This window comes from Salarias fasciatus, chromosome 23, assembly GCF_902148845.1.
Source record: "Salarias fasciatus chromosome 23, fSalaFa1.1, whole genome shotgun sequence".
Classification (NCBI taxonomy): domain Eukaryota; kingdom Metazoa; phylum Chordata; class Actinopteri; order Blenniiformes; family Blenniidae; genus Salarias; species Salarias fasciatus.
This window is the reverse complement of record NC_043766.1, coordinates 14,934,170-15,006,258: the sequence shown is the minus strand read 5'-3', so window position 1 is coordinate 15,006,258 and position 72,089 is coordinate 14,934,170. Positions and strand designations below refer to the sequence as shown.

At 39.7% G+C, this 72,089-nt stretch overlaps 2 protein-coding genes across 4 annotated transcripts; both read left to right on the top strand.

Annotated features, from left to right (window-relative positions):
- Window positions 1–55,162: 55,162 nt before the first annotated feature.
- Window positions 55,163–63,850, top strand: zranb2 (zinc finger, RAN-binding domain containing 2). 3 transcript variants are annotated; one of them, XM_030083316.1, is made up of 10 exons: window positions 55,163–55,375; window positions 56,007–56,059; window positions 56,162–56,270; window positions 59,305–59,387; window positions 59,470–59,546; window positions 59,642–59,782; window positions 59,877–59,976; window positions 61,335–61,394; window positions 61,863–62,012; window positions 62,270–63,850. In XM_030083316.1, exons 1-10 carry the CDS (start codon window positions 55,320–55,322, stop codon window positions 62,548–62,550), a joined length of 1,110 nt encoding a protein of 369 aa, XP_029939176.1. In that variant the 5' UTR covers window positions 55,163–55,319; the 3' UTR covers window positions 62,551–63,850. The 3 variants fall into 3 exon arrangements, with proteins under 3 accessions (XP_029939176.1, XP_029939178.1, XP_029939177.1); XM_030083318.1 differs by having other exon boundaries at window positions 59,877–60,037; window positions 62,270–62,453; XM_030083317.1 differs by having other exon boundaries at window positions 59,877–60,037; window positions 61,863–62,412.
- Window positions 63,851–65,431: 1,581 nt separating this feature from the next.
- On the top strand, window positions 65,432–68,312 carry ptger3 (prostaglandin E receptor 3 (subtype EP3)). Its single transcript, XM_030083474.1, has 2 exons — window positions 65,432–66,386; window positions 67,090–68,312. The coding sequence occupies exons 1-2, from the start codon at window positions 65,535–65,537 to the stop codon at window positions 67,414–67,416; spliced, it is 1,179 nt and encodes a 392-aa protein (XP_029939334.1). The 5' UTR covers window positions 65,432–65,534; the 3' UTR covers window positions 67,417–68,312.
- Window positions 68,313–72,089: the final 3,777 nt, after the last annotated feature.

Below are 72,089 nucleotides of genomic sequence, written 5' to 3'. Positions count from 1 at the left end.
TGAACCTCCTTCAACTTCTGACAAATCAATCGAGACCACAAGGTCATAAGAAATATTTATTTAATCAATATCACCAAAGCAAAAAAAAAATACTCAGCAGTGAGGATTAGTGGTGTTGTATGCATTTTAGTAAACAAAAGATTAATGAGACAATCAATTTCAGTACAAAATAACGAAGCCAAGAGGATAGATAACGCTAAACTAAATAATGCCTTCAGCACTCATATGTCCACGGGCATCAATGATCTGGTTAAGGAGAATCTGCTGCACTCATCCTAATGTTACAGGAGGAGAAACACATGATCCCTAAGACAGACCTCCGAGGGATCATCTCTATGTTTGATAAGGGTAAAGGTTCTGAACGGATGTGTGGACTCACCTAAACGGATCCTTTAAATCCGCTCTAAACTCAGCCTAAGCTAAAGAAAAGATTTTGAAGTATCATAGTCTCAAAAACAAATATTTGTAAAGCTAAAAAAATTATAATTTGCTTTTTTTCTTGTTACCTATTTACTTACAGTAGATAAACCACATTTCAAACCAAATGAACCAGGTGAATAATTAACGGACATACTCCAGTAAAAATGATCCTTACTTTTGTCAAATGAGTACAAACACACTACAGCTGAATGCTAAATGACAGAACCGCACATGCAAATAGAATAACCAGCAGTACTAAACATATATGTTAACTGGTGTACGGTCAGACTCAAAACAGAAGACAACTGAGCAGTTTTGGTTGCCCACCATGAAACAAGCTTTCTCAACCAAACTGGTCAATTGACTTCAGTTTTTATCAAGTGGAAACAGCATGTCTCTCCTCTCTTACATCCAGAGGTGCAGCTGGGCTTTGCCTGGTCACACAGTGCACTATCTAGTTTCCTATCAGGGTGTCTGACTGTATCCAGTAATGCGCTATCTAACTGTTAGTGCTTTTGGCAAGCGAGCTCGAAGGCCATGTGTTCAAGCATGGCCGAATCAAAGTCATGCTGCTCTCGGGTTGCCTTTGGGCGCTGAAATCTCAGCGGTTTGTTTCACTTGTGCATATGGCTTTGTTGTCGTGAATGAAATATGGCCCGATGTTTTTCTGTATTCTCACAAAGAGTGAGTATTAAAACAACTTCACTGGAAAACTGCCAGGAGACCTTTACTGCATTGGGCTTCTCTTCTCTTCTCTCTCAGGCTCCATACTGTCATATTTCACCATCGCATGTCAAAAACATTTGTGTCTCTTTCGTACTCTGCTCTCTCGCCGGTCTCTTTCGGTGCCTTCTTACAGGATCTGACAGTGGAACTGGAAGTTGGCGATGTGAGGCTCCTGCTCTCATCAGGTCCACAGTGAGCTGATTAGCCTTTTTTCCCCCCTGTGACAATCTTTGATGCCCTATGTCGCTCTAAGACCTATCCACTCTCACCTGTGTGCTAAGACATGTTGAACTGCCTTCAGATGACTATGTTGTCATTAGAGCTATAGCTATACAAAATTAATTTAACTGAACTGAACTGAAGTGAATTGAAATGAAATTTAATTAAATTAAATTAATTCAATTAAATTCAGTTAAGATATGTGTATATCGTGTTGAGGACAACACAGTTATTTCTTGGCACTTTTACAGTGAAACACCAAACAGTTCCACATGATCAAGCAACTGTGGAAAGGAAAAACTCCCTTTTAAAAGGAAGAAATGTTTGCAGAACCAGGCTCAGAGGTAGTGGGTTTCTGCTATTCCAGTTGGGGTGAAGGGATAGGAAGAGAGAGAAGAACAGGACAGACAGAATGATTCTCTGAATCCGCTCAGCATTGCTCCAATCGCTGCAGTTGGATCAGATCATGAACTTACAGTTCCACTGTTGGGGATCCTGCAAGAGGTGGAGAGAGAGAGAGAGAGAGAGAGAGAGAGAGAGAGAGAGAGAGAGAGAGAGAGAGAGAGAGAGAGAGAGAGAGAGAGAGAGAGAGAGAGAGAGAGAGAGAGAGAGAAAACAGAATGAGTGAAACATGGTGAGTGGCAAAGGACAGAAGCTCAGTGTAGGTTCCCCAGCAGTCTTAACCTAAAGCAGCTTCACTAAGAAAATGGTCCAGGGACGCCAGACCCAGCTCTAACTGTAAGCTTTACTAAATGGAAAGGTTTTAAGTCTTGAAAGCAGAGACTGTGTCAGCCTCCCTAACAGAAGCTGGGAGCTGGTTCCACATAACAGGAGCCTGATAGCTGAAAGTTCTACCTCCTGTTCTACTTTTAGAGAACCTAGGAGCCTCCAGCAGACCAGCACTCTGAGAAATAAGTATTCTCCGAGCACAGTATGGGACTAACACCTCTTTATGACAGGGCCTGGGTGTTAAGTGCTTCATTGGTTAAAATAAGGATTTTAAATTCTATTCGAGATTTAACAGGGAGCCAGTGAAGAGACGCTAATATTGGTTGTGATCTCTCCTGCTGGTTCTTTGATTCGGTGTTTCGATTTGTCATCAGCTGGAACCCAAAAATCAGGTTTTTCTGATGTAAGAATCCTGAACATCGTGTACCACTCGAAAGCAGCATGAGCTTTGTCGCAAAACTCAAAGCATATTCCCAAGCTGAACCGCTGCTGCAACAACGACCACTGCAACTCACTGTGACTACAACCTTAGTCATATCAAAAGGTTTACATAACTGTAAGTAACTCTTTTAAAATGACTATCTTTTATCCTGTAATAATTACACTGTGCACTCTACAATACAAAAAAAAAAAAAAAAAAATCACTGTCCTCTCAATAAGCTTGTATTGAATTCCTCTGCTGTTCTCATGCTTCAGTCAATCTGACATAAAATATATTGAAATTGTCTCTTAACAAACAAATACAAATCAGAGTGAATCAAACAGAACCATGAAGCCTGAGCTGCAACATGTAAGGGTTTTTAAATTTGTAACAACCTTGGATCCATGTTGTCAGGAAATTATAACATCACATCAAATTAGTGACATGCATTATTAATAAGTTTATATTTTATAGGCTCAAGGAAACCCAGGAGATTCAACCTCTCCAAACTCAGTTTACATTAGTTTACTCACTTCTGCATGAGTCACATGAAGGTTAAAGCACATCTCTCTTTTTTTTTTAAGGAAAGTGGCCTATATATCTTGTTTTTGTGAACATATGGTTATTGTTCTTTAGAATCAGCTATTGCCTAACCTTATTTGTGCTGTGGTTTCTGGTGGGCTATTCCACAGATGGCGTAGGTGTTTGGCTTTATTCAATCATTAAATATATAGGCTACCTCCTGTCACATAAAGAAAAGACACATGGCCATTACCCCCAAACACAAACAAGCGGCAGTGTCACAAAAACCCATTCATTCCTTTGTAATTTTTAACGTAATCATACTTGACTGAATCAGCTGGAAAGAGCAGCAGATCATACAGGTGGGGTGTGACACTGATCCACGACCTTCACTACACAATGCGGTGAAGGAAGTGGAGCAACCAAATTAATTATTCAGTTATTTATTTTTATGTCCTGACTAACGTGTGAAACATAAAATGTTGATCAGAGTAGGGAAAAACTTATTCATATGGCGTATGCTTGAAACTGCTGCAGTGTCATTTAATTTCCAAAACCTATCAGCAGGTAATTGTGGTAAAATGTCAAAAGCCTTTAATTGCTTCCCTTAAAAGCAATGGGATATTTCAGGATATAAAAAGAAGGCATAAACTTTTGCCTGCAACACTACTTTTCACTTAGTGTTGTTGGTCAAAGACAGTCGAGACAACATCATTTCCCAGCTCTGACACACTGTGACTATGTGTTGGAGGGTTATCCAGGAATTGTTTGGGGTTTTTTTTCCCCTGTCTCAGACATAAATCGTTCGTATGAATAATTAATAAATCCCGAGAGCACAGAAAGCAGAGATGTAAACTATAAGACAATTCCTATCCCATACTTGTTTCTCTATGAGCCAGCAGCACATCAGGTTGTGTCATATCTGCAAATATTTTGTCATTTCTTTCTGAAGTTCCTTTTCCTCTGTGTCTCTTCGTGCGTACAACAACTTGGAGACAGCATACAACAACGAAAAACAGCTGCAAGTTCCCTGTATGAGCAAAACTAACAGCAGGCCTAATATAATAGGATCATATTCTGTTTCTTAGAAGAGCTTCGGCATTTGTAAGAACCAACTGTCAGCTGCAAAGTCTCAATATATTTCGTATTGTGGAGATATAATGCCATATAATAGCTTTTTATGTGTCTGATTGTGTCTTTTGCTCAAGCAAGTGAGTGTGAGCAAGAAAAATAAACAGTAAAGAGAGAAAATGATGGTGATGATAAAACACACAATAAGAAATCATCTTGAGCTGAAAACACTACACAGGCACTCATGCGTGCGCGCGCGCACACACACACACACACACACACACACACACACACACACACACACACACACACACACACACACACTGTCTGGCTGTCTGTCTGTCTCTCTCTCTCACACACACACACACTCACTCAAGGAAATCAAATGCACTTGTATCTTTAATAATTTGGTTATAGGGCTTATTATGCAACGTCTGAGCTACTTCCAGGAGTAAAACATGATGTCAAGATAAAGGCAGGAAAGGATCAAAGTCTAACCTTTAATGTTGCAGGTGAAATGTCCTCTTGAGTATCAAATCCTGACAAAAAAGAAGGGTGTACATCACAAATGAAAGAAATGGTTAAAGGAAAAAAATAAAGTACTGTGTGGTGCGACAGGATAAAAAATCATCCTCTCCCACTGGCCTGGTAATCCTCAGGCGGATAATTAAAAAGTGTGTGCCACAGTCGAGAAGGAAAAAAAAAAACATTAAAATAAATAAATAAGAGAGGAGAAGGGAAGAGGCTCTGCACAGATCCCGGGGGGATCCATTAAAGAATGTTTTCTTGAATTGAGGTTAGGTGCATTGATCTCTGTCGAAGCTGGCACAGCTGAGAGTTAACACTTCCCTCCTGCAACTCTGACTCATTTCATACATTATTCCAATTAAATCATTTCTTCCTTCCTGGCTGACTGCCTCTCAGTTTTTGAGGAAAGCAGGAATTGGCACCTGCCACACTGAATCCAATGTCATCTAACTCAGGCGCAGAGATGCAAGCCTCTACCTGCAAGACCAGAATGCTGGGAAAAAAGATAGTTGATGGTGATGTTTTGCCTACAGCGGCAGCAGGAACGATTGAATGTCCACTATGATGTATTATACACATTAGGCACATGCTAATAGGTGCACTGTCCTGAGCAATAGGCCTTTGTGTCATTGTATGATATATTGAGAGGTGCGAGCACAGCCATTGTTTTTGTTTCCATTTGTACAGAAAGTGAGGGGGAAGCCCATTACTTCAAGTTACTTTGGAGACATCTGTTGGTATTTACCTGTGGTTCATGTTCTCACCTACCTCCACAGAACAAGATTAGACAAACATAAAATTATGCTACCTGAAACCTCATTTTGGATTATTTCCAAAAAGCGACTCCAGCACTGTAGCTAAGTGGAACTTCACTCTTAACATCAATAAATAAAAGAAGTTGGAAAAACCTCGCAAAAGCTGCTGCAGATGTTTCAACAGCATGATACATCACGTGTCACAGTCAGAGACGTATTGGTGAAAAAAGTTTCTTTACGTATCCTGATTTCAGATGTAAAGATGTCGCAAATGTTTGAGTTGCTCGGTTTGTCCTAGCCTGCTAAGCTGTTTGTACCTGGTCATCTTTTTCAATTTGATTTAAGATAATTTCCAGTTTTGTAGTGGTTTGCACTCTTACCACATAGAAGTAAGACCATGGCTCCCAAGCAGGGCAGAATTCTTCCCTGTGGAGTTTGCATGTTCTTCCAGTGCATTTAAGGGGTTTTCTCTCGGTCTCACAGACCAATAACATGACAATAACCCAGACTGACACAGAGCTTGCAGGGATTGACTCCAGTGCCCTTTGACCCTGAATGACTAAAGGCAGAACAGACAATAGATTGAATGATGCTACCAGGATCATCAGTAATTTTTCAATCAAGAAATCATAATCATGTGAGTTTCTATTGCCCATTACCAGTGTTTATGTACATCTGGTATTCATCTTGATCCATATTAATTGTTTAATGTAGGCTACCTGTTTGCACCATACAATTCAATATTAGTAAAATGATTTCTCAACACACTTTGCACATGCAACTTGAATTGGTCAAAATATGCAACAATAAGGCCACAAGGTACTATAGAACTGCTATGCGGAAAGTGAGGGCTAGCCAAGCAAGCTCGGGTTTGATTAACTGGACTGGAGAAAACATTTTGGTAACGCTTCCTTTTACAGTACGGTAATTACCATGTATTAACGTGGTAATTGCAAGGTATGTACCATGTAATAAGGAGAAGTTACTGTAAAATTACCATGTAATTACAGGGTAACTATGTTGCTAATTACCTAGTACTTTTAGAGTAATTACCAAGCCAATGCCAGGCAAATACCAAGTAACTACCTGGTAGTAAGTATTAATTACTGGGTAATTATAATGTATATAGCAACTATGTCGGTAATTGCCAAGTACTTACTAAGTAATTGCTAAGTGATTACCATGTAATCATTGGGAAATGTAGACTTTTTACTAGGTATTACTTGGTACTGCTAGGTGTGTTCGCTATGTATTTCCCTATTAGTCAAGTGTTTTTTACTACTTACCTGGTAACTTCCCAGTAACTACAACATTTACCATGTAATTACGGTTGAACTGTAGACTACTGCAAAAGGAAGTGAGGCCTGTTTCCACACTATTACCTGGTAACTACTTATTCGTTACCCAGGAACTGCAAAAATACCTACCTCGAAATTACATAGTTATTAAAGTGGATTTGTACTGTAAAAGGAAGTGAGGTCTGTTTCCATGTTATTACATGGTAATTGCTTATTTGTTACCTAGTAAATAGAAAAATATTTACCTGGAAATTACATAGTTATTAAAGTGGATTTGTACTGTAAAAGGAAGTGAGGTCTGTTTCCATGTTATTACATGGTAATTGCTTATTTGTTACCTAGTAAATAGAAAAATATTTACCTGGAAATTACATAGTTATTAAAGTGGATTTGTACTGTAAAAGGAAGTGAGATCTGTTTCCATGTTATTACATGGTAATTACTCATTTATTACGCAGTAAATAGAAAAATATTTACCTGGAAATTACATAGTTATTAAAGTGGATTTGTACTGTAAAAGGAAGTGAGGTCTGTTTCCATGTTATTACCTGGTAATTACTCAGTATTTAGCCTGTTACTCGGAAACTTTCACATTACCCTACACACTTGCACCAAAAATGCAGCAAACCCCATCAGTGTCTGTGATACAGTCTCTGAACAGCACACTGTATCTGTCAGGAGATCAGAGTTTCCATCAAAACCACCATCACCAGCCATCACATTACATGAAGATGAACGCATTATTATTACACTTCCTCACTACGAACACCTCACTGTGACGACATGCAAAAACAAGAGAGCTGCCAAAGATAAACATTTTAATCAAATGGAGTTCAACTTCTTATAAAACAATTTACAAAACAGTGCACATTTTTAGCAGTCAGGCACCTTTTTTTTTAAGAAACAGAACAGATTTGTTTGCAAAAAACAAAATACAAAAAACATTGATAAACAATCACTATAAATCAACATTAATAAGCCAACTGCTCCAGTCGTGTGAATTCACATCATCATGTGTTTTCTGCAGACCCGTCTGGTCTACAGGAACCCTTGATCTCCATCATCTCGAACACCAAGGGCCGTCGTCGCCAGGTGTTGTCACGTTGTCCACGTCCAGACTTGTACCTCCCTCAGCGTGATGGAAACGAGGACAGCACAACTGTTCCTTTTTAATGCTCAGGGTTTATTCACTGTAACACCCAAACCCCAAACGTGAGAGCTGAAAACATACAAATATACATATTAATAAGCAGAAACTTACACAATAAACAAATATACACATTGCACAAAACACAAATATCTTTAAACCTTCAAATATACACATGAAACCGACATTACAACCGAAATATCCACCCAAGCCTGGACATGAGACCACAGCCACCCAGCACCAGCTGCAGAGCTCCACACTACCAGCGCTATAATGATCAATAAAACACCAAGAAAAAGGAAATATACACACCTCACTGACTGCATCACATTGTAAGCCGTTTGTTTTTGCTCTTTTTACATACTTTTTGGAGCGTTTTCTCTCTCTCCACGTTTGTGTGCACCACTTAATGTGGTCCTACCCGGAACGTCTGCAGAGGGTTAGTTCCGCCACTCGGTGATATTTATATTTAATTAAATTTCGGTTCTACCTCGACTGAGAGAAAGCTTATTTATGGCAGAACGTCTGCAGACACTTGGTGATATGGTGATATTTATATTTAATTAAATTTCGGTTCCTACTCTAATGAGAGAAAGCGTGTTTACGGCGGAACGTTCCGGGTAGGACCACGTTGAGTGATGCACAGAGAAACGCGGAGAGAGAAAATAAGAACAAAAAACTCCGTGAAAAGAGCAAAAACAAACGGCTTACCTCCTTTACAATGTGATGCAGTCAGTGAGGTGTGTATATTTTCGTTTTTCTTGGTGTTTTATTGATCATTATAGCGGTGGTAGTGTGGAGCTCTGTAGCTGGTGCTGGGTGGCTGTGGTCTCATGTCCAGGCTTGGGTGGATATTTCGGTTGTAATGTCGGTTTCATGTGCATATTTGAAGGTTTAAAGATATTTGTGTTTTGTACAATGTGTATATTTGTTTATTGTGTAAGTTTCTGTTTATTAATATGTATATTTGTATGTTTTCAGCTCTCACGTTTGGGGTTTGGGTGTTAAAGTGAATAAACCCTGAGCATTAAGAAGGAACTGTTGTGCTGTCCTCGTTTCCATCACGCCGAGGGAGGTATAAGTCTGGACGTGGACGACGTGACAACACCTGGCGACGACGGCCCTTGGTGTTCGAGATGATGGAGATCAAGGGTTCCTGTTGACCAGACGGGTCTGCAGAAAACACATGATGATGTGAATTCACAAGACTGGAGCAGTTGGCTTATTAATGTTGATTTATAGTGATTGTTTATCAATGTTTTTTGTATTTTGTTTTTTGCAAAAGAAATCTGTTCTGTTTCTTAAAAAAAAGGTGCCTGACTGCTAAAAATGTGCACTGTTTTGTAAATTATTTTATAAGAAGTTGAACTCCATTTGATTAAAATGTTTATCTTTGGCAGATCTCTTGTTTTTGCATGTCTGTCACAGTGAGGTGTTTGGAGTGAGGAAGTGTAATAATAATGCGTTCATCTTCATGTAATGTGATGGCTGGTGATGGTGGTTTTGATGGAAACTCTGATCTCCTGACAGATACAGTGTGCTGTTCAGAGACTGTATCACAGACACTGATGGGGTTTGCTGCATTTTTGGTGCAAGTGTGTAGGGTAATGTGAAAGTTTCCGAGTAACAGGCTAAATACTGAGTAATTACCAGGTAATAACATGGAAACAGACCTCACTTCCTTTTACAGTACAAATCCACTTTAATAACTATGTAATTTCCAGGTAAATATTTTTCTATTTACTGCGTAATAAATGAGTAATTACCATGTAATAACATGGAAACAGATCTCACTTCCTTTTACAGTACAAATCCACTTTAATAACTATGTAATTTCCAGGTAAATATTTTTCTATTTACTAGGTAACAAATAAGCAATTACCATGTAATAACATGGAAACAGACCTCACTTCCTTTTACAGTACAAATCCACTTTAATAACTATGTAATTTCGAGGTAGGTATTTTTGCAGTTCCTGGGTAACGAATAAGTAGTTACCAGGTAATAGTGTGGAAACAGGCCTCACTTCCTTTTGCGGTAGTCTACAGTTCAACCGTAATTACCAGGTAAATGTTGCAGTTACTGGGAAGTTACCAGGTAAGTAGTAAAAAACACTTGACTAATAGGGAAATACATAGCGAACACACCTAGCAGTACCAAGTAATACCTAGTAAAAAGTCTACATTTCCCAATGATTACATGGTAATTACTTAGCAATTACTTAGTAAGTACTTGGCAATTACCGACATAGTTGCTATATACATTATAATTACCCAGTAATTAATACTTACTACCAGGTAGTTACTTGGTATTTGCCTGGCATTGGCTTGGTAATTAATCTAAAAGTACTAGGTAATTAGCAACATAGTTACCCTGTAATTACATGGTAATTTTACAGTAACTTCTCCTTATTACATGGTACTTACCTTGCAATTACCACGTTAATACATGGTAATTACCGTACTGTAAAAGGAAGCGTTACCAACATTTTGAAGGGGAAAGTGTAAACCACTGCTTGTCTCAAACCTGATTTCCACCGCTGTGGACACTTGAGGTACACTTTCACTCACAAGGAGAATAAAATGCAGATCACAATTCTGACTGTGTTGCAGTGTTAAAATAAAATATTTTCCTTTTGCATCTTCATTCTGTCTGGCATCAGCTTTTTTCAGTGTTATTTGTCTTCAAGTGTTAGTTATCCCAGCTCATCACAGCCTATTGTTTTTGTTTTGTTTTTGTTTTTAATCTAGTTTGCACAGCTAACTACTTCTGCATCCAGTTATGAGGTAAAATTAAGCAATATCTCATGAGATGGGGCTCAGGCTCCTCAGTCGAGTGTCCAACATAATTGCACCTGTGCTAATACTCCATACAAAAGCACAGCCTCTTGTATTATAGTGCTTTTGTTTATTTGTTTGTTTGTTTTACAACACTTACACGAACAACACATATTGGTTCAAATCAATTACAAAATATCAGTGACTTTTTTTTTCTTTAATCATTCGTTTAGTCTCACCCAACACAGTGCCGCCACGGTCTGCTGTGTGATTGTTGCTAAGCAACGTAGTCCCTGTATTTCTGCCTCACCAACGATAATATGTCTACTTATTTGAATCATGTAATAGCTGTCGTACGTTTCCATTCCATGTGCAACCAGAAAAAAAACAAAAAAAAAACATCTGTGTTGTCTGTGCCATGTTGGCGAGCCAGGGTTGGTTGTTATTGTTGTGGTGACCATTTGAAACAGCTGTGAGGTTGGAGTGATACAGCTGTGAGGTGTCCCAGTTCTACATAATATCAGTGCTCATAGGATGTCTCTTGTCCAATTAGTTTGTTTGGTTGGAACTAAGAGAATAATCAACTATAAGGTTCGTGCGAATAAAAGTGGGCTCAAATTTAATATCTCTCAAACAGACAAAAATACTGATCTACTTGTGTTGGCACAATGAATATTGCGTCTGAAAGATGTGCAAAATAGCGCACACAATAGATTTAAAGGGTGTACCTTTCTTGCTTTTATGAAAAAGAAATTTGGGGCATATGTTTAAGAAAGCCTGTGTGGAGTGTACGCCAATAGATTCAATGACAACATGAAATATGATTTATCATGAATGACAAAATCTCGTTGCTCATGTTGCACAACTGTTTCAAACATGTTTACAGAATAGAATGCACATAGAATGTCTATTCACACTCATCTACAATTCCTTTCAAATACCATCAAAAAGAAATAAAAAAAAAAAGATCAAGACAAAACAACAAACAAAATAACAATTGTACTATTTTGAAAACAGATTTACTGATTAAATCTAAATAATAGGTGAAGTTGGAGGAATATAGCTAAATATTGCTGTCTTATGTGAAAAGAATAATGTGAAATTTTATTGTCTTGATCTCATGCGACCTCTCAAAGTAAGGGGTTTTATGGTTCACAGGCTAAGAAAGCCTGACTTTGGGTCAGGCGTGATGCAGGGAAATGCTGATCGTGAAGCCTTTTCGGGTTCAGAATGTTTTTATGGATGAAAACAGTTTAGATCAGCAATGTGCTGATGAGCTGCCACACAACAAATTTCTGTGTCAAACTAGCAGAGAAATGGGAGCATTACAGCTGCCGTTCAATAACACAAAAGCAAACCGTTCCACTTCTTTCCCAGTGGAACAATATACATGGAGCAAACTGACAGAGGGATTAAATAGCTTTTTCAGCTTGTTTCTCTCACCTTACCACACCCACCCGCAATGTGCAAACAACTCCAAAAAACACACACAGCAACGCAATCAGACCCAGCTATGTGATTATGGGCTAAAACAATGAATTTCATGCTGGTTGCCAGGCTTTAGGATGACACAAGGAGCAGCTTGTGCAGAGAATCTGATGCATGCGGGTCACCAAACCAGGCTGCTTCAAGCCTGCCAGACAGACTTTACATAAATGCTATTCATCAAGCAGCTTTTGCAGATATGACTTCAGTGGCCCGTCGAGGATTGGCTGGACAAAACACCCACATCAAACGTCTTCTCTCAGAGAGGAGGATTAAAGGAAAGTCTTTCCTATGAGGGGCAACATATATGAAAGCACCTTGCCATAGTAGGAGATCATTTGATTTCAACAACAAGTATTTAGGAAATGAAGAATCACTCAAACCTCCATGAGGGAGCCCCCTCATGTGCTCCCTCATGAGAGAGCACTGAAATTCAGATATCCTGATGTGTAGCTGAGATATTCTCCCACACAGTTATCAGATACATTAAGGATTTTTCTTTTCTTTCTGTTTTTTTTTTTTTTTTTTTTTGCATTCTCTCACAAGAAGGAATCTTTGATTCAGCATACTGAAATTAATGCAAGGCAGGAGAAAAGGAGAGTGGGAGACTCAAAGACAAGACTGAATCAGCTGGAAAGAGCAGCAGAGTAGAACATTTGACTAACAAGCAGTTTTTGAACACACTGCGCTGTTGTCTCTGTAGAAATGCAGCGCACTCTGGTCACATACATATATTGATCCTCTGTGGCTGATGGAGATGTCAAAGAAAGAAAGGATGGAGCTGGAGGACAAATCAAAGAGATGGCCATACTCAAAATAAGAGGAAGCAGAGGAGTTATGGCTGGAAAGGGACTGTGAACAGAAAGACAGACGCTCGTGCTTTGTGTGTATGCATGAAACAATGAGAAACAATAAGAAATGTATATTAAATCCATAACATCCCCTGAAAGGGGAAGGGTGGCAGCATAAACAACACATCTTGAAGTGGGAGGGGAATAAAACATTCATTAACGTGAGAGTGGAACATGTTTAGTTGCTCCATGTAATCTGAGTGTTTCTATTTATGGTCGAGCAAGCTCAGTCCCAATTAATGTGTGAACCACATTCTTGGGGTTCTTTGTATCATAAATATGTAAATGAGGCTGCCTTTTGATGCTGCCTGTTTTTTACAGTGCATCTCCCTAAATTAGCTTTCATGGCATACACAGAAAACGACAACTCATGGCTTCTGTGACATGCACATGATAACATAATTTTTCTTTCATGGATGCTTATCCTTCATTGACTCAACTGTAATCACATTACAAGCAATCCAGTGAGTCATTTGACCTTCTCTGTATCCACGATAGACACCAAACCATAATCTAATGTTATGTAATCTAATGTATGATATAATTGCATCTATTACTCGTTGTAGACAACACAAAGCCTAAAATGATAGCATCTCTTAATAGGGGCCTAATGCAATATTGAATGAATGTGAAAAATCTTATAGGGCATCTCCATACTGTATGTTACATTCAAGGTAAACAGCTTATAGGCAGGTAGACAGCGTTTGTTTGAATATTCATGAACATGAAAAAGAAAAAAACCTAATCCAAGATTTTCCTTGAGTCCCTACTCTCAGCTTGCGTCTTCAAACTTCCTGCTTGTGAAAACTAATGGAAAATGCATGGATTTCAGCAGTGGCTTCAATCCATTTTAATCCTAAAGGCAATTACGGCGTGGGGTTTTAGGGTCAGTAGTGCTGTTGATTGATGGGAAGAAAAAGTCACTTTAACAAAGTGCTGCGAACTCCATCCACCTGGCTGCAACACAAAGGGTGTTGCTTGATGCGCCGAGACGACGCTTTAATGCTTTATTAATGCATTCAGTGAAAGAATACAAAAAGGGGAATTAATGATTGTGCCTTTGATAGGCTTCATGTGTCAATATCCCTGATGCTTTTTGAATTATAATTTAATTCCTTAATTTCTATGGCCCATTTGCTGCTCTTACCAAAGATGAATCTGGCATTGCCGTCACCACCGGCTGCACTGATGACACACATTCTGGAGTGGGCGGTGTTATTGATGGCTAACATATTTGCTATGCCTGAAAAGCTAGGTTTGTTTGTGGGAAGGAATCATCATCCACTTCAATGTTTTCTTCCAGCTCCCTTTAAAGACCCGCGGTCTGTATCCTAGCAACAGGACTCCTCAACCCCATCTAACTATGGAGTCAGAGGCGCAGAGTGAGGGCAAGCGTGTAGGACCCTCACCGTCGCCTGTCGCCGTCAACAAATGGAGGTCGGATTTGGCTCCACGGGAAGTCATGTGGTAAGTAAACAGAAACAAACAAAAAAAACAACAACAAAATCATCTTTGTGTTACTTTGAAATAATCCAGGAATGAAAACTTCACCACCCTCCCCAACATCAGACACACACACACACACACACACACACACACACGCACAGTCTTGTATTTCTATCCTTGTGGGGACCGTCCATTGACTCCCATTCATGTCTAGCCCCTAACCCTGACCCTTACCCTAACCCTAACCCACACCACAATAAAGCCTAACCCTAAAGAAATGTTTTTGCACTTTTACTTTTTTCAGTAACAACAACATGGTCAAGAAAACACTGTTTCTCCTACTTAGGACCGGAAAAAGGTCCCCACAAGGCACGTCGTTCCACGTTTTGCTATCCTTGTGGGGACATTTGGCCCCGACAAGGATAGAAATACAAGAACACACACACGCACACACACACACACGCACACACGCACGGACGCACGCATGCTTAGCAGTGTTTTCACGGGCAGAGTAGGACAATGTGAGGGGTGAAGCGTGCTGCTATACTCTTCTTACCTCAGATAATTACTGATGAAGTGTGTTGGTGTTGTGAATAATCGTGTAATTTTCACTCAGCTGAAGCTTCCATAAATGCTCGCTCATCAAAAATTGCTATTCTCACATGATCTTTAGGCTAAAGGAATTGCAGTCAGTACTTTTAGCACGTCGATCAGCTTTCTTTCCAGGTGGTTTCTTCTCCTCACTGAAATCTTTATTCGGTCTCCTTATTCTTTGCACACAGTGAAGCGCTTCGTAGTGCCACAGCAAGACCCATTTTTATATTGCAGATTAAGCTGTGATCTGTATATTTCTTCCATCACCAGAGATCTGTGTCATCAACTATAAATATTTGCTTCATCTGAGAGACCATAAACCCATCTTCTGCAGCTTTATTTCCTCTGACAACTAATTTGACTAAATATAACTGTCTGAGAACAACTTCAGTATTACAAGTCAGATTTATTCTCAGAGTTTCTAAAAGCACTGAAAAGATCTCCAAACTAGCTCAAAAGATTCTCTCATGTATGTACGATCATTAAGACTCGGAGCCGAACGTTGAAATGATCCACTGCAGTTCACATTATACCAACATATTGTGTGTTTTTTTGAAAAGAAACAAGTGGACATGTTCTTTTTCATTGCTCTGCTGCATTTGCTGGGGCATGAAGAGATACTCTGGCTTTTAATAAGCATTGTCAATTTGGGTGAACTTGACATAATTCCTAGGTCAATTCATTTGCCATGGATGGATTTTCATCAAAGGTTTTGTGTTTTGTCTTTAAATGTGCCTCTGTGAGCCTTTTGCTACTATTATCTCTACACACGTACGTGGTCAATCCTCATACTCACAATTTCAAGTAGTAACAGTAATTTGAGATAAGTTTTATTAGCATGCTTTATGGTAGTTTTCTTATGTTGGCAAAAATGTTCACTATGATATCTGGAAATCCATTGTGTCTCTAAGGCAACTGTGACTCAATCCCAGGTTACACTGGCTGGACGGGGAGGGGGGCGGCAGAGTACACCCTGTACAGGCTCCAATGTAACTGAAAAGGATAACGTTAGAGCTGCAGACACACACACAAACACTCCACAGGTCTGTTATAAATAAGCCATGTTAAAGTCTGTGTTACTGCTCCTTTCTTTAGTATTTCAAGCTGCTCAGAATTGTGCTGTGGTTCCTGGTTCCTTCAAGAACAGGGACACCAGTGGCAGCTGCTGTCACGTAACCGGAAAGTCTACCTGCTTGATTGAATCACCTGTGTTAATCCAGTTCCATCTGCACACGTCTTGTGTTTAAGCAAGCATCGTGATTATTTAATGTTTAACTGCACTTACCATTCATTATTTTTGGAACATTGTAAACTTTGTGAAGTATATTTGAAGTAGAAAATTCTTTGAAGTTTCTTTTGCAGATAAAAAACATCATTAAAGAATTAATTACGTTTAAAAACAATTATGTCTTTTTTTTTCAGTTGAAATATGACAGAAAAAAACTATAATATTAAAGGCATATTCCAGGATTCTCTGCTGATTTCGTACAACATGGCCGATTTGCCACTTTTGGAGCACTGTGCATGCGCAGCTCCCTCCGCATGAGGACGGTCAGGAGCGCGCACGTCGGCCGCATGTCAGTTTGTTTACATCCGCGCAGCTGGAGCATCGTCTCTCCACATAGGATTAAAACACATTTGTAATCATGTCGGACTCTTCCTTCAATCATACATAAGAATACGGTCCGTAAAGTAGTGTCTTACGTGTTTAGAAACACATTTGAATGGGATAATAAGCATGTCACCTGTCCAGCAGAAACTTCCCCACATCGTGATCAGTCCTAAATCTCTTTTGTGCTTTGAATGTCCACCGCCTCGTAAAGGAATCTCCAAGTAAAACACGCGTTTTGCCCTTGATTTTCTATGGCCTTTCTTGTGTGTTTGTATTTGCCCCTTTCTTACACACACACACACACACACACACACACACACACACACACACACACACACACACACACACACACACACACACACACACACACACACACACACACACACAAACACACGTGCACACAGGGAGAAAGAATCTTAAAACTCCAGGCACCTCTAAGCATTTAAAACTAGCTGGATCTTTGCTGCATCTGAAGCGTTTTACTATGTGAATTTATATTGTTTGTCATATACAATATACTTAATGCCTCCAGTTACGAACTGCAGTATTTTGGCATAATAGCCTGATGTGAGAAATAATAAGCTTTACTTTTGATTACAGGGTAAAAGAACCCCTGGTGGAAAAAAGAGCTGAAACTTTGTTATCTTTCGAAGAAGTCCTAGTCATCATAATAAGCCCCGTTACACTCATTGAACTCACCAGAAAATAGTTCATGAAGTGTGGGTCCTTTTGCTGAAGGTGATATTGAACAGATTTTCTAAGTTCAATCAATGGCTGGAGAGCACTGTAACCCACAGTTTGACCCTTTCCTCATGCTGTTCGTAATAACCTATATGCACATGAAGAAGGTCCTTTCGGGAGGCTGTTTCCGTGGTCTACCTCCAGTGCAAGTACCCATGCATATTATCAGATAAAGACGAGCAATGGGATGTCGATCTGCCGGGCTGCAGCACAAAGCCAGTGTGATTTCCTGGGATGAATTGCAACACACTGCAGGCATGCGCTCTGTTCAAAAAGATAGCGGCTACAAAGCTCTGCCTGTTCCTTTCAAATCTGCAATCTAAAAATTTGCTGCTGAACCAACACAACAAAAGTGCTTCCCAAAAAACAGGGAAGAAAAAAAACACCCAGTTCTGAATGTTTTCCAGCCTGTTAGAGATCACGTTGACGACGTATCAGAGAGTACAAGGTGTTCGTGATGGACCACTTAATGAATAGCTTTTGCAGGGAGAGAGTTTCATCAGGCCATGATGCCACCACCCGTCGAGAGTCATCAGCCGAGGGGCTGATTTGCCCTTGTTTCCCGACTCCTCCAGACTGGGCCTGCAGTGACCAGGTAGCAGTAAACAGACATGAGAAAGAAACTGTTTCCTATGGTATATCAGAAAGAAACGGCTGATAGTAATTGCAGTTCTTGGCAATCAAAGGCACAGTACAGAAAGGTGATTTGATCTTTGTTTATTTCTGTGCTCAGATAATGAGGCTCCTGTAATGCTTGAACCTGGTCTGTACCCACAAAAAAGACAAAAAACAAGACGAGCAGTTCAACTCCCGGTTGAACTGTAATTAATGTCTGATGACTCAGCATCAAATGTAAATACCTGTGCAACTTCTGTTCTCTCTCTGCAAATCTGCACCAATATCAGGATATGGACTGCTCAAACAAGCCCAGAATACACCAACTATTCTTGAAAGTGTTTTTCTCTGGACATAGATTGAAATAATAGTCACTGTAATGACCCTGTAATATCTGAAACAGTAAACAAGAATCTATTTATGTTCAGTGGAAAGCCTTCTAATAACCATATAGGTGCTCTTGTAGGAAAAGGACTCTCAGCCTCTTCGTATTGGAGCAGGCATGCATGCATGCGTGTGTGAGAAATAAAGCTGACTTCTGATAAACAATGCAATTTATGTATTTTTAAAGCAAGAAATGTAAATCTAAATGAAGTTATTAGTCACTAATAGAAGGTCATTACTTCTGCACAATATCTTCAAGGTTTTTGTTTATGTTTTTTGCTGAAGTCTCCTATTTGTTAATGCGTAATTCATTTGAAGAAAAAAATTTAGCATGTAAGCATGTTGAAGACGTGTAGAAAAGTTAAGTTTTCACTTTAGAAATTTCCAGATCGCCTGCGCTTCGTGTCAAAATGGAAGAAAATATTTTTCTCTCAAATAACTAAAAATTACAGTTGCAACTTATTATTTAGTCGAATGTATAAAATACCATAGACTAGGCTTTACTTAACCACATTCCCTCCCATCAGCTTTCAAAATAACAGACTAAAAAGCTAGGAATAATTAACCTCTCACTTTCATGCCATCAATAATGTGCTCCATGTATTTTTGTTTTTTGTTTTTGTTTTTTTACATTTCACAGAAACTCAAATCTCAAATACCACAGATTTTTCTGGCGGATGTGTTCACTCAGAAATAGAGCTGTTCATTATGAAGTCTGTCACTGTAGCATACAGAGGCCATTTTTTTTGTACCATCCAAGGAAAATGAAAAAAAAAAAAAAATACAACCAACAAGAGCACCGGCTTATATGAATGATTCTGACAAAAACAATTTGCACAAGCCTTTCATCGTTTTCAGAAAGCAATGCTTTTTCCCTCATTTTCAAAAATCTTTCAAATGACGCCAGCATTGCGGATGGACTGTTTAGAAGTTATACTGTACAGCATGAGTCATATCAGGACTTTTTATGGAGGTTATAGTAACATTTTTGGCATTTTGCCTGTGGTAGATAGGTCACAGAACAGATGCAGACTAGAAACAGTAGGAGAGAGAGAACTGCAACAAGCAACAAAGGTCCCCAGTGGGAATTGAATTGGGGACATTTATAATTTATGCATCTTAACCACCAGTCCACTAAGTCACATTATAGCTCAGGTTTATTTTATTTATTTTTTTAACCATAAAAATGTGTCACTTTGAGGGAAAATAGCTTATGGTTCATATAACCAGAATGCACAGGGTCATACCAAGTACATCTGTGAAAAACACCAGAAGCCCGTTTCTCTCTGGATTTAGAAAACATGTAACATGTCCTATATGAGATTTTTTTTTTTTAATGTGATGTTGTATTTGAATTGAAAGGGGTGTCATTTTAAGCCTTTGTGTTTAAATGCCACCCATTAGCCTGTTGTGTTTACTCTGTGCTTTCATCTAAGACATTTTTCAAATTATGCTATTTCTATATTACCACTCATGCATGACATAAGCTGCTGATAAACTCTCCCAGGACTCATCTTGACATTCTGTTTATGGTTGCCTCTTGTTTTGCATTCACAAGACAGTTGGCATTTGGTTGTCCTCCCCTTTGCCCCCCTAAACCTCCACATAACTCTCAGGCCTTATTATTTTTTTTTCTAATAGAAGATTGCTGTTATCAGGTCAATGAAAGAGGACACAATCAACATAAACAGTTTTTGCAATTAACAATAAATCTCCCTCTACATTTGCATGCCACAATACTGCCATGTGTATTCTGCTGGGAAACTGCATGCAATGTTACTACAATTACCCACAATCACACACAGCCGTCAACAAAGTTACAGTGTTTCAGTGTTACATGCTTCACAAATATTCTGAAAATGTGACAGAAAAATAAAAACATGCACGCTTTCTGAGAGCCATTACTCATAGCACTGCCGTCGCAACTTTCTTTAAAAAAGATACAAAACCAGACATACAAATGAAAAAACTACTTTTAAAATAAACTAGTGTGCACAACAATATGTCTAACAACTCAAACATTTCTATATCTTTATTAGACTGACGCTAATTTTCCAAATAAAGCTTGTAACTCCCACAAATGAGCGAAGACTTCTACTTAAATGCATTGCATTATGTTAGAAAGTCTTCATTTCAACTAAGGATTATTGCCGAGCATTAAGCGAATGCATGTGTACCTGACGATTCACCCTGACACCAGTGGAATCTCAGCAGTAGCCTGTTGTACTCTCCTACATTAGGCTAACATTTCCTGCTTCTACTGACCAGGCAGGTAGTGTTGCCACAGTCTTGCTTTTCCACCTGTTGGTCAATCTGCACTCTGAAAGTTATCTGACCTGTTTTTCAGTGATTGTCAATGAGCCAGAAAGGGGAAGGAGCTGATCATGAAAGCTAATTTCAGTATTATGCCCTTGTTTTATTACTGCTCAACTTGAAGGACGCTGACCAGGTGTTTCAGTATTGGATAGTTTTTGCACTCCTAACTTTAACTTTTTATGAAACGCTCTGAACTTGGATCCCATACATTATTACACATGATAAAATATGTAATATTAAATACGGAAATGTCAAAAACCCATGAAAAGAATCCCTAGCCATACATATCTTATGAAGACTAACTATTATTATTATTATTATTACTATTATTATTATTATTATTATTACTATTATTATTATTATTATTATTATTATTATTATTATCATCATTATTATTATTATTTCTAATAACCTTTATTGTTGTTGTTGTTGTTGTTGTTGTTGTTTTTAGCTTTGATGCAAAGTATTCTCAATGTTGATATTAAATTCAGTATCCCCTGTAGGAATACCAATGTAACTGTGTGTTTTTTGTGTGTTTGTATTTGCCGCTAAGTGGTCCTCTAATTGATCGATATGCCCTTCTAATCCCTCCCGCCAGCTCTCCTGTTGCTATGATATCACTGTCGGGTTAAAATGTTCCTTAAGTTCTTGCTTTGTGGACACAGTGTCCCGCCCCACTGTCCCCTGGTGTGTCCACAAACACCAGTGTTCTCATTCGATCAATTTAAATCAGGTCGCTTTGGCTCCTCCCAGCGATTTATTTGGGTTGCACGAAAATGCACCATGCTTTCATCTGAGCCGCTAATCACTGCTAATATACATCTGTACCAGACACAGGGAGCTATTGACAACAGCCCCGCTCACTGTCTCTGTCTGGAGATACATTCTTCAATGAGCAGGCAACGTACAGAGAGAAAGAATGAAAGCAAAGTATAAGTCTTGTCTTGTCAAATCTCTACACTTGCTGTTTGGACAAATTTCTAGGGAGTCCTTGAATCACGTGCTATCCAGCAGCCATTGGACTCATCCAAGTTGAATGTAACTGTTTGGACTGTTTTTATTTTTATTTATTTAATCTTCATTAGTTTTATAATGTGAGAAAGCGAGCCCCGAAATTAAGCACAGGATATAGAATAAAATAGGATACTATGGAATAGAAAACACTTCATTACCGTAATTCTAGAGAAACCTTTTTATCTGCATTTTTTTGTTTTGGGATGGGTTGTGATTTTATTTTGATGAGATTAGAGTTTAATGTATTGCTGAAAGAATAACTGCTGTATAGAAAGTGAGTGGAACAAAACATCTTTCTGTATCAAGATTTCATGTTGCATTCATTTCTCTTTCCATTAAAATATCCATTGACATTGTTCATGATGCTCAGACTCAATTATTTAAAACAACTACTAGGCTGTGTTGCCATTAGAATCTGCACATATGCTTTTTGAGAAATTTGGTGGGACAACTGATGCAGTTTTTCTTATGAGGATTGTCCCCAGCGAGTATCTAAAGGGGCTCGGCTGGCTGAGGATTTGAAAAAGCTTTTTGGCGTAACAGAACAACGGTCTTATGCATTTAATAAAGACACTCTTTTTAGAGTTATAAATCCAATGAGTGTCTCACAGGCTGCGGAACTTTGAGGTCATGGAATCAAAAGCTGTGGAACCAAAGAACCGACCTTAAGATTGGCCTCAAAACTGTTTTGGCAAACACAAAGATGACGGAAGGGAAAGCAGCATTTGTCCAAAGTGTATTCAGTGAAGATCCGCTGCCCTTGAAATGATATATAAAAACTGTTCACTGAACCCAGTTCTTTCGGTCAAGCTTTTCCAAATACAGCCTTTTAAGTGCAATAGCATGAAGAGGCTGGTGTAATGACACTGGTCACAGTACTTAGTTCCCACAATTGTACTTTTTCCTAACATCTTTCTGAGATACAACATAGAACTGAGGACAAACGTCCAACTTTTGAAAAGTATCAGACATGTCTGTTACTGCAGCTGTAGCCTCGTCAGAAAAGTGTTTTTTCCTTCTTCTTGTTATTCTCATTCTTATTCTTACAATGTGCAGATTCCTTCTGCAATCATGGACTTGACAAAAAAATGTCAGTGAAGCCAAGCACAATCCAGTCAAATTCTTCTTCCCATGTACAAAAGTAAAATTCTTCAGAAATGTCACAGATTAAATCAATGTGGCATTCCTCAGCTCAAATGTAGTTTCTATTTTGACAACAGCAAAGCTTTGGCCATACTGACAAAGAGGCTACAGTAATGTGACCATATTCTGAAAAACTCCAAAAAGGGTGATACTGCAAAAATACTCAAGATACTCAAAGATGACTTAGTAGCTTTATTAACCACACATTCATGTAAAACGCTCCTTTTCTGTCTGAAGTGAAAATCTTCTGTGGCATAAACATGGATAACACCTCAAAATAATAAAAATAACAAGAGAGGAAGCCTATTGCTCTGAAATATATTTCTCTTCTGCATAATAATGCTTTAAAATCTTAGTTAAAGGTGGTATGGACTATTTTTCTTTCTGTGGCTTTCCAGGTGGGTCATCTCAACTATTGGCTCACATGTCAGTCAGTCTGGTGAAGGTGCTTGCATGAAGACGTTCAGTATGCTCGCACCTGGCTGCCTCAGCTGGCTGCGCGTGCGCACGGGAACTGGATTACCCTGTGAGCTCCACTTTTGAATCTGACATTGTGAAAACATTTAGGAAAGTCTGTGACAGAAAGTTTGAGCAATGCTGAGTGCTGTCAACCATGACGTGCAAGCACATGCAAGCAGTATGAGCTCTCGCACGCTTGCTCCCAGCATTTGATAGGCGATTTCTCTGGAGGAGCAGGAGGATGGTCTGGCACATGCTCATCAGTCCTCCATGTCTTCCTCGTCTGTATGTTTTTCTGTAGAGCTGATCTTTCCCACCGCCATTAGCAACTGAAACAGGCGCCATCTTTACAGACAGTGCACATTGCTTTCCACTGCTCACATATATGATGAAAAAAGGGACATTTTTTTCAGCAGAATGTCATGGAGAAGGGTGGCAGTGCAAAGGATTATGGGATATAGAGTTAGGGTTAGGGGACTGTTACAGTCTATCACACCCCCCTGTGTTGATGATGCTTAATAAATTGGAGCATTGAGTTGTACTGAAGTCTTTTTTTATTCCACATACTCTGTAAAACAAGGTGAGCAAAAACCCAGACATTGCAGGGAATTTTATAAGACCCCCAAACACATAATTTCACCACAAAACAGCAGGACGTGGCCGGGCAAAAGACTGTGATCGCCCTTTTTCAAAGGCTCCAGGTGGCGCAATGAATTCCTAAATTCTATGGTATGTGACATAAAAGTATATTCTATCATCAATATAGGAGATAACACATACACAAAAAAGTGCAGTTAGATCACAAGGGTAAAAAAAACACCAGGAGAAGATCCCATAATACAAAATGTTTTCTCACAGCTTCAAATGATAAGTGTAGAATTTTCAGAACTGCATCATATTTTGCTTCTATGACTGCAGACAACTCTTATAAACAGTGCTATCAGTGCCATTACCCACCGAGTGGACCAACCACATTGCAAATATTTTCACCAACATACAAAATATAATATGCAACAAGGTTGTTCAATATATGCTGCTTTCTGCTTGAGTGGTGAAAGGATATATATATGTCTTTTTTTTTATTTTTTTTTATTTTGCTTCGGAAGTCTTAAGTTTTTACCCCAAGGGGAAGCATCTCCAAGAAATAGTGGAGATGAAACGATCCTCAAAGGATGTTATCTGCCAGCCCACTAACTGCCTCCAGGAGAAGGTTGCCAGGAAGAAGAGTTGGCAGCCGTCCTGTGATTTTGGTTTCTGAATCATTTTTGACTGTAAGGTGAGTGAATGAAAAGACCAACTCAATTCAAAAGGGATTATAAACCTCAGATTAGAGAGTCCCTGAAGCGCTTTTAAGTTTCACAGACTTGTTTTTTTTTTGGTGCTTTTTCAAACAATGTTCATCATTACGTAAGACAGTGAAGGTTTCCATGGCATTGCTGTAGGCAAAGCTATTTCCCTGCAAATCTATGAATAACTAGAGCTAATAACATCACAAGACCAATGCACTGACATGTATCTGGCCTTTGTTAGACCCTAACTGCTCCTGACTTTGATTGTGGGGTTGCCACTGGTGTGTGTAACTGCGTGTTCCAGCTCCCTCTGCACTGTCGGGACACAGTATGTGTCCAGCCACTTCTGCAACTGTCAGCGTGATATTTATTCATCATGCAACTCATCATTACTGTGAGCGCAATTGTGTTTTTCCCTCAATAAATATTTCAGTTTTAAGCTTGCACATATTTTAAATAACTATGGGGTCAAATAATGACTGAAAATTAATGAATGGTATTAATTAGTGTTTGTACATTATATGCTTTTATCTTCAAATGTACAGTGGGGCTATATGGATTTGTTGACTTCTGCTAATTAAATACACTGTTATTGTTACCAGCTTCAGGCCTAGGGGAAATATGGGGACCAATCTCAAAGTGACTGTCAACAGAAAGAAGGGATTACCACAATCAATGTGTTGCACCAATAAATGCTCGTTTATTACTGCTGCATCACGTCACATTCATATCAGGTTGTGGAAAAGAAAGGTTGACTTTGAACGTATTCACGCACCCTCAAAATCAAACTTGAAATATCAATATTAAGTTTTCAATTTAAGTAAACAGGAGTATAAATTCACAACATTGTAAGGTGCTTCTCAGCTTCACACAAGTTGCATTGTATTAAATATAAAAGTGTGCAATTAAGACTTTACCTCAAATTACACTTTTATTCGATTCAGAGACCTGCAGTCACTCATGTCTCAAAAGAGTTTATGATAAGAGGAGTTTATGGTAATTGATGATTTTACCTAGTGCAATGTGATATAGTACTTCTGAAAACATCTCTATTGATTGCTATTGCATCTGTTTTCAAGGTGGTGCAAATGAGCTGAATCTTCAGCAGAGATGTTACTTTTTTTGTGATAAGAAGCATCTCTGAAATACCTCAAATTTTGACTGTGAGATCAATCATTTCCATTGGCCTTTTCTTTTCTTTTCTTTTCTTTTCTTTTCTTTTCTTTTCTTTTCTTTTCTTTTCTTTTCTTCGAATACATTGGCAAATTCTGATTGTGGTGCTTATGGAGGCTCAGTACTCAATTCAATAACTCCATGGTGATGTTAACCAAATGAGCACAGAAGCAATGCTGTATTCAAAAGATTATTTTAATGAAAATAGGATTTACAGCACACGAAACCCTCATCTGAATACTCCTGTTTTCATTTGATATGAGTGTGCAATTTAGCAGGCTTTATACAGGATCTTATTAAATGAGACTCTAAGTGCTAAACCCATTCTTAAAAGATTTAGGTCCAAACTGACATGATACCACCACACACACACTACAGATTTATCAGTTACACATCCATAATCTGAGTCTCCCATTTTACAACAAGCCTAAAATGCTTTATTGTATTGCATGAGCTGACTCAGGACACTGCTTGATGACAGTGATTTTTTGCTAAGTATGAGAAAGTAGTTGAAGATGATTACAGCTTTCATTATCATGCAGAGATTTGTCCATCAGGAGAAGGTACACTGAAATCACAAAGGGATTAATTTAGCATTCTGCAGCTGTAGATCACATGCATCAGTGCCTGATATTTCACAATTTTCCACTTCATTCCAACAGTCTAAACCATGGGGTTAGTTGGTTACTCTAAATTGTGCAGTAAGTGTGAAATTGTGTGATTTCTTGACTCCGTGCTTACCTTGTGATGGACTGCTGATCAGTCCAAAGTGGACCCTGTCTTCATCCATACTCAGGTGGGAGTTTTCCCTGGAGTTGGATAAAGCTGCAAAAAAGATGGTTGTAAAATGTAGAGATAGTTGCCAATAAAAGGCAAACAGTAGTTCTTCAAATGGTCAAATCAGCCAACTGCAGTTTGGCCGTCTTTGGCATCTCTCTGCTTGTTTTAATCAGTGTTTCCCAAAGGGTGAGGCATGACCCTCAAGCTCAGGTCAAAGCCATTGCAGGGGATGTGTAGCTCAACGATATGATAAACAGCGAGATAACTACAGTAAACTTGATTTAAAACCTGACCTGTCAAAACTTGCATAGTTATCTAGATCTGTGATGCATTGAGCTCTGAACACAGCTGCTTCACCTCACAGTGAGTCCTGTTTGATTTTGCAAAGCTGATGTTCAGAATTAGTGTATTTGGCTCTTGGTGGAAAACATTTGAACCCCTGATCTAAATCACCTTTCTTCTTCATTTTGGTATTCAGATTCGACCATGAAAACTCATCTTTCCCATGTCAACAGGCCTAAATGGTTTGACCTGCTGCAACAGGATGAGCTGGTGTAAAGGTTTTCAGTTGTGAACACTGAGTGTATAAGAGAGACTAAATAGCATTTCTACAATGTTCTCTAGTTTAATCTCTAATTAAATATTTGTTGTGAAAGCAGACATTTGCTTTGGTGGGTAAATATGTGAACAGTCAAGATGCACACCTACAGTAGCTTATTTTGTGATGTATGGTGTCACAAGCTAATAAAACTGATGTAAAAGAGATATAAATGTCAATAGAAACCAGACTTTGCAGCTTTTAGCAAGTCACAAAAATATTTGTTGAATGTGTGCATGCATCCAGCCTTAAGGCAGGTGCAACATAAGAAGCGCTTGTAGCCGGCAGCTGCTGCTGGCAAGACCTTCTATAAAGCACAGAGCACTTTTGCCGGTTAGAAATGTTTTTACGTCAGCACAGAGAACATGCCCAGTGCTCAGAGCTGTCAGCAGTGCATCCCATTCCTCTTCTTAGTAAACACTGAGAAAAAGAATCCAGCTCTGTAACAAGAGGTCCCCGCAGGCATGCAGCCTCACAGCTGAGTGAGTTAGCCAGCGGTTGAGCTGACTCAATCTGTTTGACTTTCTCTGTGGGGCACACTGAGCCCTGGGCAGGCAACAAGGTCCTTCGGCTTGGCCCACATTGATCTGAAAATTCAGCGCCGGACTGCTGGCCAACTCTTAAATATTTGGTTTTAATTACTGCCACAACCTTTACTCTGGCAGGTTACTGTTGAAACATAATCCCCGAGGGACTGCACAGCAAGGGCATCACACCATTATTCAACCATAGAGAGGATGGCAGTCGTTCCCTTACCCTGGCATTTTTTTTTTTTATTGAAGAAATGGGACACAGCCACAGCCGCCGCCTATATAGGCTGAATCAGACAAAAGGCAAAAGGAAAAAAAAAAAAAAAAAAAAACTCTTGTGATGAGAGACACTCTATAACCCTTAATTATACTGCAGCTACGTTCGACTGAAAAAGCACAGCTTATCTCTCTGGTGGGGGTGGTAGATTTTTGAACTTCTCATTTGATTACTTGCCCTGTTCACCTGTCTGCTTGAACAACCCACAGCAGCACTAATGAAGGTGCACACTGTTCCTCTCACAAATCTAGGGATAATTTTATAATTTTGTCTGCTACTGTCTATGGTGGGTTGGGCTAGGAGAGAGAAATCCCACTGTAGATCAGTCGCCTAAGGGTAACATCTGCCTGAGTGAGAATCTTCTCCTCAGTAGGGTTCTGACAGCGACTTTATAGGACATTTTTACCGTTCACGCCCGAACTAATTATCCAGAAGCATTGCTGAGGTTAAAAAAAAAAAAAAAAAAAAAAGGGGGAAAGCAGTTTTCATTTGGGATTTATTTAGTATACCTCGCTCAAGAGATGCTTTGTGATTTTTTTCCCTGAGGCTGCCGCCTTTCAGGATACAAAAGAAATGTTTTATAGTGAGGCCAGGAAAATATGCCTTCAGCACACATTTTTAAATACTGCCAGTGGGATGTAACAAACTTTTTGGCACAGGTTGCTACAGTATGTTAGGTAACAGTAATCCTCATCAATCCTTCCACTACTCACTTTGGTGTTTGCATGAACAAGCCTGATCTGGCCTGATCAAGGATAAAATCTAGCATTTTTTCAAATAAATCTAAGAACATTTTTTGTTTGTTGTTAGGTTTTCACAGCATTACCCATTAACAGCCTCTCTCCTTTGCTGTGAAGAAATCATTATCCCCCTTGGTGTGAGACTAAGAAAGCATGAAAGGGTGGGAAAGTGCAAAGTGTGTTTTACATACTGGCTTTTAATCCCCACACTTCAATAATTGGACTCTGTCACATGTATCCTTTGATGTATTTCTGTCTGGATAGCCACAAAGCTGTGTCTACTCCGCGGACCGTGCAGAGACAAAAAGCTTTCTGATGGAAACACAACTCCTATTTGTGTTACCTCTCTCCAAAAAGAGTGTGTAACACTCACAACGGCGATGCTCACAAATCACACTCCAAGGTAAGCCTTGAGTATGGGGAATGTGTTTGCTAAAGGAGTAAATATCATCTATACCTGTGATCCTATCACTTTCTGATTAAAAATGTCAGTGAGGCCCTAGAGGTGACAGATTGCAGGGTTGCTGGCATCCCAGGATATTTTTGGTGCAGGGACAGGTGCAGTATGCCTAGGAGACTTGGAGGGGAGTGCGCAGGAGAGGAGGGAGGGAAGGAAAATGGAAAACATGGAGGTAGAAGTGGGAGCAAGAGCTGTTCATCGATGGCCTGTGGCTAGCCCACATCATCCACAACCTGGGCTGGGCTCCAGAGCTCATCTGTGTCAGGCAGAGAGGCCTGGTAGTCTCAGTGTGATTGTAAAAGGCCCATCACAAACTGCTCCATGAGAGGCAACAGACACCACCAATCACTCTGGCACAACCAATACTGGTCAGGTTTTAATATCGTGGGGAATCAGGTGGATGTACATCGACATCCATATGTCTCCTGTCCACATGAAACAACGAACAAACCCAGCACGATGCCAGAACAACATAATACTGCGCGGGATGCAGACGCGGCTGGAGTTCACCGGGGCCCCCTCCAAACCCGATCCATCTGTTCCCACTGGTCATTTGACTCTGACTTGTCATTCAAGGGGCAGCACGACGAGCTGGGCCGTCTGTTTGTACTTTCCATGAAGCTCAGAAAGGTTGAGACTTTCTGAAGATAGATAGACAGACAGATAGATAGATAGATAGATAGATAGATAGATAGATAGATAGATAGATAGATAGATAGATAGACAGATAGATAGATAGATAGACAGATAGATAGATAGATAGATAAATAGATAGATGCTTTCTGCCCGACGTCAGCTGGGATTCCCTCCCTGAGGCAATGCCTCCCTAATGGCGTTACATAATTAGGATACCAAAAAAATCTAATTGTAACCTGTTACAGTACAATACAAAAACATTTGATCTCGTTACAGGTATATCTTATAGAAACTTGGATTACTGAGCGGGATTACTTTTGAAAATCAGATGAAATATACAAGAATTACAACAGACATACGTATACGGACAATGAGACACTTTACAGCACTTGACAGCACTTTACAGCACAAACCTCGACACTAAAATAGATATGTAAACAATAGACACCGTAGATAAATGAAGGATAGATGCTGCATCAATGGCTATCTTGGAGCAGCCTCCCGCTCTACTGTTGTATGTTTAACCATGAATGACACAACCCACATTGCCATGGATTTTAACACCTGCTGCTGGAGTCACGGCTGCTCCCAGGGAGAGAAACTCATTCTTTGGCTGGAAACTTAGACATCATTTTGTATTTAAGTCAGATGAGGCCCATAACTTCTCTGTACAATGTAAATTCTTAATACCAGTTGTGAAAATGCTCTCATTATCCAGGGACTCATCAAACCTGAAGACACATCTACAGGTATGAAACACACCTGAACTCACAGTGAAGCTAAAGTTTTCTTAGCCTGGTAACCTGTCAGCAACCTTCCTGTTGAGAACCACAGCCTCACCAGGCTGAACTCAGAAGAATCTGATGGAGACAATAATATCTTTAGCCTGTATGGAGGATTTATTGGAGCCTGCATGTTACCTTCTGTCTTCTCTGTATGACTGGAGTAGGAGTCTGGTCCGCATTGCCAACAGAAAGTCGGACCTGTTCCCGGTGCATGTTGGACTCCGGTAGAGCCAACCTTTGTCACCAGTTCTGCACATAATCTTTATGGACAGAATTTCTCGGTGCAGCCAGGGGTCGGAGGGGGTCCGGTTTGGGGACCACAGGATTTCATCTTTGCTTTTTGCAGATGATGTAGTCCTGTTGGCTCCATTGAACCTGGACCTACAGCATGCACTGGGGCAGTTTGCAGCCGAGTGTGAAGCAACAGGGATGAGGATCAGCACCTCCAAATCCGATGCCATGGTAATCTGGTATGTTACTTTTTGATTGAAGTAATTAGGGTAAGTTACTGATAACATTTTTTTGACAACTTATACTTATACCAGATTACAATTCTAAAGTAACCCTCCAGTAATAATAATAATAATAATAATAATAATAATAATAATAATGAATTTTATTTATAATGCACTTTACACTTTAGCAAAATCTCAAAGTGCTACAGCAGGTTAAAAACAGTTCACAGAAACATACTTGAAACAGCAGAAGATAGAACGAAACAAACTTAATAAAACAACGACAGCACATTCTAATAGGCCTTCTTAAACAAAATAGTCTTAAGGCCTTTTTTAAATACCTCCACATTTTGTGCGGCCCTTAGGGTCTCTGGGAGGGCATTCCAGAGCCGTGGAGCTACTGCCTGAAAGGCCCTGTCACCCATTGTGGTGAGTTTGGTCCTGGGTTGATGGAGGCAGTATGAGGAGGTGGCAGACCGGAGACGCCAACCCTGGCGTTAACTACCAATCAGTGCTTCATAAGGAAGATGTGACATAGGATTGTCAATGTTAAGCTTTCATGAGAATAGTATTAGTTGAATAAATATTCAGTGTAAATCAAGTACACCTAAAGTTAGACAGATATAGAATAGATAGTTAAATGTTAGACTTGGTCTTGTTCACAAGAACAGTGAAATAGAATAGAATAGAATAGAATAGAATAGAATAGAATAGAATAGAATAGAATAGAATAGAATAGAATACGACATGATTAATCCTTCGTGGAGATTGCTTTGTTTCAGGAGTGCAGCTGTTGCTCCAGTTTTCCGGGCGCCAGAGCTGCCTCACTTTCTTATCACTCTGAGTGGAAAGTGGCAGTTTTTTGGACACCCTTTTAAAAGTTGGCCAAGTGTAAATTGCGAACATTTCCAGGCTTATTTAAACCCTTCAAGTCTCTGTGAAGTGCAACTTGCATATATTGAAGGTGATTTTCACACAGCTCAGACTGATAGTATTTTTCCCCTATGTAAATCACATTCTGTGTGAGGTTCTGGATCCTTCAAGCACTGACACCTTCGAACTTAGCGTCTTATTCCGCTGTGCTTAATCAAATTTGTACTTCCTTTATATGTACTCATCTGAAACCTTTCCACCTAAATACCATGTTATTGCTCCATCATAATTCTCTACTCCCTTCCTCTGTATTTGCTGCTTGGCACACAAGCACATTCTGCATTGAACAGACATATACAGAAGAGGAGTCAAAGTCACTGCAGTCAATTAACCTTGATGTTTTGTTTGAGATTGCTGAGATTAAAAATCATCATGATTCATGTTGTGCGAGATAAAAGGTTGTTCTTTTTTCATCTGGAAGAACTTCTTTTTTTTGTCAAATAGAGTCTTGTATTATTCACAAAATGCAGTAAAACATTTTTCCTTATTTGGAGTCAGTGCTTCAAATGTATTTTTACAGGATAAGGCTTATTGTACTGAATGGGAAAATTTGATTCCCTCAAAAAGGAATGAGTTTAATAAGATTAATATATGTATATATATATATATATATATATATATATATATATATATATATATATATATATATATATATATATATATATATATATATATATATATAAATTATGAAAGAAACTAATTGCCATATTTTGCAGTTCTTTATTTTTTCCTTATATTAGAGAAAGCATGAGGGTCTTTGAGACCCTAAGAAGAAGTAAAAACAAGGGTGAAGGCAAAAATTAAAACACTTCTTAAGTCTTCCCTAACAACAGAAGGGCTATCTGGCAGTGGTCTGGCGTGGTCCAGTGTCTGTGAGAGGCTGGCAGAAGTTGGATTTGTGTTCAGGCTTTGTGATTAAGACACTCCGTGCCCACAGTGTGTGCCCTTTTGGCAGACGGCTCTCTGAGGTCTCGCACATCGACATAGTGATATGCCATGGCGATTGGCGTAATGCCACTGTCCATTGCCTCTGGTCATGAAAGGCAACAAAATCATCAGGGGCCGTCCTGGCAAAAACCAACCCTCTGAGATCTCACTGTCACATATGGACAAAAATGGCATCACAGATGACAGGAGCCACAGTCTGTGCAGTCTGCAGCCATGTGCTTGTTGATGTCTTTGGGAAATCCATTTCAGAGATGCGGTGGGGATAAGCAAAGCAACAGGATAATCCTAGATTATTTCCATAGGGATTGGTTGGTCGTACTCCTATCAAGTGTCCCGGATTGCAATGTGTTAAACTGACCCCACCAACTCAAGACTGACCTCTCTCAGCAGAGAGAGGGGAAAAAAAAATAAACATCTAAAGTCATTTTAACTCTCTGAAGTGTGAAATCCTATGTGTTCATTAAACACTTACAGTTCAAACCCAGCAGTAATGGGCAGAAGAAAAAAATTAAAAAAGGGATTTATTTTCTTTGAATTTAGAAAAATTCAAAAGTCATACCTTGCTTCCTCCATCTTTTATTCACTTTATCCAATCACAGTCAGACAGACACACTGACAACAACACAAATACACAGTTAATCCGTGACCTCAATAATCTTATGAATTTTTGTGACTCTGGCTCCTGGAGAGTGAGGAAACATTAACACCCCGATAAAACTGCTGATGTGTGTTTGTGCGTGCGTGTGTGTGTGTGTGTGTGTGTGTGTGTGTTGGAAAACTACAAAAAAATGTCAAGTGACACATACAAAAGGAGGGAGGGAAATGCAATACATGCATATTGTTGCCAGAGACGTATGGAGCAAAAATACAAGACAGACACAAGAGCACAAGAGAGACATCAGAACAGCCAGAATGACTGAAAATAAACCGATGATCATTTTCAGATTGATTAGCTGAAAACCAAGGGTGTGTGTGTGTGTGTGTGTGTGTGTGTGTGTGTGTGTGTGTGTGTGTGTGTGTGTGTGTGTGTGTGTGTGTGTGTGTGTGTGTGTGTGTGTGTGTGTGTGTCTTTTCTGAAGAACTGTCAACCCCCTGACAAAGCCACTCCACATCCAAGCATCACCGCTGAGGGCTCACAGGCTTTTGTTGCTGTCAGCAAGCCCAGAGCAAAGCAGACATTCGCCTTTCAAACTCATTAGCCAACCCTGATGTGATGAACTCATCAAAGGCATTGTAATGAGACAGAGATGTGAGAACCAATGCTCTCTCCAGTTCAGCATTTCCTGCTCTCCCACCGTAGAACCAACAGGATTTGGAGTTTGCCCATAATAGAATCAGGATTAATTGTGAGTGTGTATTTCAAAATGAAAAGTGTCTCAGGATTGTCACAGAGGACCGTCCAACAGCTGTGAATATTTGGATGTAGCTTCCTGGGCAGCAGCCAAGCTGACAGCCATGTCGCTTGCTCACACACCACACACACACACACACACACACACACACACACACACACACACACACACACACACCTATGAGCATGAAAAAATGCGTACAAAATGATAAACCAGGCAGCCTTGTTGCGCAGACACTCTAATTTCACCCGACATACCGAACAATAAAATACACCTTAAAGCCTATAAGATTCAAGCAATACTGTATGAAGAAGTTATTGGCCTGCAACACATTCTGAAAAAGGACTTGTTCTCTGCTAAAATGATTGTGGTGAAGATATGATATTGTGAGTTTATCATCATCTTCAGAGGCTCCAGTCAGAAAAAAAAAGCTCAAAATATTACAAACTTTCTTCAAACAATATTGTGAAGTAGTGGATTGAATTCAGTGAAAGTCTTTTTTTTTCTTCTTCTTCTAATGATTCAGTATTTAATATTTGGTTCAGATTAATTTAAATATAGGATAATATATCCCACACCATTTACCCCTTCCTCGAGGAGGGATGCAACATGGTTGTGAGGAAAATAACTGTTTAATTTGTTTATTTGTAGCATTTGGAAATATTCGCAAAAATGTGCAAAATGAATGAAAATAACATAATAAAACAAAGCCTAGAAAACAAAGCACAAAATCAAAACAAGGACTCATTAAAACAAAAGAAAGGTTGAGACGGACTGACAAGACCTTCACAAGATCAAGTGTTGTGCTTTTCCCAAACACGCACTTTTCAAGATATAAAATTACACCAGACAAATGAATAGAATGTTCCCTTAGGATCGCCATGTGGCTAGCCCATAGGAAATGGTCTCTGGGTCTGAAAATCACAGGTTCGAATCCTGTAGCTGATGGGTCCTTGAGCTTGTATTTGGCCTCCATCAGTTCCCTAGCCTGATGGGGGTCGAAGGCCTAACCCTAACCAATCATGGCGGTCTACTGCTCCTAGTATCTGTACTTAAGGTTAACTCCGGATTGGTTAAATGCAGAGAAAGAATTTCCACGGTCTCAGCCCATTCATAAGAATATCACACAATGTCATCCAAAAAATGCCCTGCACTTCAGAACATCTTCAAGTACATAGTTAATTAATTTCTGAAAGGTGCCTGGAGTGCAGAATATTATGGCGTGATAATATACTGTGAGAAATGGTCTAGTGGAGGGGAGTCGAACTGCCTTCCTCAAGGGTCGGCATCCTATATGTTTTAGATGCCTGTCTGCTTCAGCACACCTGAATCTCATGTTGTTATCCTGAAACTGGGAAGAAAAAAAAACACCCAACAATGAGTCCGTCTTTGCAATCAGCTGTGTTGCAACTGAGAGAGACCTGGAACATGCAGGATGACGGCCCTCGAGGACTGGAGTTTGACACGTGTGGTCTGGGGTGTCAAAAGTTGAATTATCAGAGGCACCTTGAGTTAAAGGAATTTGCCACGATCCATTCAACATAACAAGTTTGATATGTAGTGCAATAGCAGAGCATTAGGCACAGTAGCAGCATTTACCTTTTGATGATGTGTAGAAGGTCTTTGTCTAAAATGAAATGATGTCCACACCGTTGACCAGAGAGGACTGGACATGAACCTCATTCCAACACCTTCAACAGCTGCAGAGGAATGATGTTGTCACACATACGTCACATGATTTTGGAAAAATCTTTATTTTACTATCAGCTCACACCGTTTTTAGAGTTTTTTTTTTTTTTTTTTTGTCACAGCCCAGTCTCAGACTGAGATTTTACAAAGACCCAGGACCAGAAAAAACGGGTAAGAAATGTTTGATTACAAGTTTATATTAAATGACTGAGATGACCGGAGCGCACTGAGACTGCAGTTAAAACCCTAGATTTACAAAAGATTTTCAATTTTAAGTCTGTGACTGAAAATCTTTTGGTGTAGGGTCAGCAGTTGACAATGGCAGAATCCTCTCATGAACAATAGACACAAGAGGAATTCTTTTTATAGGTGATAAGGAAACTTTCTGGTGACTGAAAACAAATTTCTCAGCCAGATATTAAGTAAGTAAAAGCTTCAAGCAAGTTTATCTCACCTACTCTAAATGAGCCTTCACCTCATTTGCTGAGTACCATTTGTGAAAGGGAATTGACTATTCTTTTTGCAAATTCTACAAACATCCGACCACTCGACTGTTTGTGATTTACAGACTTCTCTCTGGATTATGGTCGTATGCCCCCAGGCCCCTTCAGTATGTCATATTCTATGCTATCTTTTAAGTGAAGCGATGACTAAAATTTTCTTTGCTTTAGCTTAGACTGAAAAAGAATTGGCCACATCTCCTTAGGCTAGTCAAGAGCCGTAGCAATTCGTTTGAAAGTCTTGAAATACAAATCGTCCTCCATTTCACAGAAGGTTTGCACCAAAGCGATATTTTCTGTCATTGAAACCCTGCTAAAAAACGATGTGAAAAGATGCATGCTTCTCAGATACATCACTTTTAATTCTTTAGCCTCTAACTTGTAGCCTGCAAACCTACAGTTTAGGCTCATACTCTGCTCTTCTTACCATTTCCTTTACCTGTCCCTCCAACTGAGGGCAAGCTAAGAAAACCCTGAATTTTACCTCCTAACTAGAGATAGGATACTCAGGAGAGAACAGTCTAAATTTGGAGACACACGTGCAACTCTGTCTCTCAGAGGTGGCCTTTCAAACGTCATGAAGAGACTCTCCAGCCACAGACTGATCAGAGTCACCAGAGATGACAAGAACCTTTAATTCCATTTTTCTCCATACCCTTCTCTCTGATCTCCCTTTTAACACCATAATTATGCACAAGCACATCAAAATGAGCTGCAAAACACAATAAAACATTTTTGCTGTGCAAGTTAAGCTTTTTCTCACTAGATTTGATGTGATTAGATTTCTTTATTTATTGTGAACATGCAAAAAATTAAAAGAAAAAAAGGAATTCCACTCAAATGAATAAAACAAATACTAAAAATTACACTAATACATAAATGAAAAGGAGAAGGAACAAATTGACAAAAAATAGGATTCACCTTAGCCACTCAGAGTAAAACTAAACTAAACTAAACTAAACTAAAACGAACTGAACTAAACTGAACTAAAATATTGATTTCACAACTACAGTGATCTGCCAGTAATGACTGACAGCTCTGGGAAAGGTATTGAAAAGTGGATACCAGAGAAATAAAGTAATAAACAAAAGTTAGAGATCAACAGTGTAACAACCAATTTCTATTTTTGGCTTAGCGGAGATAGCAATAGAGATGGCATCCAGATTGAGAATTGGCATGAATGTGGGTATAAACTGAATGTACGTATCACTGGAAGAAGGCTTGAGGTCTCAGTGGGGTCGGTTGATAGGAATAATACGAACAGCCAAACAGAAATCCACTCTACTTGAATCCATGTCCATCAAATTAGAGTGGAAATTCATAAAAGGCTTGTTGAATTTTTTGTAGCTGTTTTTATTGATAGAGCAGGCAATAGTAATCTCTACAAGCGTATCCCCGATGTATTTTGAGCAGAGTTAAAACAGATCATGCTGGGAAATCCATCAAATTAGATTTTGAAAAATTCTGCATACTTACTGAAATGAGAAATTTTGCTCTGAGTGCTTAAAGTGCTTTAAGTGCGGTGCCTTTCCTCCATAATGATGCCATAAAATTAATGGGGAAACTACTCAAATGTGCAACACAAAATTAGAATATTCCAGCTGCTCCAAAGGAAAGAAAAGTTTTAGGAGAAATATATGAATAACATTAATCTTGTCAGTAGTGATGTATTTTTAGGAGAGTCATATAAGAGGCTTAAACAGCAGCTGGTAAGGTTAGGTTATCTTATGTTCTGACAGGTGGAAATGGCAAAAATTCCCATTTGAGAATGCCCCACTTCCCACTTGGCAGCACATATGACAAGAGCAAACGGGCAACATCAACATTCACTTGAAAGTCTGTAAAAAACAGAAATCTGACATCATCCACATAAAGCAACACAGTAATAAAAAGAAGCAGAGAATCAGAACATTTCTTATACTCACATACTTTACATTCCTACATCCATGCTTGATGTACCCCCTTTTTTTTTTTATGATTTAAACTCTATGACGCTTGTAAGCATCGCTAACTAAATCCAGCCATTCTCACTTTTGGTAAATGGACTATACTTACATAGCGCTTTTCCTCTGCATTAACAGACTCCAAAGCGCTCTACACTGCATTATCACATCTACCTATTCACACTCACATTCACACACCAGTGGAGGTGGCCGCCATGCAAGGCACTCAGTCCATCCACTGGGGGCAATTTAGGGTTCAGTGTCTTGCCCAAGGACACTTCGACATCCAGACAGGGGGAGACAGGAATCAAACTAACAACCTCCTGATTGCAAGACGACTGCTCTCCTTGCTGAACCACAGTCGCCCACAGTGTTTCTAATTTTCAGTGCTGGACTTCAAGTATTTAACAATAAAATAACTCAAATAATGACACCACTGAGCTATTTATTCAAAAATTGGATTCTTTAGCAGCTTAAAGCTTCCCTCAATATGCAACATTCACTTTATAATGGTTTTCCAGCAGCAATATGTGTTCCCATAGTCTGTGTGTGAGGCCCCAGAAGTGAAGAAAGTCCTTCATCTCCCTCACTTGCTCCACCTTTTAGCGAATGTGTGTTCATAGAAACTAATCAGAGATTTTCTGTTCGTGATATCAAGTTGGCAAATAACCATTCACTCTGACCCCAGATACTCCACGTGACTCTTCCACCGGTCAATGTAATCTTAAAAGATTACTGATATACCGAATAAACAGTTACCCTTACAGTTAGATGCTGACAGTCAGCGTACTTCCTCCTGCATAATTCCACCTTCACCTTCATAGAACTTCATAATACGACAACTACAGAGGTAGAGGTACCCTGTAGCACTTACCACACTACTCAACTTCCACCCGAACTATTCCAACTCTCCTGCTCAAATCTGTACATAAACTCCAACTGGTCCAAAAATGCATTGTCACCCAGACTCCTTCCATCGGCCTCATAGGCCCAGTTCTCCACTACCTCTACTGGTTCCCAATTCAACAGTGCATTCAATTCAAACTTTTACTTCTGGCATTCAAGGCCCACCATAGCCTCTCTCCTCCAGACGTCACAGACATCCTCCTCATCTACACATCAAACCAGACACTCAGGTCTGCTACCGTGGGGTCCAGAGTCTTCATCCGCTCAGCCACTCACCTCTGGAACTCACTCATACCCCCCATCTGAAACATCTAATGTCTGGACACTTTTAAACCCCATCTTAAAACTCATCTTTTCAAGCAAGCATATTCATTGTGGACATTGTCTGCTGCAAATGCCGAAATGTTTTCATTTCTTCTAATATATTTTTTTGAGTTGAATTTTACCAGTTTTTATCTTTATTTAAAATTAATTCATTGGTGACCTTGGGTGCCCTGAATGGTGCTCATAAATAAAATGTATTTAATTTAAAAAATGCATTACTAGCTAGGGCTAATGTCAGCTGCTTGGTAGTAACTGTAACAACACATGCAACCAGACAAAGTAAAATATTCAGGCACACTATAATTTTAACTAACCATTCTGAAGCATCCTGCTGCAGCCACAGCGTCCGGACTTCTTCAGGAGCTTCTCGCTGTGGGTCAGATTCTGGTTCAAACTGGTATATTTGAACAACCGTGGTTCTACGAGCCGTAATGATAAATCCACTGTAAACATCAGTGCATGGAACTGCGAGCGAAGGCCACATCCACTACATGAGAAGGACGCAGATTAAGTGTGGACAGACACCTCATTGTACCGACAGCCTTTTCACAGTCGAGCTCGCAAGCAGGACTTTATGACTCGCTGTTATTCAGGACCAAGGCTGCGTTCAGAGCAAAACAGCTCGAGCACAGTGCTAGACCTCTGAGACCGATATGAAATTGCTGCAAAACTGCATGATCTGCGACCTTCATATTTTTATGTAGCAACAGCATTGGTGGCAGAGGAGGAGGCGGCGGTGACAGAGGCTTCGGCTCGTCCCTGTGTTTCTGGTTCATCTGGTTACCCGCCGAGTTGATGGCAGTCTCACGATGCTCTCTTACACCCTGCATCTCCTGCAGAGTGGCTTCCAGCCATGCCTCCTTCTTCCTTATCAGTTGCTCTTGAACATTTCCAGTGCTTTTCTCGATCAGTCCAAAGGGGAAAAAAATAATAATTTGGCATCATCAGTAAGATTTGCAAGTTTTGGCTTCACAGAGAATATGTGCTTGATATTTGGTTGGGGGCATCGTTAATATCCAGAGCCTCTGTCGTTATGCAACACTGTGACTATCACAAGCAAGTCCTGTATTTGGTCAGAATTGTTCTTTTTTGTTTCTTCTTCTTCTTCTGCTTGTTTTAACAAATAAAAATGTATTTTATTGAAGCGTGTGTGTAGACCATGTGTGGCGTCTAATATTTCAAAATATTTTACAAAACTGCAATGGCCAATACTGTGCATATAAAAGGAGACTAGTGATCAGTTTCTCATTCAAATATGTCCAAAATCAGTCCAAAGTGTGAGATTACAGTCCACACCCTCTGTCTGTCAAATGTTATATATTATATGGCTCAAACAAAATAAATGAATACAATATGTAATTCCTATTTCCAATCAATATTGCAAACATGACTGTGTAGCATACATACTAATCATTTAATATGGCGAAAAATAACAGTCTCGCTGTCTTTCCTATGTTAAATTCTAAGTTATGCAAATAATCAAATGTTTGCTCACATGATTAACTTGTAACACTTTTTAATGTAAAATTAAAAAACTGTCGAGATACTGATTAAAATAATATAATTACGGGCTGCAGGTGTGGGCACTTGATAACAACTTGGTAACAATCTAGCTCTGCATAGAATGTTTTGACACATCTGTATCAGTTACTTTTTGAAATTAGTATTATTAATTGACATCACAAATATAAAATTGCTTAAACTACTGTTGTGGGTTTTCTTTCTGTCTCCCAGTGTAAATAGTGCATGCACTGAAGTTACTGGCAGCACTCTGTGTTAAGACTAATTCAAAGTCCAGTGAACATTAATGTTAAGGGGAATTCATATGCTGTAAATGCAAGCAAATCTAAGAAAAGCTGAACATATTTAAGATCGCTATCTTGAGGATTGTGCTAGTCCAGGATTACTACTCCTTCTCAAGTCAAAAGGAGTTTGTTTGTTTTTTCAATGCAAGGCAATGTTAAAGATCACAGCTGAACTATTGATCATGACTGAGAGGGAAAGTAGCCCTAAAAGTATTTTTACCTGCTACAAAAGTAACAAGTTTACAAGCTAAGAAGCTAACAATCCTATTCTAACTTCAGCAATCATGACTGTGTTACTTATTTGTGATTAGTAACCAGTTAAAGTTGATTTAGTCCCAAATGTAGTAGGGGTTATGTTACTTTACTTCATATTGTGTAATTCAGAATACTGGTGAGACTGCAAACAATAAACTGAAAAAAATGATTCCATAACAGCTGTGAGAAACAGGTATCAAAAGCTGTCACACAGAGCTTTTCCTTTTTGAGTGAGAACTAGTATGAGCAAGGAAAAAAAAGAACGAAATGACTGAAATTGAAATTTTACCGGTGCCATAAGTGTCCTATAAAACAGTGTCTGCATTAACATAAGTGCAAGTTAATGGAACTGCGGAGAGTAGGCTGCATTTGAGAGTCCACACTCATAACCTGCCACAGTCATATCCACTAATGCTAGTTTTGCATCAATACGATAGGATATTTATGTAAATATGGGAAATAAAATGTGGTTGTACTTTCTGTATGTAATGGCACATAAAACAGACCAGAGTGACATTTGTTTAAAATCGCAGACAAGAAAGCTTTGAAAACAGGACACAGTCTATTGTTTTTATTTCCTACAGTGACTAGGTATTTTCATTGATAATTATGCACTCTCATGGACATGCATGCAGCACGAATGAGTATGAATATGAGTTGATGTTTATGGGAATGAGGAAATAATGCGCTGTAGCCTAATGGTGTTTGCTCAGTGATTAGACATCCATATTTATAATTTACCACATCCATGGTCTCCAGCTAAACCTGTGTCTGTATCAACATGACAGGAAGTCATTTGGGAATCAGCGGAGGATATCTATTGTGTCAGGCTGTTACAGTCTGAAAAGAATGGGGCTTGGCTCAATGAATAGGTTTTCATATTCATAATTGGCTATGCCCTGTGTCTCTGTGTAGTTTTCTTTGCATGCTTATCACAATAACACAGAGTGATAATCGTTTGTTATCTCAATCCCCAAAACTCTCATTTCAACAGAGGTTATTAGAGAGTGAAATGGCTAGCCATATAGCCCCTCACTATATTCCACGCACACACTCACTCTCACACAGAGTTTGAAATAAGAGTCCTCTCAACTATTTAATAACGCAATTTACGGATGATGATGAAAACGTATTCCCACTTACCTTTTCATCAAAAAATCATGAAATGTGTTTTGTTAAAAACAAGTAGTTGGAAATTATATATTTTTTTAAAATAAATAAATGAAAAAAAAATCAATGAGACATCAATATTAATAAACAGGCCCCTGGGCAGACATGTCCACAGTGTCCTCTTGTGGTGGCATGGATTTCCAAGATGTCCCGTGTGCTTGTGGAGTCCAAGTGTCCCAGATTTGTGTTGCTTTGCCAGGATGCCTTGACATCTGCCAGAGACAATTGGGCCCAGCTGTCTCAAAAGGTGGCAGCAGTGTGACATGATTTGCAAGGAATTGGAGGTTGGAGTTGGTGGAGAAAAATTCGGCTTCCCAAAAATCGGATGGTTACACCATTAGGTCACATTCATTCTTACGTCCATCAGGTGTGCCAGCTTCATTTTGCACAACCTCTATCAGTTTTATGATAAAGCATTCAAACATTATATTACTCACTGAAAGACCGTCATCTTGTTTTCACTCTGCTGGAATTGAAAAAGGTTACTCAGCCCAGCTCAGTCCATGTGTTTGGCTCTGACCTTTTGTTTAAGAGTGATAAAGACCCACGAAGGAGTTTAATCACTGTGTTTTTATGACTTTTAAATATTTTCCAAGTGTGTATGTCAACTACCAATCTTAATTCAGCACAGTTCATTTGACTCTGCCTGCTCTCTGCATTTATAAAATATCTAGCTCAATATCTTTGCCACAAACTCCTGTCTCTTATAATATATACAACTCAGACAGACTTCCTTAGATTTTTTTTTTTTTTTTGCATTTCCTATACTGCACACTGCATTGTGTATGCTGATTTCAGATGTTTTTCTATACGTGAATGCATGCTGGTGTGTGTGTGTGTGTGTGTGTGTGTGTGTGTATGGGTGTGTGTGGGTGGGTGGGAATGGGGGGGGGTTCCTAGTCATCCCAAATGACCTTGTATCCTCATTATTCTCAGTAGCCAGGCACTTCAAAGCAAGCTGTGGGACGGCTGAGCAGAGATGACGGGGTGGTGTCTGATCTCACGCGAATTCCTGCTGAAACTAAAGCGAACATGCATGCGGCTTGTTCGTGCTAATATAGTCAACATTATTACCGGGAAAGAAAGAATGGAGCCTTTAAAGTTGTCCTCATAACAGGATGCTGTGTTTCCAGCGATGTAAATAATTCAGAACATCTTGCAACGCATTTGCTAATATCATTCGGTGGTGAAAACAGTGGGCTACCCAGTGTTTTCTACATGATTCCAGCAGTCTCTCAAAGTGAAGGAACACGAAAGAGTCTGCTTGTGACGCATGGTGGTGTCTTCAAAGCAGCTGATTCATAAATGGAGGATGCGACTGGAGCTGGTTTAGTATGAGGGTTAATAGCTGAGAGAGATTCTCACCTTCATGGGTTTGAAAAAAAAAAAAAAAAAAAACATACGTGGGCACAATCCTCATTTAGCAAATAGCCATTTGTGCCTCTTTTATGGCACCTCTGCAAAATTTCCCCTCTCTGTCCAACAGAGAGAATTTTATGAGGTGAGTTTTTTGTTCATAAAAAAACTCTGGGGGATAAAACTTGTAGCACCCCAGTTCCCGTCTTTCTTGTTCACACATAGTCTCTTTGCTCTCCCTCTCTATCTGCCTCCCCGTTACCCCTTCTCTCATTCTGACAGGCATGAGATGGAAGTGGTTAGCCCCACTTCTATGCTCGAGCTGGTTGCGGGCTGTGCTGCTGAGTGCCTGGCACATCACAGCACCTCTGCCTCACGAGATAAAGCCATTTGAATTGTATTCCACATCCCACAGAGAGCTACACTGGATGTTATCATCAAATGGGCAGCAGCACGAAGAGTCTGACACACCAGTTAAGTTTGACGTTTAATGTAAATTGAAGAGTCAACATTTCTGCAGTGAACGAGTGTGATGAGTCTCTCTTGTTTGTGCGTTGGGAAAGTGCATACGAGAAAGTGCATATGAGTGGGTGGCGGGGCATAGCCGCTGTACCGTCTGAGTTTGTCGATGTTACAGCAGTGCACACTGCTCTACTGAAGGACTTCTGTAAAATGGGCCAATCTGCTTCCCCATGTTCCCCGTGGTTCTTATCAGGTAATTACCGATTCACCCATGAAATATCAACATGGCGCTGGTACAGTGGTAGTGGTGGAAAGGCGACATAGGTCATCTTGTAATTATGACTCCTTCCTTCTGACTTTATTGTCTCTGCATAATCAGCTCCATCAGGGCTGAAATAATTGATTCCCCATTTATGCTAATGGTATGGATCCGGAGCGCGCCGGAGCAAATACTCTGCTATGTTGTCTTTCTGGTGTGGCATTTGAAATAAAATAAGGAAATTGTTGGAGTCCAGTCAGATAGCAAGGTGCTGCTGCTCTGGCTGCTGTGACAGCCCTGAGTGGAGGCACGGTGTTGCACTTGCACTAACCAGACCAGACACCGAACTAGACCTTCAGATGTGTTTCATCACTGCCTGTTTAGGGACCTTTGCTATTGTGTATCAAGTGATGGAGGTAAATTAGATTGCACTCATGCATGCAGAGACTTACCAATTAATCCTCCACAAACCAGGAGGTGTGCAGCTCTAAGCGCAGACGCTCATACACAAAGCCGATCCAAACAGGCGTTCCTGCTCACGAACCGACTCAGGGGTGAACTGAAGAGAAGCATATTTGTATACACACACCAAAAGACCACATGTAAAATAATACAAATACATGTGTGATGATTTTATCACCAAATAATCAAGAGTAAAGAGATGACCAGTAGATAGTGTAAAGTTTAAAGGCTGCACTCAATGTTACAGTCCACAGTAAATATTAGTTTGCCCTTTCTGTCATCATCAATCACATTTTGCCAATACGCCCATAAAAAAGGCAACACTTTATTTTGGGTAGCAATTTATTTGTACACTTTTTTAATAAATCTGCCCTCAAATTTGTCTCCTATGAGAAAACTCCTTGTCAAAATGCCAAATTAAATTCCGCTGACATGTTTCATCCAATAGCAATGTCACAAAAACATCTGACAAAAGCTTCATAAAAACACATCAGATCATTGCCTCACACCTACCTCTGAATCCCTTAGTTCTTTATTGTCAATCACCTGTCAGGTTGTGGCTGATAGGCTGCCAGCAGCCCAGCAGGCTGCCTGTGGCAGGAAAAGGTGACACTCACTCATGGGAATTAAAGTTTCCCAGTTACTATTCATCACATGGGTAAATCATTCACATGCACAGAACCTTTCCATGGAAATGAAATTGTAGTAAAAGGTAATAAATTAAGTGTTTCTTTTTTTAATTTTTTTTTTTTTTTTTTTTTTTGGGGGGGTGGGGGATAAAAGACATTGCGCTATGAAATTGATGTGAAAATTGTGAGTGAGGCTGTGAAACTATCAGAGTCCATCTTAGTGGCGCACTTCAATTTACTGAAGTTAGTTTTAACTGCCAGCTACAAAATCTGGCTGTGCCAAATGGGCACTTACGAATGGCAAGTTAACAAAACCTGCACACCAAGGAGCCCCTGCCATATTGTTCTCTGGACAGCACTACCCCAGGAGAAAAACCCTCAAACAAAGGCAACATGTTGGAGAGGAAGGCGATGACGGCTCTATCTCACTCCTCTCTGCCACTCACACAGCACGCACATCAATCACAGTCCAGCAGTCTCAGATCCAAGCACCCCTTTGGATGCAATTTGTCACAGGTCCTTAGGCACTGACATGCTTCTAAAGAGCTCAACTAATCTACCTAAGAAAACAGTCTGAGATTTTCTTGGTGGGTGTTAATCAAATGATTTGCTCCATGTCCAAAAAAAAAAAAAAAAAGAATGACCACTGATCATTTTGAGGAAATGTGCAATTAAGCATATTGTTCGGCATATGTGAACAGATGAGCACACTGATGGTGATTATTTTTTAATTTGAGTTAAATGTCAATTTTTTTCTTTTAAAAAAAGAACAGTTGCGAGCTTGATTTTTCTGAGGTGAATATCCCACAAGAGTTATATTATTTTATTAGAGAATGTAAAATAAGGGCAGCAAGGGAAAGAAAAAAAAAATATGTGAACATTTTCAATCTGACTTTTGATTCCACTTTCTCATTTGAACGTAAATATTCGCTCCCATTCTCGGACTCACCTTTAGCATGAACTTTTCAATCCAGTAACAGATTACTCATGAATAAGAGCTACATTATTCAGTGGCTGTTGCTATATTCACCAGCCAAATGCATGGTGAAAGGATACTCCAGCAAGGAGGATACATGTCCCCTCTTCAAGAGCAATTGCCATTCTCAGTGAGCCCTCCATGGGAGCAAGCTGCTGAGTGGTGGTTGTGATGGGCTCAATTTAATGCTCCATTATGCAAATTGATCATCTCAATTGACCATCACTCTGGTAATAGGACAGGCTGACTGGAAGCTGGGAAAGGTGAGGAGGGGTGTCTTTAAAATCTTTAGAAAACAGCATAGCAAAGTCCCAGGTGCTAAAAATAAGCCGTGCCCATAAAAATGTGAAGAAATGCATCAGAACTTTCACCAATGAGGCATGACGGAGTTGAGTGACAGGTAGTTAATGGTTGTCCGGGTGACCTCTCTAACGAGCAGTCACATTTAAAAGTCACCTGTCTTGTCTTGCTTCACAGAGATATTGTTGATGTGGGGGTAAAGTACCTTTTTTTCTTTTTTTAATTTCGCAATGTCTTTCACTTTGGTAGCAGTTTCACATTTTCATTCACATCTGGTTCAGGTTTCGTTACTCACTTTTTCCTGAACTGAATAATGTGGAAATTGCCCGGGCATTTGTAAAGAATCCCCTAACACACTTGAGTTTTCACTCAGATCGGACAGAGCACAGGAAACTACTGGCGAATTAATTTTGTCAGTGCCTAATTGCATTTATTGGCCATGCCTGGCACCTCCTAATCCTGGATTATGATGATGCATTAACAGCTGTGACTGGCTGTTTACAAGGCATTTATTAGCTGGTGTCGACATAACGAGACAAATTCCACCTATCACATTAATCACCCCACTGCCAGGTCTATGTCACCGCCAAGAGCAAAGCCAGACAAAGCAAAGGCCACGGCCACATGCATGCAGCTTCACGTTTTCTTGCATTAGCCATTGTTAGAGAGCAATCAGATTGCCTGCCCAGTAACGGTTAGCCTAGAAGTGAGGTGCTGATGTGAAACTTGAAGTGAATAAAGAGAGGTGGACTGAGAGGGAGGGGGTTAAAGATAACAGGAGTCGAACTGCGGGATCAAATGCATGGTTCATTGCGTCAAACCACAAAAACAATTTTCCTCACATAACGCCTCTAATTGAAGTCAGGTCACTTAATTACGGTCTGAGTATTGTTTACGGTGAACCCATCTCTTCTTTCTTTTATTCTATCCATCTGTCTATTTCCCCTCATTCTGCCTCCCTCATTTTCATTTTCTTTTCTCTGCCACGGGAATATACAGCATTCAGAGAGCACAGTGTGGTGGTGAAATCAAACACATCAATAACATAGATAGCTTCATGAATAATGTTTCATTATTCACTACAGGCTTATCCAGTCTCAAAACTCACATTGTTTTGAAAAGAAAATAATCAGCCCTGGAGAGGAAATAAAATGCAAGTTGCAGTATCTTTAGCTGTTCTATATTATTCTTTTGCTGAGTTGCTTGTGGAGTTGAGAAAGGAACCACATTGATTTCTGTCCTTTCAAAGTTTCCCCAAAAGTGATATGTGGCAATTAAACAAGAGTCTGTGTGACAGACCTGACAAAACCGTTTGAGAAATGACACTGGAGATGGTCCCTCTGGTCCTGCCTTAATGGAGGCAGGGGTTTAGATATTGCATTTTGTTTGGTCACACAGGAATCATCAAGTGGGATCGCCTCTCGCCCTGTAAACACTTTATCCGTGGAATTCTCTGATTCCATTTGAAGAACAGCGTCTGGTCTCAGACTTTGTGCCGACATCCCTCCTCCAATTGTCTGGCCTGTCAAGATCTGCCCGCCTTGACACATTGATATTGTCAGCAACGAATGCAGAAGATCACCTGCTAAGTATTACGGTTGCCTCTACTCAGGAGTGCACTAGTTAAGAAGAAATATGCTATTATTTCAAGTTGTTTTCATGTTGAGGCTTTTACCAAAAATCAAAGCATAAACGTTTTATTTATAGTCAGTATAAAATCGGTATTAAAAAATTGAATAGAAAAATAATTACATGTGAATGGCTTCGAGCTCTCTGCAGCTTTAGATGAACACAAAGCACAAAGCACTTTAATAAGCTCACACAATCAAAACTGATGATCCAGTAGAATTTGTTCCATCTTGCATTTTTATTACTGTTAAACACCAGATTTATTAGTTTCAAATTTTACACATCATATCATGCTTTGTAGATTGCTTTTACAAGAAATGGCGAGGCTGGATTGTAAAGTGCATGCTCTCTGGCTCCCAAAATGAATGTGCTTTAGTGATAAGGGGTGGATGAGAGGACAGGAGATACGGCACAATGCAGTGGCACATCTCCCGGCACAAGCTGTTTCACTGTGCAGTAGTCTGCGTTATATAATTCTGATGGGGTTCTTTGGCACCTTACAGTTCACCTACCTCAACTCTGAACACAGAGCCACCTCTCAAACTGTGTTAGACTTTCCTCTGTATGTGGTGAAACAGCCAGGCGCTCAAGTATTCTCATTGTATAAATGGCATCAAGCTAATAAACAGACCCACAACTGACTTTTGTTTGGCATGTTCGACCACCTGATTAATGCTGAATCATGATGCCGAGATGAGAACTGAGGACGGTGTGCCAATGTCATCTTGCTTCCAACTCTTCACCCTCGCCCTTCCCCTCTTTCTATGGAACAGCTCTCTGCCATCTGTCAGTAGTGGAAAGCCCTGGTGGCTTGCAGCAGGTTTATCCAAACCTACATACATGGCTGCCTTTCCCTGTCAGAGACTCTGCTGTGCATGAACCTTCAGCCATAACCAGCCACTGGTCTAGAAAACAGTGTGAGTAAAGCCAAAGCCTCATTGACACCCATGAAAAATCTCTCTTAGCAGTGTTATTGACCCAGGGCATAATCTGAAGGTGGGCTGCACACTGGCCAGAAAAGGACACGGTGAAGTTAAGAAAGCATTACCACCAATGAAGCAACTTCTATGCAACTGAATGTGTTTATCTAAGTGAGATTTAATTGCCCAATTCCTCTGAAATGACTGAATCTCTCATGCAACTTGGTGCTGCAAATAGCACAACATTTGCAGCATCTGTTTATTAGTTATTCAAGGATTCGTCTGGTTCATATCTCCACAGTATTTTCCCGAGCAATGTGGAAAGCTTGCAAAAAGAATATCTTCAACTGAAACCTGTGAGTAGCAATGTCTCCGACGCTATCAAAAAGGAAAATAGAGGGTTGCCTTGTAGGAAAAAAATATTTTGATGAAGTAAACAGAACTCAAATAGCACAAAGACCATGGCTGGCAATGAACAAATATCGAGTTGAGTGTGCGGAGCTGTGTTTTTGCAGGCAATATCAAACTGCTGGCCCCTGTGTATTATATCGTGAATTATATTGATGAAGGTTCAAGAATCATTTCCTTTTAACACTAGAAGGCAAAATCAAAAAATGCTTCTCTAGCCACGGCTACCTTATCATCGCTGGCCCCTAGTCCTAATAAGCCTTGAGTGAGGCTCATAAATCAAGTGCATGTCTGCCTAACAGATACACGATGATTAAAACAATGTATGATTAAAAAATCTTGTTCAGTTCATCTCCAGTGTACTCAATTAAATAAACCAATCTTGCCCGAGATATAAGGGACATGCCTCAGCAATGTCATTTCACCCCTGTCAAGAAAAAAGAAAAGGGCTACCAGAACTGGGAGCAAAGAAGAAAAAGTAAGACTGCGCAGCTTGAAATACAGAAATGGCTTCTAGGCAGAGCTTCAGGGTCACTCGCCAGCTGTGACAGTGACCTCCGAGGGTCTTTCGCGTTGACCGAGAGGGTGGACAAAGGCGATTCTTGAGCAGCCTGAGCTCCAAACTATAGCAGCTGTTAAATCTTATCGCTGGAGAAATAACTGTGACTTGCAGCTTAAAGCTCTTCCTTCACCCTCATTAATGGTATTTATCTGTCAGCAGCATATGGCTTGCAACAGTCTGCCTGTTAACAAGGCTGATAGCTGAGCTATAGCACTATCTCCTCTCTATGTGTTAGAAAAAAGATAGCACAACTGGACTATTTACTTGTTTGGTTTTTTTATTTATTTATTTTTATTCTAAACGCATGCTGTACAGAATAAACAGCTCCAATGCTTTAAATGCAGGTAATCCCAGTGGTTAATGGTTGACTTACAATGTGTGTTATGAAACTCAATGTGAGATCACATTTTAGAGCAGAATACTATTTTTACCTTCTATGCATGGACCTCAATTTAGTATCTGACTGAAAGATTTCATCTGGGACCAGTGGAGGGCCACAGAGGGAGTTTCTTTTGTCTTTTTTTCTTTTTTTTTTTCTGTTTCCTGTTATAAAATAATCTGTGAGAGATCAATCCTAGGTGGCACTCCCAGCTAATGGATACTTAACCAACGCTTTGACTTAGGTATTACGTAAACAGTTACAGTCATGCTTTATTGAGGTCTAACATAAATCACTAACATGCTGTTTCACATTTACTCCTCATCTATTATATTAAAGAAAAAGAAGAAGAAGAAGAAGAAGAAGAAGAAGAAGAAGAAGAAGAAGAAGAAGAAGAAGAAGAAGAAGAAGACATTGCATAGAATGACTCATACAGGCATTTGGATATTTGACAACTCTGAATCTACGCATAAATCACACGAAAGAAAATAAAAGCATATTTTATTTATCCCGGAGGGTAAATTAATTTCTGCATTTAACCCATCCTTTTCATACTTAACGGTAGACTAAGAGGAGAAGCAGTGCATGTACTGGTGTAGCATCTGGAAAGCTGCTGTTGGTCAAGGGCCTTGCTCCCAGAGCCACAGTGGAGACTTGTCAGCGATGAAATTTGAACGTGTGAGTCCAAGCCTGCTTTTCCAGTCTCCTGGCCAACACACCCCCATACACTGCAAGTATTGATAAAAAAAAAAAAACCTTTTCTGCTCCATTTGTAATTTGAGGCCCATCAAAATTTCTTATGAGAATAGTTTTGGCTATTGTCCTTCATAAAATCTGACAGTAAATGTCCAGCCTTAGGTAGCAATTATCTTCCATGCCAAGTGTAAATCAAGTTAAATATAAAGATGATTTTTTTTTTCTGTTAAAGTACTTGCAAGCACTAACTGGTTTTCTTTAATTATCTCTCCACATCACAAATCTATTCAGATCTTAATATAAATCATCAAACTCATTGTTAGTGTGATCAGATCGAAATAAAAGTGGAGGGTGTACATGAAGGAGGGAGTATCCAGTGTTAAACGTTGGTATTAATTGCCATCTAGTGGCCAATACTTGTGTTGCAAGGAAAACGAACAAGCTCTGACCTTATACATTTTGATTCTGAGTTTCATAATAAGGGAATGTTTCCCAAAAAACTAAATAAACAATATGACTTACAACACAAATGCAATGAATCATGAAGAGTTGTGAAGTCTCATCTGCTTTTTACAACAGCCACACAAATGAAGTCTTTGTCTGTTTGTCAATAGGGACATAAGTATTTTATGTCACCTCATTATATGCCTGTATATTACTTTATTTGAGGTATAATGCCTATATTCTGAATCTGAGAGAAACACTTACACTGTGATCCCATTTTTAGGAACTCGTGTTACTGAAAACAGGCTTTGTGACAATGATAACATAATTTTCACGCAATCTTCCATCAGTGTTCTGTATCAACTTTATCCAGATTGAGTTCATATGGGCTGAGTGAGAGGTGAAAGGTAGAGTATGTTTTTAAACATGTGGAGGTCCACTTGAAGAACGAAAACAGACAGATTGGACATCATAAGACCTCTGGGCCATATCAGGCCCTTTAACTACTTGAACAGCCCTCTGAGTGTCACTGGGAAATACTGAATCAAATAAAAAGTACTGGTATTATTGGTAATGTTTAATGGTCACATATTTTTCACAATATTGGGCATCATTACATAATTGGTTGTATCTTGCATCTTGGCTTGCAGAGTTATTAGAGTTAGTTACTTATTGTTACTTACTGTTTTAGTTGTTATAGTTGTTGTTGTTGTTGTTAGCGTTAGTTATTGTTACAGTTGTTACTTCACTAAAATGGTGTGGGTGTGGGTGTGAGTGTGACATTTACTGAAATCAGACTTTCAAAAAAAAAAATTAATTCTGGTGATTTCCAGGAAAAAAAAAAAACTTTCTCCTACTCCATTTGAGCAAACTAGTTTAGATTCTGTATTGAACTCCTGGTCTGTTATTTTGAGCTGTTACACAAAACCAATCAAATCAAATCAACATACAACTTCGGTATGTCTCAGCCCTCAATCGTAGTGCTAAATCTTCATGTCATTCTTTGGGAAAATTAGTTGTTTACCCCTTTAAACTACGCAACATTTATTTGTGCGAAGCAATCCAAGAAGGAACAGGAAGAACAAGTAAACAAAATCAAATGGCTGTGTTAACCACTGGTTATTAGCTATTAAATATTTACCTAATGTGCTGAATATTATCAAGGCAACAGCTCAAAAGTTTGCACAAAGCCATGTAATCTATTTCCAAAAATACTTTATGTTTGGAGCACAAGAGTCTATATTTCAAGAAGTTTACTTGTATTCAAGGTCAATCAGTTTGTTCACTCATATTGAAATAATATAGTCAATAATCATCAATCACAGAAAGTATCAGGCTCTCAAAGTACCACCATTATGACTGACCTGAGACTTTATCTGTTACCTGTAGACTTATTACTTATGCACTTTATGAACATATAAATTGCAAATGTTTAAATTTTTTGTAATTCTAAGTTGTTGTGTTTTTTTTTTTTTTTGTTTTTTTTTACTGTTTTAATGATTCCATACATTCTTGCTCCCATCTAGCACTAGAGGGAGCTCACACCACTGTTTGACAATCATGGTTGTGAAATTCTCAAACATTTTAAAAACGGTCTAACATGATTAAACTATGAAACACTAAAACTGTGACAAATTGTAAAACTCTCAGACACTGTAAAATCCTCAACAATTCTCAAACTGCCACAAATTCATGTGCACTCCACCTGAGTCTGAGCCACCTGGAGAAGACAAACACTGTGTGAATGCTGGTTTTTGATGTCTTGAATATCAGCAACACTAGAGGAAGAGCCCACCCTGCCACAGTGGTGGTGGTACAGTGGGGGCACATAACAGATAATCTGTCTTGGACCCAGAAGAGTGCATCTCTGATAAGGCAAATGTGGGAGCATTTCGTTGTCTGCCAAAATCTCAACCAGTATGCTGACCAGCAACAGCTCTCTATGGTGCAGCAGCTGTTCAGCTGCAGAGTGGAAGGGCCGCAGGAGAGTGGTGAGAAGATTATTGGTACTCCTCTTCCTTCCATCAAGGACATGGGTGAAAACGCTCTTTCATGAGCAAAAAAACATGATCATCAACATCAACATCATGGAGACTTCACTCCATTGGCTTCTGGCAGGAAGGTGCAGAACAGCCAGGCTCTGAAACAGCTTCATACATGAAGACACCGGACTGCTGAACTGCATTAATCTCAAATTCTGAAACATTTTAAAACTGTCATTTATGTCACGCATTCTAAAACAGTGACACATCTTACAACTTACACATTTTAAAAGTGGCACACATCTTAACTGTCACACATTGTAAAACTGTCAGATATTCTAAAACAGCCACACATCTTAGAACAGTCACACATTCTAAAACAGCCATGCATCTTCTAACATCAGCATCTTAGGTGTTTTAGAATGTGTGCCAGTTATACACGTTGTAAAACTTCGAAAACACATTTTAAAACCATTCTCAAACAGAATTTACAATGCCTGACAGTCTTAAGGTGTGTGACGGTTAAATAATGTTTAGTGCTAGAACGTTTAATAGTTTAATGAGAGGAGACCTCTTTTTGTTGATGTTACATTCACAAAAATCTGAAATCTGAGATTCTGTCCTTACCTAGAAGTCCTAAATTATTACTTTTGCTCTCTTTTTGTTGCATATATATTCTTGTTGAAGGGAAAGAGTAGAACTATATTTTTTTAACACAACTGTAAAAATAAAAGTCAAACCATATATATTTGAAATAGTTATAATACTAAACGCAAAGTGCGAATGAAATTCTTCTTCATCGCAACATAAAATAGGTTTACTTTGTTACTGTGAACCATGACAGACACTGAAGTGCAGACTTGGTACAGCATAATAAAGTTTGTGTGTAGATTTGAGGGGCAGCGGTGGGTGGGTGTGGGGAGTTACAGACAGCCTTTAAAGGCAGCAGAGTCGTCGAGCTGAGCGCCCTCAGAGCAGTGGAGGTAGCCCAGTGTGAGCACACCCTGCGAGAGAGCCAGCAGCGAACAGGCAGCATGTCCGGGAAGAGTTTCAGAGTCAGCGACGGAGACTGGATCTGCCCCGATAAGAAGTAAGAGCCCCTCTTGATAAATCCACACAATATGCACCGGGACTGTTGAATTCAGCTGCACGTGTGTGGATTAATTACTGTTCGCGCTATCGGGCTTCGGCCTCCTAGCATTTGGCTCATGCTAACTCTGAGTAGCTGTCGCCTGTTTGCGGTCCAAACTCCTGCAGTTTAACGATAATCGGAATTAATCATACGCAACGCTTGTGGGTGTGATGGTTTGGAAGCGTGTTGAGTTTAAGAGTCGGAGATTGTAATTGAAAGTAGCCACAGGGGTGGATACTTCACAGTTAGCCGATTAGCTCCCGTCTCGCCCCGTGTCTGCGTTGACTGTTGTGGGTGTTGTTTATCGTGTTGGAGAAGCCAAGTTGCCCCAAGTTTAGAGTCATCTGGAGTCAGCGATATCATGTTTCCACCAGACTGCATTAAAATGTGACGGACAAGCCAGCTGCAGTGGTCAGTGCCCAGGCCTTTGATAAAAATGTGTCCTACCAAAGAGCCAGTGGCACATGGGAACAAACACCTTCACTCTTCTGCAGGGGAGCGTTGCTTTGTTTCACGTTCATCCTCCACATGAACGATTTCGCAGCATTTTCAGCGCCTAAAATAAGTGTATTTACCGTGTTTTTTGCAGGTGTGGGAACGTAAATTTTGCCAGAAGAACTAGCTGTAACAGATGTGGACGAGGTTTGTCCTTGGTTTTTTTTCTCTCTCTCTCTCTCTCTCTCTGCAGGACATTTCCCTTGCACTTAGAAGAAATATATAAATATTCGATTTCTTTTTCTACAGAGAAGACCACAGAAGCAAAGATGATGAAAGCTGGAGGAACAGAAATTGGGAAAACTCTGGCCGAGAAGAGTAGAGGCCTCTTCAGTGCAAATGATTGGCAGTGCAAAACGTATGTGGTTATTGCACAGCATAAAGACCCGTGTTAGATCAACTCCCACAGAGTCGGTCATTCTCCACCACATTTCATTCTCCACCATTTTTCATATCTTCTTGCGATTGAACCTTCAAGGGCGAGGGTGTCCAACTCCAGTCTGGCGTCTGCATGTTTTAGACGTCGGCCGTCTTCAGAATATTTGAATCTAATGATGTCTTTGTCAAGCTTGTTATAAAACCCTATAAATAGTTCCTCTTTGCCTTTAGGTGCATAGCAACTCAGAGGGATCTAAAACATGCGGACCGCTGTCCCTCGAAGTCTGGGTTGCGACACCCCGTGCTAAAGCATGAGTGTCCAGTACTGTCCATAATGGGCCACCATCCTGTGTGTTTTAAGGCTCCCTCTCAGTTGCAACACCTCTGTCTGCAATGGGAGTGTCTTTATTTGGCTTTTTTACAAGCTTTACGATGACATGACCATTATATTCTGGTGTGCTGAAGTGCGGAGATGTCTAAAACATGCAGGACGCTGGGCCTCCAGGGTTATGGTTGGATACCCCTGCTGTACAGTTTTTGAATGATAAGCTACACTATGTTATGATTGTGGATGTCCCTGGTGACTACTTTTTTTGATTAAACAAAATCTGAGCTATATATTTCAGTGCACCTTTAACGCTGACTGTTTTGCAGAGTATACAATACCAGTCAGAAGCCTGGACACACCTTAGTGTTTTTTTTCTTGGTTTTCTTGACTGTTTACATAGTCGATCCTCAATGAAGGCATCAGAACTATGAATGGTCACACATGGGATTATGCAGGAAACAAAAGTGTGAAATAATCCTCAAGATGTTTTATATTTTAGATTCCTCAAAGTAGCCACCCTGTAATTTGACAACACTGCAAACCCAAGTCTCCCAATGAACTTCATGAGGTCGTCACCTGAACTGGTTTTCATTTCTCAGCTGTGACTTATCCGTGTACATTTGTGGAATCTTTTGCCTTCTTAATTCGGTTGTGACCATCACTTCTGTTGTGCAGAAGTCAGTTTGATACACAGCTGGTGTCCCCATTTGACAAATGTTAGAATTCATATTATGGCAAAAACAAATCGGCCAAGTAAAGAGAAACGGCAGCGATCATTTAAGAATTGAAGGTTGATCTGTCTGGGGAAAAATGCAAAAACTTTTTCCCAAAAACAATTAAGCAGTATGATGAAACTGGCTCACATGAGAACCACCCCACGAAAGAAAGACCAGGAGTCACCTCTAGTGCTGAGAATAAGTTCATCAGCCTCAGAAATTGCAAGTTTAAAGCAACTCGGAGTAGAGCTCAGATGAATGTTAGAGTTTTCGTAGCAGACACATCTCTACATAGGAAACTGTGTCAATCAGGACTTCATGGTCAAATAGCTGTGAGGAAACCACTACTGAAGAACAACAAGCAGAAGAGATTAGTTTGGGTCGAGAAACATGCGGAGTGGATATTAAACCAGTGGACCTCTGTGTTCTGGTCGGATGAGTCCAAATCGGAGAGGTGTGGTTCCACCTGCTGCGTGTTTGTGTAATTCAGAAAAGGTGAACGGATGACTCCTATAAGCATAGTTCATTATGAAGCATGGAGGAGGAGGCGTTATGGTGTGAAGGTGCTATGCTGGTGACACTATTGGGGATTTATTCAAAAGCTGAACCAGCATGGCTGCCACAGCATCCTACAGCGATGCGCCATTCCATCCACTTTGCGTTTAGTTGGACCGTCCTTTATTTTCATCAGGATCATGACTTCCAAACACCTCCGGACTGAGGAAGGGCTGTTTGACCAAGTAGTAGAGTGATGGAGGACTGCCAGATGATCTGGCCTCCAGTTACTTGACCTAAACCAAACTGAGATGGTTAGGGATGAGATGGACCGCAGAGTGAAACCAAAGCGAGTGCTCGACTTCTCTGGAAACTCCTTCAAGACTGTTAGAAACCCATTTCAGGTGACTGCTTCATGAAGCTCATTGAGACAGTGCTAGGAGTGTGCAAAGTTTTAGTCAAAGTAAAGGGCTACTTTAAAGAATATAGACTGTAAAACCTGTTTTGAGTTATTTCACACTTTTTCGTTCACTACATAATTCCACATATATTCATGCATAGTTTTGATGCCTTCAGTGAGAATCTATAATGTCATGGAAATCAATGAAAGACATTAAATGAGAACGTGTGTCCGTACATCCAAAATAACATTAGACGAACCCCCCTTTTGTGTTTTGTGAGCTATCTCGAGTGAAGCTCAAGAGTCAGAAATGTGCATGACCAAAACACACACACACACATCTTATTTGCCAAAAATTGCAGCTTGTTTCCACCAAAAGAAATTCCCAATAATGTCCAGTGAGTAAAGGTCATCATGTCCACATCAAACCTCTGTTAAAAAATCCTTTTGTTTTTTGGGAGGGTGTGTCTGGTCACAGTGAGTTTACTCTTTTTACTTATTTGCCTCATGGTTCATGCTAATGGTTGCAGTTCTATATCACTTAAATCTATTTAGTGGCTTACAAAAGTGTTCTTATCCCATGAACTTTTCCACATTTTGTTACAGTACAGGCACGAACAGTAGTGTCTTTTATTGGGATTTCTCTTAAAGACCAAGACAACGTGAAGGGAAATGATAAATGGTTTTCACATTTTTTTTTTTTTTTTTTACAAAATTTGGAAAAAAGGGTTTTGGAAAGATATGACAGATATTTTGCGTTATTAATCATGCAACATGTGCATTACATATATCCACCAGCTCCATTTGAAGCTGGCCATTTCTGTTGGATGCAACATTAGTGAAACATTTTACAGGGTTTCAGATAAACAATTTGACGTCAAATGTACTTGCTAACCTTTCTACCTTCACTGTTATCTGGCACATATGAAGAGATGAATTGGCATCTTTATCTTCTTTATACCTTAAAGAAACAATTCAACAGACTTCATTGTAACAGATTATGTAAGAAACAATGATTTTTTTTTTTTTTAATTAAAAGTAAATTGACAGAATCGCACTTTTTTGTTATTTTTAGGTGTGGAAATGTGAATTGGGCCCGGCGCTCAGAGTGCAACATGTGTAACACTCCTAAATATGCCAAGCTTGAAGAGAGAACAGGTAACCCAATGATTTACGCTTGTGACATTTTCTACTCTCAATTTCCAGTTTAAATTTGTAAATTTGTTTCTTTAAATATCAGGCTATGGTGGAGGATTCAATGAAAGGGAAAACGTGGAGTATATTGAACGAGAGGAATCTGATGGTGAATATGATGAGGTGAGCGTTTACGAGTTGTTTGATCTGTCTCTCATGTTTCCAGATGTCTGAACTGGTGCAGGTGGAATTAACGGCGATGTTTTCTTTCACCACAGTTTGGCAGGAAAAAGAAAAAGTATCGTGGGAAGAACAGTACACCCTCCTCAAAAAGTGAAAAGAAGGAAGTGGCAAAAGATGATGATGAGGATGAGGAGGATGATGATGAAGATGGCGATCTGTCCAAGTATAAATTAGATGTAAGATTGATGACTGGAGTGTTAGATACACATACGAAGTAATATATTGCTTTCCGTTGGCCATGCATAATGTTTAACGCCATTCTTTGTTTAGGATGATGACGACGATGATGATGATGATGGCGACTTGTCAAAGTATGATTTAGATGCCAGTGATGAGGATAAGGCAGCTAAGAAGCGGGGCAGCCGCTCAGGTTCGTCCTGCTCCCGCTCGTCCTCGCGCTCCTCCAGCTCCAGCTCACGGTCGAGGTCCAGGTAAACGGGTACAGGTCAAGGGTAACTCCGGGCAAAATGTCAGTATCAGCTCAATCTTTCTCCTGATTTACTGATCGACTTCAATTTAATGTCATGTCTCTCTGATTTGTTGTTCACCCTCTTTCACCCCTCCTCCATGTGTGGTGTAAGAAACCTGATGTGCTGATTGAATGATCTTGTTTTGTTTTGTTTTTTTTGTTTTTTTTGTTTTTTTTTTTTTACATCAAATTGAAAGAATGTATTATTTACTTGGTAGTGTGACTTTTGAGAAGTCCTACCCATTTATTGATTCACCCAGTGTGTGACATGAGACTGATTTGAAGCTTTATGTGTACAACTTATTAGAGCTGCATGATATATCGTCATCTCAATGTCAACTTGAGCCAATAATATACATGTTGCAAATGACGGAACTTTGATCAATTTCATTTCCACACGCTGCACTGATGAAGGCATGTCGATACATGATAGATGGCCTCCTGAGTTGATGTGGCTGAGGTCGGAGTGTGCGTCGAGATTGACCATTGTGATAGTTTAAACGAGGAAAAGCTGGAAGAAGAGCTGTTGGCCAACTCGTAATTTATAGTGGGGTGCAGTTTAGTCACAGATGTTACTGAGTGACTTGTAGTCCTTCTGATCCAAGAATGTCAACCTCATTTTATTTAAGTCAAATTTGATCATAACTGACCCACATCAGGAAACATAGATGTCGACAGTCTGTTTTTTATTCCTTCCTTTGCTTTTAAAATGCCGTCCATATTAAAAATGTTCATATTTTTTATAAACAAGGCCGTAACGAAACCCCACCAGTGTTTTCCAACAAATGTTGACAACATCCTGCTGTTTTGCAGGATGTTCTGCACTCGCTGACTACGACGTGACTCTACTGCTGACAAGCAAAGCTAGTTTTTTCTTAAAAAAAAAAAAAAAAAAAGATTTGGATAAAAACACCCACACTTCCAGTGTTGACATCCAGATTGATGCCACACCGGTATGCAGTCCACGGGTAGCGGATGGTAACAAGATTAGGGGATTATAGTTGGAGTTATGAAGTGTTTTTTGTCTTTTTTGCACCTCAAAGGGGGCAATCAAATACTTTATGGTATTGCAAATTATAGTTACAGCAGTTCACAACATGTACCTGTTATCATGCAGCTCTAATTGTTATCAACCAGTATAGTTTCCTGTGGGTTAAAGGGTGTTGAAATACTATTCTTTTGCCCCATAAATCATTCCAGAGTTTGCGTCCTCGTTCAAAAAAAATATTGGAAAGGTTTTGTTTTCTTTTGTCTTTCAGGTCCCGCTCTGGAGGCTCCTCCAGTTCCAGATCTGGATCTCGTTCGAGGTCTCACTCCAGGTGAATGAGGTGACATGCACTCTCTCCCTTTAGAGAGTGTATGTATGGAAGTAGAAAGCTCCTCAGCAGCCCCTTTATTCTCTAGCTCAGGTTTCAGCAGACTGTGCTTTTTCCTCCGCCTGAGTCACTTTGATATGAACTCGGGCATCAGTGACCCTTTTAAGTCACTTTTTCCAGGCTTTATTTGAGGTTTCGGTTTGACCGGAGAGAATTAATAGTAAAACGTTTGTCTTTGTCAAGCGTCTTTCACCACTAATGCGGCCTTGACCCACATTTTGATAGTAAAATATCTAGCTAAATAATTCTTAACAGAATCTCTATAGAGGACACTTTTGATTCTTAGCTCCTTGGTTTTAAATAGCCTCATTGCAGTTTTCAGTTAAATCAGAGAAGCTTGATAATTACCCAAGCTGGAGAAACTGTGTCCTGATCTGACTGACCTTGGTGCTTGGTTTATTCCTCCAAAAGATCCAGCTCCAGGTCTGGAAAGGGCTCCTCTCCCCGGAAGAGGTCCCACTCACCCTCCTCCTCACCTGAGAGGGGTCAGAAGCACAGTCGCTCCAGGTCGTCATCTGGAGGGAGAAAACGGAGGCGTTCTAGATCACGCTCGTCCGAAAGGTTTGGGTTTCTGTGGAATACCACAATGGCACTGATAATTATTAGCCATCTGTCACCTGGCTTTTGGGAGTCCAGATTTACTGAAATATCTTCACACTTTGTCATGCTGTAATGTTTATTTTGTTTTTGTTTTGTTTTTGCTTTTTTTCCCCCCCATCTCCTGATCTTGTCATTGCTTCATTGTATGCAAAACTCTGAGCGTTAAACCTGAGCTGGCTGACCTTTGTCCTCTTCCCATGGTGTTTGTGTGATTTCAGGCGCCGCGGCCAGTCGTCTGGATCCTCCCATTCTGGCTCCAGTTCAAAAAAGAAATAACTTACAGCCTTTCATTCGGCATAATGAATTAAAGTCAAAGCGCATGTTGTGTTGCAAAGAAAACAAATCACATCCCCTTCACTATGCTGTTCATTTTCATCTAATCTCAGAAGTCTTACATCCCTCGATAATGACAGAGGCCACAGCGAGCATCCTTCTGCCATTTCTTACACCCTCCCTTTTTAAAACCACACACCCTCTAATCTGTGACCAGTGTTTGTAACAATAGGTGTCCAATAAACATAAATGTTTGGTTCTATAAGAAAAGTCGGATATTCTGTGTAGAGGCTGTACTAGAGTCTTGGCTGTCCTTCATGGCAGGGTTAGTTTGACACACACCACAGGAAATTGGAGCAAAATGTTATGGTTTCCGTTTATAGCCAAGGATAAAATCATTTTATTTTTGTTTTTGTTTTGATTTTTTGTAAGTTTGATAACATAATAAAATCGACATACTTAAGCACCAAATTACAACACCTGAAATGTAGCTTTCTTTGGCCATTTCTTTCCATTATCTTGGTTAATGTATATTTTGTTTTCACAAAGGTAAGTATTTTACTTTTTGATATTGCTTGTTTTTAATTAATGGCAGTAAACTCAAATTTATTCGCTTTAGGTTTAAATGTTTTAGAGTTGATGTTTTGGTTTCAAAGGTGCAAACCCAATTCATCAAAAAGTTAGGCTGCTCTGTCACAGCTGATTTTTTTTTTTCAGCAATTACTTGCAAATCTCCAAAACTCATATTTTATTCCAAATAGAACATGAAAAATGTGTCAAATGAGGAAACTGATGGTTCTACCATTTTTAGATATGTGATGCACATCTCCAGAAAGTTAAGAGGACAGCAGCCTGGTGTTGGCCAAGAGAATAGACACACAAAAACCAACTTTAACAACTTTTCAGGTTAAATGGAAATGCAAATTTCAGCATATTGGATAAGAGTGATGTGCGTTAAAGATCAGCTAAAGCAATTTCAGGTGAAAATGTGGAAGTTGCTCATTGAGATGTATTTGCGGTGCAGTTAAACAACAAGCCTAAAAGTGATTTACAGTGGCTCTGCAAGATAAAATCCTGCATGCCTCAGAAAACTGAACCAACTGGTCTGCCCAAATATTTCAAGATCTCTGTTAAAAGGGGAAGCAGTTTCACAGTGGTATGTTGTGTAGCTCCAACATTTTTAAGTTACTTCTACCAACCAATTCTGTTAAAAGGTGAAATGGAGAAATGTTGCAGATCAAATGTAAGATGTATTTGGTATTAAATGTGTTCTTGAGGTTTGCAAATCATTGCTTTCTGACTTGCACGAGGCAGCCCAACTTTTTGAGAATTGAGGAATTTAATATAGACTTGGCCTATTTTGATTACATTGTACCAACGTGTAATAGTCACTTAAAATCGTAACCAATCTGGCAGAAAATCTTTTTGCTCCAGTTTAGTGCGACAGAAACAACAGTGGCAGTACAGTCTTTATATGGGTTAATCAACCACAGTGTACAATGTAAATAAAATTCTGTTGACATTGATTCTTCTCTCTGCTGTTTCATTTCAGATTGATTATTGGTCAGTGGGTATTTCTTTCAAATATGTAAGAGCAGAACAAATTACAGTGTTTCTGAATGCATATCTCCAAGCACAACCCATTCACAAAATACAACCGTAAGGAACTGTTGGATATGACTAGTGTTTTAAAGTTATACATACACACACACACACACACACACACACACACACACACGGCAAAGTGTAAGAAGCTGCTGTAACTCCAGTCCTATTGCATCCTAATTGGTCTTTGAGAGTGATCACATTTCTTTACATTTATTTATGGATCATAATTTTCACACTATCTTGCTTTCTTCATGATGCCAGTTTGAATCACATCACTCATTGAAGTGCTTTCAACAACAGCTGAGAACTGGCTAGATGGAGGACACAGTTAAGCAGCATTTTTAAACTTCTGCAGTGTTTTGAGATCCGCAGACTGAGCACACTTAGTAAGGCTCATTAATAAAATTGAAGACATGAGTGCAGAAGATGTTGCTAAACTACTGATAGAGAATACAAAGTATTGACTTGTACACTTTGGGCCTTTAATTTTTAACCTTAGCTTAAAAGATGGTCTTCAAAACGTTCAGAGACATCCATCCATTCATCTTCTACACCACTTTAACAATGACAGCCTCTTTAAAATCCTCTGTGTTTGGCTCGGATAAATGTGAATCACATTGAAGTCGGTATTCCCGTTGTCCTTCTCGTTCTGGTCAACAGGTGGCAGTTTACGCCACAGAAATGAGGTCTCAAGTATGAAGTCTAATCAAAACCCTGCAGACTCTTGAAGTTACTAGTCTTTTATCACGTTGGCCCTCACTGTCCTGACACTGGGCCAGTTTCATATATTGAAACAGTGGTCAGTACTTTCCAGGGTTTTAATAAAATGTATTCTTTTCTGTGTCACACTTTCTTGGCGTTAACCAACTGTAGGTAATGGAAATTACATTTTATTCATAGTTTACATCTTGAAAGTCAGGCCACGTCTCTTAATAAGATTGAATTAGGTGAATGAGACAGGTTAGCCATTAGAAGCAACATTCATCCTGATTATTATTGAGGGAGTGTATCTTCCTAATGGGCGCACAAAGTTGTACAAATGCCAAACGACGGCTAACTTAATTTTCTTAAATGTGACTTTCTCCGTAATGATGTCCAGTCGGAGTTTAATGATGACTTTTAATCTACCACGGTCTGGTTCTTTACTTAAGGACAGTGTTTTATTGCTCGCTTCTCCCCACAAGAGACACACACAAGCAGTCGATGGTTCAGTCTTAATCAGACGAATCCGCTGTGTGCTCCTCATTTCATCGACATTTAATGGTCTTTTGGCTTATTGTTGGTCCTGAAGAGGAGCGTAACAATGCCGCATTCTTGAAGTTTCATAAGTCCTGCCTGTAAGTACAAATTTAATAAAATGACATCCCGGCGTGAATCACGCTTCTCGGGATATTGTTGATGGAATGACTTAATTTACTGTAAACCACTGCACTCTCACTTGAGAGCTTTCACGGGTCGTTAAGTAGTCCCGCCTCCATCACCTACAGGACCTGACGCGCTTTTACGCACCGCATTCAGCTGCGGCTGAGTTGAAGCGCGAGCTCATGCTGGAGAGATACACATGGGATATCTCCTACTGATGGACTTATCCTGTCAGGGAAAATGACCGCAGACAACTGTGATTCTTTAGAGGGTTCGCAAACAGCTATTGGACAGATGTTGGAGTCCAATGTCTCCAAAACGTTGCGCGAAGGCAATATCACCAAGAACTCCAGTTGTGGATCTGTATCAGTCGGATTCCCTATTACTATGATGGTAACTGGCATGGTGGGCAACTCACTGGCTCTTATTCTGGTGTGTTTCTCCTACAGAAAGAAGGAAAACAAAAGGAAAAAGTCTTTTTTGCTTTGCATTGGATCACTGGCACTGACAGACCTTTTTGGGCAGCTTTTGACGAGTCCAATCGTAATATCCGTTTACCGGGCTGATCTGAAGTGGGAGCGCATTGACCCGTCTGGGAACTTATGCGCTTTTTTCGGCGTGTGTATGACAACTTTTGGCTTGTGCGCCCTCTTTTTGGCCAGCGCCATGGCCATAGAAAGAGCCATGGCCATAACAAATCCACACTGGTACTCCAATCACATGAAGACGAGCGTGACAAAGCAGACTTTGGCTGTCATTTGGTGTCTCGTGCTGCTCTTTGCGCTGCTGCCGATCGCCGGGGTCGGGAAATACACGCGCCAGTGGCCGGGGACTTGGTGCTTCATCAGCACAGGGGACAGTGAAGTCCCTGGCAATATATTTTTTGCCATCACTTTCGCTGCACTTGGGATTTTCTCTCTGCTCGTAACGCTCTCGTGCAACGTCGTGACGATCCGGGGCTTAATTATCCGGTGTAAAACCAAGTCCGGGACGTCTCAGTCCTCAAAGCAGTGGGAGCGGCTCACCACAGAGACTGTCATTCAGCTGCTGGGGATCATGTGTGTTTTGCTTATATGCTGGTCCCCTCTCCTGGTAAGTTTCCACAAACAAGTGCTGTCAATGTATTTGTCACAGAGTAACACAAATAGCTGCTATGCGTGTTGTTCAAAGGGTTTCTTAGGTCCCTAAACAAAATGCATTTATCCACTGTATGCAATATTATGTTATCAAAAAAAAAAAAAAGAAAGAAAGAAAGAAAAAAAAAGAACATGAACTGCTGTGAGTGTGAATAAGCTTGTTGTAAACTGTTGGTAAGAAGAAAAAAAAACACACTGCAAATCTTCATGTCACTGAAGACACTCCATCTCCTGTCTGCAGGAGAGTTAAATATATGAGAGCAGACCCAACACCACAGCTTCACTTCTCTGGTTTTACTCCACTCAGTCATTCACTCAGCCACTCACTTGTTTTTCTGTTTCTCATCACTCTGCCCTGCATGCATTCAAACAGAAAATATACTAGGAGTAAGAGGAGTACTGTCATGTATTGCCCTTTGAAGGGCTGTTGCCATTTTCCATTAAGACATAATCCATTTAGGAACCCTGTTGCATGGGTCTGCTCAGTGTACTCTCTGAGGTCATGTGTCGTCAGTCACATATTTAGTTGCACAGAAAAATTCATCGAAGCTACAGTATTACTGGATGGCTCTTTTGTGGTGGATTGTAGCAAATAGCTTGGTTGTGTGTAATATCTGAGATACGACTTTAAGATACTTGTGCTACTGTCCACCCTTCAGGTGCTGATGCTGAGGATGATCTCCACCCAAGTATCCTCCCATGAATGTAATTCAACGGCAGTAACCTCCAATAACGCCACCGGCCGAGATGTCCATCTAGACTGTAACTTCTTCCTGACAGTGATACGTTTGGCTTCCCTCAACCAGATCCTGGACCCGTGGGTCTATCTGCTCCTCAGGGAGATCCTCCTGCGGAAGTTCTGTATAGTGGCTAATGCTGTCTCCAACTGCTCCATCGAGGAGCAGAAGGAGACCCAGACAGCACTGGATGCCCTCAACAAGCCAAACCAAGACTCCAAAGACCTTTGTAAATCACAAAGTAACTGAGTCAGCCTCTGGCCATCATCTGATATCTTGTGACCCAAAACCTGGAACACTTTTAGGCATGTGGAAATGTTTCCAAATCGAGATAGTACTATGGATTTCCGTCCAGACGTGGATAATGTGCAGTGGGAGACGAAGCCTCAGTTGCAGTTGTAATGAAACCCAGCCAAGTTTACTCAAAGCATTGTTCTGCCTGCAGCAAACTTCATTCAAAGTCACCTAACCAGCATGTGAACGCATGACCGTGTCACCTCTGACTTTTGGCTGCCAGGAAGTCTCCCTTCAGCAGTTTTCAGTTCTAACAACAGTTATTCCTTAGAAATGAACAACACACTGACTTCAAACTGTCTTATATGGAAGTGATGCATCGCATCCTCACTTTCCACAAACTGAAGCCATAAGCTGATTAAGTGAATGTTTTGGGGGGGGGGGGGTTATGTGTGTGTTTTTGAGCTGAAAAAAAAAAAAGCTGCTTTAAATTTGCCTCAGTTATTTTAAATATACTGACTTCATTTGACATGAAACTGAACTATTTTATTAAAAAAGAATAAGTAGCCATTCAGAAGGAAACTACTAATTTTCAACTGGAGCCAGAGACTGATGCTAACATTATGTATTAATGTCTTGAAAATTATGTGATATTTGTTGCTTCTGTACTGAATGTCAGTTATTCTACCTGAAGATTATCGAAATTTAATTGTATACTGTACTTAATGTCCTTAGCAGCAGCCAAGGGGATGAAATGTGAAGCATTTGGTTTGTTGGCAGTGTCCTTCTTGCATATGAAATTAGCTTGGAATTTGTTGCGTGGTTATTTTCTAAGCAATTTACTTAAAAAAAAAAAAAAAAAAACTTTCATGCCAGTCTTATGAATGCCAAAGTGTGAATCTGTGAGGAAACGGACGGAAGATGTGAGTTTATATTAGGATCTTATGGTTCACAGGGTCTCCTGATGCTGCAGTGGAACGACTGCAGCGACCGAAGTCTTACATAGCAATCTCTGCCAATTTCACTGGACTGAAAGCACACGCCAACACGTTTCACCAGCCAGATTTTATTGGAGAACATCAAATGTGATATTGGCTTGGACTTTTGATAGTTTTAAGTAGAGAAAGACTTCACTTCAAGACTGATAAGCAGGAAGCTGTTAGAAAACTGTTAATGCACGTTTCATCAGAAACGTTTACCATGTAGTTTAAAAGATTTTTTTTAAGACTCTTGTGCTCATCTTCAGCTACTTGTATGGCCTCACGTCATGCTTTATGAAATAAGATGATCACAGTGACATATGGTAGCGTTGCATTTTTTTGTCACCTGCCTTCATTAATATTAATTTATTCCTTTGTTTTGTCTTTATAGTTTCATTGGACAGCTTGAATGTGTTCCTTTTATAAACCTTCCTTTTTGTTGGCATGAGCTACTTGTATTGCCAAGACGACATTGAAAATGCAATTAATTATTCAAAGGTTTTAATGTGTACAGTGCAGTTTTTTTCCCGAGGTCTCAGATGAAGTGAATGTCCTTATGAATGAGCTGGCTCGATGTGAGTGCCAAATGACTGCATGCTATTATGAAAAGAACAGAAAGCTGTTCTTATCTGTAGCATGGGTTCATCCACTTTATTCACACAGGTGCTAATGTATTTCTTGTTTTGGTAACTTTGTGTTGTATTGCATCATCTCATTGTACTGTTAATGTTTTAATCAAGAGGAGTGATAGCGCCCTCAAGGACAAGTGTGTTTTGCTGTCATGGTACCCTTCAGGCCAAGGGACATTTTCTCATCACCGCTAACCAACAAGTCTGCCTTCTCAGCACATCAGCCAACAAGATTATAGGCTAATGTACGCTCTGCCATGCCTGGCCTTACGGTTTTCTTTCTACTGTGAGAATACACACAGGCACAGTGATAATGATCCTATCGGAAATTGTTATCTGTGAAAGCCATGTGAAAGATGACTATTTTCTGTTTCCTTGTGTCTGTTCGTCTGCTGTCAAAGACAGAGCAGAATGGAGGTTGATCCTGCGTTCATTACGAAATCAGCCTACCTTTGTTAACCATTCCAGGGATTAACCTTGTTTGTTGAGCAAAAACAAAACTATTGCAGGAAACAAAGCATTTTCAGAAGTGTTGCATCAAAGTCAATTATTTAGAATTACTATTTATTATCACGGAGATTATGGACAGGTAGGAATACACACTGCAGGTGAAAAAAAGGGAAAATCATCCTTAATTCTGTCAAGAAATGAACTTCACATCTGGCTGTATCACACTGACACGAACAATTTGGTTGCAATCGCTGCCCCGGTGATGAAGCTTCGTTGAGATTTATTCTAAGTATACGTTCACATAGTGCAGCGATAGCAATATACTTAACCCGTCAGCACTGTCACCTAATTCAAGAATTTAAAACAATGAATGCATTTATTCACAAACTGCTGTGGGACATGGCAGCTTTACAACAGACCTAATGAGCTTCTCTTGAATTTGTGTTGGGTAATTATTTCAGTCCTCTGTCCAAGAGACTCCGGAGCTTCCTGCATTTCAGCAAAGGAAAAACTAATTGCTCAAAGAACTACACCCTCTAAAATTGTCCAGGTCTTTGTTTAGAAGAGAATTTTCCATACAACCTAAACCCCACAGTGGAAACTACAATGAAAGAAGAAATAACTTGTTCAAAAATTTTGCATTTCAATCCTGCTTAATGGATCCAGTAAAAGCCAGTGCAATCTTTGCAGAGAGTGCTTTCTGGTTTTCTGCAGTTTATTATGAAATATGAATGTAGATTCAGTGAAGGGCACTAAAATGTAATATGAGATCACAATATCACCAACTCTGCTTTATTGATCCACATCTTCAAAGGCAATGTTAACATCAGGCCTTAGGAAGAGGTGGGCCTGGGTTTGTTTTGCTTCCAGCTGCACACTCAGTATTGCCAGTTGAACTTCAAAGCAACACACAGGGCTCCAGGAAAAACACACAATTACTGTACAAGCTTTCAGTTCTGCAGGGGTGGGTTCCCGATCATAATTGAATAGTGCCTCTTTGTGTCAGAATCAGACTGCCTCTGCTGAAAATTACACCAAAGTCATGCACCAGCATGGAAGGGGTGGAGAGTTCAATTACATAATGACTTTATGAGAATCCAGAGAATCCAGTTGCATCTGTTCCCGTCTTTCAAATCACTTATGCATGGAAGCGATTTAGTGAAAGCCCCACAAGCTTGATGTCTGGAGGTTTGGAGATAAGGGGACATCCTCACAGATAAGATTGTTTGCTTGTTTCAAAAATTTCACTTGTGCTGGACATTTAAATGAATGTGTTGTTAAGATTTGTTTGGATCTAAGTGTTTTGGTGATTGTGTTTCTTCTATGTAACACCTATACGTCAAACACACTGAGAGCCATCTGCTTTAAGTATTGTTATAAGTTCTCCCTGTAAATAATTACTTTAATGAAAGATTCTAACACTTTTATAGCAGAGACTGTGTCCTTTCACAACAGACTGAGATAACGGAATTAAATCTTTTCAGTGTGTTGGTTTTGTGGCATTAAGAGAAATCCTATAACTGGGAGGGTTGGGTGCAATATAAAGATGTAAATTAAAACTCTGTTGTTCTTTGCTTCCACTGGTCAGAGCAGCCTCTCTCTCTCTCTCTCTCTCTCTCTCTCTCTCTCTCTCTCTCTCTCTCTCTCTCTCTCTCTCTCATAAAACCTTGAAATATTTTGGAAAATTACCTGTAGGTGAGGTACAAAAGCTTCAAGTGTCATCGTCACTGATAATAAATAATCAATATATGCGGTCACAAGACTTTCCTTCTCTGTTTAGGCGACACAGTTGACAGGAACAGCAGAAACAGGCTTGGTCCAACAGACAGGTTCTTCCTGATATCCATCAGTTGTGCATGTTCTTATCGCTCCTTCACATCTGCGTTAGGATGTCAAAGGAGACGTCTGTGGAAGTTTCTCCATATTCTGAAAAACTCTGAGACTCGATTCTCAGACGAGGGCTACCTAAACTCATTCAAACACTGACTGACTCTTTGACAGTCGTCTCTTGTTTTCTCACTTTGCTCGGAAGAGACAACCCATAGACATCGCAACTATTATTTTCTCAGATATTTTGACATATCTGTAAGAGATAGGTTGCATAACAAGTTGCTGAGATAACAACAGAAATATTCACTGAGCTTGTAAAATGTCCTTTTGTTGCTTTGTGTGTTGTTGTCTCGTGTCAGTTCAACATGCACTTTTGACCTGTTCTATTGCTGTGTTCTTGGCTTATGTGAAAATGTAATGTTATAATTCTATTAAAATGATATGAAAATACATTTTCATTTTGTGTTGGGCTCCTATGGCTGCTAGGTATCTAGTTTCATGAGCAAAGGTTCACAGTGTGTTACACAGAGGTGTGTGGTGTTTGGTAAACTTGCCTCATAATGATAAAAGGTCCCAGGCAGGAATTTTGTCCACAGGGTCTTTCTGTAGGGAGCTGTCATGTCTGCAACGTGATGAGTGAGTTCTCTGGTCTGGTTTTCTCATTTAAAAAAATTACACTGTAACGCATATGTAATTACACGTTAAAATGCATATAATTGCGCTGTAACAGGCATATAATTATGCTGTAAAATGCATGTAATTACACTGTAATGCATGTGTAATTACATGTTAAAATGCA

What these genes read in the sequence shown, in the direction of transcription:
- zranb2 (XM_030083316.1), top strand. Translation starts at nt 55,320, where the DNA reads ATGTCCGGGAAGAGTTTCAGAGTCAGCGACGGAGACTGGATCTGCCCC. An exon ending in CTGTAACAGATGTGGACGAG is followed by an intron (nt 56,060 to 56,161) that starts GTTTGTCCTTGG and finishes CTTTTTCTACAG; the next exon opens with AGAAGACCACAGAAGCAAAG. An exon ending in TGTCCAAGTATAAATTAGAT is followed by an intron (nt 59,783 to 59,876) that starts GTAAGATTGATG and finishes TTCTTTGTTTAG; the next exon opens with GATGATGACGACGATGATGA.
- ptger3 (XM_030083474.1), top strand. Translation starts at nt 65,535, where the DNA reads ATGACCGCAGACAACTGTGATTCTTTAGAGGGTTCGCAAACAGCTATT. An exon ending in TATGCTGGTCCCCTCTCCTG is followed by an intron (nt 66,387 to 67,089) that starts GTAAGTTTCCAC and finishes TCCACCCTTCAG; the next exon opens with GTGCTGATGCTGAGGATGAT.